Here is a 72,089-nt window from a genome sequence, read left to right as displayed (position 1 = left end):
TACACATTTGAGTTTTTACATTTGTAAAAGTTTAACCACCACTGAGATCAAGATATAAAACATTCTCAGCTCCTCAGATGTCTTTGTCCCCTTCTAGCTTACCCCCAAAAGGTAACCAGTATTTTTATTTCTCTCATTATATACTTATTTAGTCAGTTGTTTTAACTTCTTAAATCACATAGCACATGCTCTTTTTGCATCCGGATTCTTCTGTTCAATAATCACCTGTGAGGTTCATTCATGGGGCTACATGTAGCTGTAATCCATTTTTTTAATCATCGTCTAATATTCCATTGTATGGTTATGGTACAGTTTATATGTTCTATTGTTAACAAACTTTTGGATTATTTCTTGTTTTTGTGGGGTTAGTATGAAGAAATCTATTATTAACATTATTGTACATGTATTTGGGTGAAAACAAGCATTCAGTTTTGTTGAGTTTCTATCTAGGGTTAAAATCACTGATTCAGAAACTGGGCCAGCTACCTAATTTGCAAGGCTCAATGCAAAATGAAAACGCAAAGCCTCTTGTTCAAAAAGTAGAGAAACATGCTATTAAAGATACTACAATGTAAAGCTTTTTCCTTTTTCCCAAGTCTCTCTCAACTTGTCATGGTGTTCTTTTATTTGCTATTTAGTAAGTAAAAAAATTAAAATGCTTACATTTTGACATATATTTTACTGTTTACCTTTATATTGGGCAATGGCTGTTTCAAGTGCAAATATTAAAGCATTTAAGCTGCAGACAGGATCACTGAAATAGCACAATTCATTTTTCATAGCTTGTACATGCATACACATCTCATTCTTAACAGAACAGTGAATGTGCTTCCTGGAACAAAGGTAAATATTTTTGCTTTGCTTCTTGGTACTTGCCCAACACTTTCTACCCTTGGTTTACTGTTGAGAAAGCAGGATCAAAAGGAAAAAGAACTATAGGTTGCCCTATCTTTCCTTTCCTTCCATGTTATCATTGCTAGCATATGCATTTGGCTAATGCAAGGAAATAACATGAGTAGGTAAGAATATGGTAGAATTCTTTGTTTTTGTGTTTCTTAAAATAGCATTGTGTTCTTTCTTTTCAATGCAAGATCTGGTTCTAGCAGACCTGGGGCTTCTCAGGGCTGTCAGCATCCCCCACTTATCTTGTATTCCTTTGAGCTTCATTAAAGTCCCAGGCACTGGGGTTCCACAAGAATACTGTGGTCATAGGCATGGTGAGTGCTCTCCACGACAAGGGTCCCAAGGAACAGCACAGACACGCAAACTATACTTCCCTCCCTGCTCAGGACCATGCCCAACAGCAGAGGTCCCCAACCTTTTTGGCATCAGGGACTGATTCCTGAAAGACAATTTTTGTACAAACTGGGGGTGGGGGATGATTTGAGGATGATCCTCATAAGGAGCTTGCAACCAAGATCCCTCACAAGCTCAATTCACAGTGGGGTTCGAGCTCCTAGAAGAATCTAATGCCTTTCCCTGAAGATTTGAGGATGATCCTCATAAGGAGCTTGCAACCAAGATCCCTCACAAGCTCAGCTCACAGTGGGGTTCGAGCTCCTAAAAGAATCTAATGCCTTTCCCTGATGACCTGTGATGTTGAGAAGTCTGTTATTTATTTTGATATCTTCTTTTGGCTTCCCTGATTGCTTAGTTGGTAAAGAATCTCTCTGCAATGCAGGAGACACCAGTTCGATTCCTGGATCGGGAAGATCTGCTGGAGAAGGGATAGGCTACCCACTCCAGTATTCTTGGGTTTCCCTGGTGGCTCAGCTGGTAAAGAATCTGCCTGCAATATGGGAGACCTGGGTTTGATCCCAGTTTGGAAGATCCCCTGGAGAAGGGAAAGGCTATGCACTCCAGTTTTCTGGCCTAGAGAATTCCGTGGACTGTATAGTCCATGGGGTCACAAAGAGTCCAACATGACTGAGAGACTTTCACTTTCACTCTAGTGAAGAACCTGTTAAAACTTTTGCCCATTTTACAGTGGATTGCCTGTCTTTTTCACAGCCATATGTGGGTGTTATTCATATTTTCTGCATTATTTTGATGTATGTATTTACTGCTAGTATCTTCTGCCCTGTACTTACCATTTCATTCTCTTAACAGTGTTGTTGTTTTTTTTTTATCATAAGTCACAATATCTTTGTGTAAGTTGCTCAGTTTTGTTCTTCTTCAAGGTTATCTTGACTATTCTAAGCCTTTTTGAAATAAAAACTCTGAAATGACCTCTGTGCTAATCTAGCATTTTCAAAAGTCTTCAGATTTAAATTCCTTAAATTACCCAGCAGAGGGTACTATACTACAACCAAGAAAAGCCGGTCTAAATCTGGATTTGGAGGAAAGAGGTTTATTAATGCTGTGCTTTTGTCTTTCCATACCAGAAAAGAAGAATCTTTAGTTTTGTTTTGCATAGTCTGGCTAATTAGCATGCCTGGCAGATGCAACTACCAGCTGAATTATTATACCAACAGTTGTTGCATTGAGAACTTTTTTGATGATCATGTATGAAAGGTCATTCAACATTTGCAAGGACTTTCATCTTCTTTATTACCACCATTCTTTATGGTACTGACTGAAGTAACTTTTGTGGCTTTTTATAAACCCTTCCAGAAGTCATTGTTTCTGTTAAGAGTATGGTTTCCATTTTTCAACCTCAAAATAGAAAAGATGACCCCCCAAATTATTATAAATCCTTTAATTAAAAGTGTTCTTTGAGACAAATATATGGTATCACATATAGGTAGAGTCTAAAATATAATACAAATGAACGTATTTACAAAATGAAAACAGACTCACAGACATAGAAAACAAACTTATGATTACAAAAGGAGAAAGAGGATGGGGGAGGGATAAATTAGGAGATTGGGATTGGTAGATACAAACTATTATATATAAAGTAGATAAACAACAAGCTCCTACTATATATATAGCATAGGGAACTGTCTTATAATAAACTATGATGGAAAAGAATATGAAAAAGAATATATATCCCCTTTGTCACTTATCAAGTGTCTATAAATGCTGGACTCTATACCTTGTTTTACTAAGCTTCACTTTATTGTGCTTTGAAAATATTGCATTTTTACAAATTGAAGCTATGTGGCAACCTTGCTTTGAGCAAGCCATTTTTTCAACACCATTTGCTCACTTGTTCTCTCTGTGTCAAATTTTGGTAATTCTAGCAATATCAGACTGGCTCATCATTATTATATTTGTTATGGTGATCTGTGACCAGTGATATTTGATATTATCACTGTAATTGTTTTGGGGAGCCATGAGTTGCACCCATATAAAATTTAATCGATAAACATCTGTATTCTGACTGCTCCACCAATCACTGTTCTATTGAGGGTAAAACATGACCAAACAGCATTGTATACAACAGAGAAATCATTCATGAAAGGAAAAGTCAATCAATGCAGCAAAGTTTACTGTAGTCTTACTTTAAGAAATTGTCACAGCCACCCCAACCTTCAACAACCACCACCCTAATCAGTCATCAGCCATCAAGACTGAGAAAAGACCCTCCATCAGCAAAATGATTATGACTCACTGAAGACTCAGATGATGGTTAGCATTTTTCAGCAATTAAGTATTTTTTTAAAGGTTTGTACATAACTTACCTCATGGCCAGATGGTAAAGAGTTTGTAACACAGGAGATCCAGGTTCAGTCCCTGGGTTGTGAAGATCCCCTGGAAAAGGGCATGGTTACCTAATCCAATATTCTTACCTGGAAAATTCCATGGACAAAGGAGCCTGGCGGGCTCTAGAGTGCTCAGGCTTTAGTAGCTGTGCCACGGGCCAGCTTAGTTGCTTCTCATCATGTGGGATCTTGCCAGATAAGGGATCAGATTTGTATCTCCTACATTAGCAGGTGGATTCTTTACCACTGAGCCACCAGAGAAGTCTCTAAAAAGGTTAGTTATTTTGCTTTTTTAATGTGGTATTGGTGAAAAAAAGACAAATATCAGTGGGAAGAATAGAGATTCGGAAATAGACCGATACATATATGGTCAATAGACTCAGGAAAATGGCTAAAGCAGTTCAGTGTGCACCAAAAATCTTTTAGCAAATCTATTTTTAGCAAAACAGAACGTCTTATGGGGAAAAGAATTAATCTCTACTTTTTCCTTATATTAAGCACAAAAAAATAACTTACAATGTATTTAATTACAAAATCTTTGTTCAAACACACAAAAATTTCTTAGAGCATCAAAACACAATGATAAAAAGAAAAAAATGAAAAACTAGACTAACAAAATTTGAAACTTTTGCTCTAGCAGACATCATTTTAAAAATTATAAGGTTTCATGAACTGGAAGAAAATATTTGCAACAAATATGCCTGACAAAAAGCTTATATCCAAAATACATAAAAAAAACTCCTACAATTTCATAATAAGACATAAGCCAAATGTCCATCAACAGGAGGATGGATAAGTGAGATAAAGTATTCACACAATGGCATGTCAGGGAAACAATGCTCCACGAATATTTTCACATTTCTGGATAGTTTGTCTTCAAACAAAATTGGCACACCATAGAACATTTCTTCTTCTCCAGACTCACAGTGCTCCTCACATGACAAGGGTGTTAGACCTGGAGCCATATGTTCCCATCCAAAGGATAATAAAACTTATCTCCCCCAGAGCCAAATGATTGCAGGCCAGGGTAGGGACTTTCCCCTTTTACTTTCCTGAGACAATTTGTTTACTTTCCCAAGTGTTTGTTCACATTGGGAAGATAAGGGTTTTTTTTTTTTCCCCTTTTTCAGAAAGGTAGGCAGCAGTTAGTGAAAGTGAAGTCATTAAGCCATATATACTCTATTTGAACTTCCAGACTCATAATCTAGGACTTCCTATCCTCTTTCTCATGCATAGGATATCTACCTGGCTCTCCTCACACCATCTCAGAAGAGAGAGAAGAATAGAGCATGGAAAATGGATACAGTTATGCTATCTGTGGTGCTTCCCTGGTGGCTCAGTAGTAAAAAATCTGCTTGCCAATGCAGGAGACGTGGGTTTGATCCCTGTGTCAGGAAGATCCTCTGGAGAAGGAAACGGCACTCTCGTATTCTTGCCTGAGAAATCCCATGGACAGAGGAGCCTGGCAGGCTACAGTCCATGGGGTCAACAAAGAGTTGGACATGACTTAGCAAATAAATGCTCTCACCTGGAAAAATCCCATGGACGGAGGAGCCTGGTAGGCTGCAGTCCATGGGGTCACTACGAATTGGACACGACTGAGCGACTTCACTTTCACTTTTCACTTTCATGCATTGGAGAAGGACATGGCAACCCACTCCAGTGTTCTTGCCTGGAGAATCCCAGGGACGGTGGAGCCTGGTGGGCTGCCGTCTCTGGGGTTGCACTGAGTCGGACACGACTGAAGCGACTTAGCAGCAGAAGCAGCAGCAACTAAATGACAAACAACAGTAATAGCAATTCTGATCTCTGCCCTAGAAACTTTTTGCTTTTGGCACAGAAATGAACAAATGCAGATATTAAAAGCTTATCATGGAACACTTCCTAGCAATGAAAAAAAGATTAAAATTACTGATACATGTTATAACATGAATGAACCTCAAATGAACATTATGTGGAACAAAAGAAGACATATGCAAAAAAAAAGTACATACTGTCTGGTTCCATTAATAAGAAGGGCAAGAAGAGTGAAAACTAATCAAGTGTTGGGACTTCCCTGGTGGTCTAGTGGTTAAGAATCTGCTTTTCAATGTAAGGGACAAGGGTTCAATCCTTGGTCAGGAAACTAAGATCCCATGTACCTCAAGGCAACTAAACCCGTGCACCGCTCTCCAGAGCCTGTACTCCACAATGAAGATCTTGTGTGCCACAACTAAGACCCAATGCATCCGACCAAATAATCTTTTTAAACCTAATAAAATAGTAATGGAAGTCACCATAGTGACTATGTTAGAGGGATGTGAGAGGAGCATGTGGGAATTTTCTCTGTACTTGGTAACATAGTTGTGTATCCATGAAAAATTTAAGTGAATTTTTTGTACCTTATTTTACATATGTTATGACTTAATTTAAAAAGTTTTTTTTTTTTAAGTCTCCATCAGTTGTTTTGTGGGAGTTGGAAAGTGATTCTAAAAATTATTTGGAAATCCAAATGGGAAAAAAAAAAAATAGCCAAGGTACTTGAATAAGAACAAAGTACAAGGACTTGCTTTACTAGCAAAAAGATAATTAAAGTAGTGTGGAATCAGCACAGTAATAGACAAATAGACTAACAGAACAAGAGTATGGTCTATAAGCAAACCCATTCATGGATGACAGTTTATGAAGAATTCTAAGAAAAGGATGATTTTTCAGTAAATAGTGCTGTGTCAGCTGGACTCTTAAACAATTAAACTTGAATCCTTACTTCACATCATATATAAAAATCAATTCCAGGTGGATCATAATTTGAAATGTGAAAAATTAAACAAAAAAAGATTCAGGAGAAAACTTAGAATATTGTCATGACCTTGGATAACAGTTTTTAGAGGACAGAACAAAAACAAACCATAAAACAACTAATTGGTAAATTAGATTTGATTACATTTAAGAATTTCTTTTGTTACTCTCAAGAGTAAAAAGGCAAGCCACAAGAGGGAAAATATTTGCCACATATATAACAGCTAGAGGTGTCATATTTAGAAGATGTAACAAATTCCTTCAAAACAATTAAAAATGAAATTAAAAGACATGATTTAACAGAAAAAAAATTGAAAAGAACTTAAGCAGATCCATGACACAAGAACTAGTATGTATTACCCAAGTGGCTAATAAATTTGCCAAAAAGTTCTTAACATCATTAATCATCAGAAAAATGGAAATGAAAACCATAATCACATAACTCTACATATCTTATAAAATGGCAAAAATTATGAAGCTGAAAATATCAAATATTAGAAAGAATGTGGAAAAAGAATTCTCATTATCCTGACAGGGGTGTGAATTGTGTAAATTCTTTAACTACTTCAGAAATCAATTTTGGTAGTAAGTTACTTAAGTTACAGAAGTTGAAATTAGGTCTGTCTTATCCAGCAATTACACTTCTGGGTATGTATTTGGCAGAAATATGCGCACCCAAGCAAGAGACACATACAAGAATGTTCAAAACAGTACTATTGCTAATCGTTCTGAACCAGAAACAATCTAAATGCCATCAAAAATAGAATGAATAAATAAATCATGGCATAGTCATCTGATAAATAACTTCTCAGCATGACAGTACAGCTACAGGCAGTAACACAGATAACTCTCATAGCCTAGTGTTAGTGAGAGAAGACAGAATACACCCTGTGTGATTTGGCAAAGAAGAGAACGGTTAGGACAGGGGTTTCTATCAGGTTAGAACTGTTCCATTTCCTGAATTGAGTGATGTTTACCAATGCTTTCACTTTGTAACTCACTGAGCTATAACATAGGACTAGAAAAGATCAGTTTTCATTCCAATCCCAAAGAAGGGCAATCCCAAAGAAGGGCAATGCCAAAGAATGTTCAAACTATGGTACAACTGCACTCATCTCACACTCTAGAGAAGTAATGCTCAAAATTTTCCAAGCAAGGCTTCAACAGTACGTGAATCATGAACTTCCAGATGTTTGAGCTGGTTTTAGATAAGGCAGAGGAATCAGAGATCAAATTGCCAACATCTGTTGGATCATAGAAAAAGCAAGAGAGTTCCAGAAAAACATCTACTTCTGCTTTATTGATTATGCCAAGGTCTTTGACTGTGTGGATCACAACAAACTGTAGAAAACTCTTAAAGAGATGGGAATACCAGATCACCTTACCTGCCTCCTGAGAAATCTGTATGCAGGTCAGGAAGCAACAGTTAGAACTGGACGAGGAACAACAGTCTTGTTCCAAATTGGGAAAGGGGTACATCTAGTCTGTATATTGTCACCCTGCTTATTTAACTTCTACACAGAGTACATCATGCAAAATGCTGGGCTGGATGAAGCACAAGCTGGAATCAAGATTTCAAGGAGAAATATCAATAACCTCAGATATGACACCACCCTTATGGCAGAAAGTGAAGAAGAACTAAAGAGCCTGTTGATGAAGGTGAAAGAGGAGAGTGAAAAGTTGGCTTAAGAAAATGGCAATAGGAACATATATTATACTTTACATAATAACTACTTTAAATGTAAATGGACTAAATGTTCCAACCAAAAGACACAGACTGGCTGAATGGATACAAAAACAAGACCCATATATGTGTTCTTTACAAGAAACCCACTTCAGACCTCAAGACACATATAGACTGAAAGTGAGAGGCTGGAAAAATATATTCCATGCAAATGGGAAGCAAAAGAACGCTGGAGTATCAATCCTCATATCAGACAAAATAGACCTTAAAATAAAGAAGATTACAAGAGATAAGGAAGGACACTACATAATGATCAAGGGATCAATCCAAGAGGAAGACATAACAATTGTAACTATCTATGAACCCAACATAAGAGCACCTCAATACATAAGACAAATACTAACAGACATAAAAGGAGAAATTAACAGTAACACAACAATAGTAGGAGACTTCAACACCCCACTCACACCAATGGACAGATCACCAAAACAGAAAATTAATAACATAAGTCTTATATGATACATTAGATGAGATGGATCTCATTGATATCTTCAGGACATTCCATCCAAATGCAGAAGAATACACCTTCTTCTGAAGTTCACATGGAACATTCTCCAGGATAGACCACATCTTGGGTCACAAACCAAACCTCAGTAAATATAAGAAAATTGAAATTGTATCAAGCATCTTCTCCAACCACAATTCTATGAGACTAGATATCAGTTACAAGAAAAAAAAATGTAAAAAGTACAATCACATAGAGATTAAACAATACATTTCTAAATAACCAACAGCTTACTGAAGAAATCAAAAGGGAAATAAAAAAATTTCTAGAAACAAATGGCAATGAAAACATGACAACTCAAAACCTGTGGGATGCAGTGAAAGCAGTTCTAAGAGGGAAGTTTATAGCAATATAATACTACCTCAAGAAATAAGAAAATATTGAATAGACAACCTAACTTTACACCTAAAGCAATTGGAAAATGAAGAAGAAACAAAAAAAAAAGAAGGAAAGAAATCATAAAGATCTGAGCAGAAATAAATGAAAAAGAAATGAAAGAAAAAATAGTAAAGATTAATGAAACTAAAAGCTGGTTCTTTGAGAAGATAAACAAAGTTGACAAACCTTTAACCAGACTCATCAAGAAAAAAAGAGAGAAGAATCCCTTAAAACACTGGAAATAGAACTGCCTTACGAACCAGCAATCCCACTGCTGGGCATACACACTGAGGAAACCAGAAGGGAAAGAGACACGTGTACCCCAATGTTCATCGCAGCACTGTTTATAATAGCCAGGACATGGAAGCAACCTAGATGTCCATCAGCAGATGAATGGATAAGAAAGCAGTGGTACATATACACAATGGAGTATTACTCAGCCATTAAAAAGAATACACTTGAATCGGTTCTAATGAGGTGGATGAAACTGGAGCCTATTATACAGAGTGAAGTAAGCCAGAAAGAAAAACACCAATACAGTATACTAATGCATATATATGGAATTTAGAAAGATGGTAACAATAACCCTGTGTTCGAGACAGCAAAAGAGACACTGATGTATAGAACAGTCTTTTGGACTCTGTTGGAGAGGGAGAGGGTGGGGAGATGTGGGAGAATGGCATTGGAACATGTATAATATCATGTATGAAACGAGTTGCCAGTCCAGGTTCGATGCATGATACTGGATGCTTGGGGCTGGTGCACTGGGACGACCCAGAGGGATGGTATGGGGAGGGGAGGAGGAGGAGGGTTCAGGATGGGGAACACATGTATACCTGTGGCGGATTCATTTCGATATTTGGCAAAACTAATACAATATTGTAAAGTTTAAAAAAAAAAAAGAAAAGAAAACAGCAAAACTAATGCAATGTTGTGAAGTTTAAAAATAAAATAAAATTTAAAAAAAGAAAACAAACAAAAGAGAGAGAGAAGAATCAACTCAACAAAATTAGAAATGAAAAAGAAGAGGTTACAACAGACAATGCAGAAATACAAAGGATTACAAGAGACTATTACAAACAACTACATGGCAATAAAATGGATAACCTGGAAGAAATGGACAGATTCTTAGAAAAGTTCAATCTTCCAAAACTGAACAAGGAAAAAATAGAAACTATGAACAACCCAGTTACAAGCACTGAAATTGAAGCTGTGATCAAAAATCTCCCAAAAAACAAAAGCCCAGGACCAGATGGCTTCACAGGAGAATTCCATCAAACATTTAGAGAACTAATGCCTATCCTTCTAAAAGTTTTTCAAAAAATTGCAGAGGAAGGAACATTTCCAAACTCATTCTATGAGGCCACCATCACCCTGATACCAAAACCAGACAAAGACAACACACAAAAAAAAGAAAACTACAGGCCAATATCACCGATGAACATAGATGCAAAAACTCTCATCAAAATTTTAGCAAACAGAATTCAGCAACACATCAAAAAGCTCATACACCATCATCAAGTTGGGTTTATTCCAGAGTTGCAAGGATCCTTCAGTATACGCAAATCAATCAATGTGGTACACCATATTAACAAATTGAAAGATAAAAACCAAATGATAATCTCAATAAATACAAAAAAATCCTTTGACAAAATTCAGCACCCATTTATGATTAAAATTCTTCAAAAAATGGGCATAGAAGGAACCTACCTCAACATAGTAAAGGCCATATATGATCAGCCTATGGCAAACATTATTCTCAATGGTGAAAAACTGAAAGCACTCCTCCCCCTAAGTTCAAGAATAAGACAAGGGTGTCCACTTTCACCACTATTATTCAACATAGTTCTGGAAGTCCTAGCTACAGCAACCAGAGAAGAAAATGAAATAAAAGGAATCCAGATCGGAAAAGAAGAAGTAAAGCTCTCACTCTTTCAGATGATACTGTACATGGAAAATCCTAAAGATAGTATCAGAAAATTACTAGAGCTAATTAGTGAATTTAGCAAAGTTGCAGGATACAAAATCAATACACAGAAATCACTTGCACATCTATCTACTAGCAATGAAAAATCAGAAAGAGAAATTAAGGAGTCAATCCCATTCACCACTGCAACAAAAAGAATTAAATATCTGGGAATAAACTTACCTAAGGAGATAAAAGAACTATATATGGAAAATTATAAGACATTGATGAAAGAAATCCAAGACGACATAAACAGATGGGAGAGATATTCCATGTTCCTGAGTAGGAAGAATCAATATTGTGAAAATGACTATACTGCCAAATGCAATCTACAGATTCAATGTGATCCCTATCAAATCACCAATGGCATTTTTCACAGAACTAGGACAAAAAATTTCACAATTCATATGGAAACACAAAAGACCCCAAATAGCCAAAGCAGTCTTGAGAAAGAAGAATGGAACTGGAGGAATCAACCTTCCTGCCTTCAGATTATACTACAAAGTTCCAGTCATCAAGACAGTATGGTGCTGGCACAAAAACAGAAATATAAACCAATGGAACAAGATAGAAAGCCCAGAAATAAACCCATGCACCTATGGGTACCTTATTTTTGACAAATGAGGCAAGAATATACACTAGGGTAAAGACAGCCTCTTCAATAAATGGTGCTAGGAAAACTGGACAGCAACATGTAAAGGAATGAAATTAGAACACTTCCTAACACCATACACAAAGATAAACTCAAAATGGATTAAAGACCTAAATGTAAGACCAGAAACTATAAAACTCTTTGAGGAAAACAGAGGCAGAATACTCAATGACATAAATCAATGCAAGATCCTCTACTCCTCCTGGAGTAATGGAAATAAAAAACAAAAGTAGACAAGTGGAGCTTGATTAAACTTAAAAGCTTTTGCACAGCAAAGGAAACTATAAGCAAGGTGAAAAGACAACCCTCAGGATGGGAGAAAATAATAGCCAATGAAACAACTGACAAAGGATTCATTTCTAAAATATACAGGCAGCTCATACAACTCAAGACCAGAAAAACAAACAACCCAATCAAATAGTAGGAACAGACCTAAACAGACATTTCTCCAAAGAAGACATATAGATGGCTAACAAACACATGAAAAGATGCTCAACATCGCTCATTATTAAGGAAATGCAAATCAAAACTACAATGAGATATCACCTCACACCAGTCAGAATAGCTACCATCAAAAAATCAACAAACAATAAATGCTGGAGAGGATGTGGAGAAAAGGGAATGTTCTTGCACTGTTTTGGGGAATATAAACTGATACAGCCACTGGAAGACAGTATGGAGATTCCTTAGAAAACTAGGAATAAAGCCACCATATGACCCAGCAATCCCACTCCTAGGCATATACCCTGAGGAAACCAAAATCGAAAAAGACACATGTATCCCATTGTTCACTGAAGCACTATTTACAATAGCTAGAACATGGAAGTAACCTAGATGTCCATCGACAGATGAATGGATAAAGAAGTTGTGGTGCATATACACAATGGAATATTACTCAGCCATAAAAAGGAACAGATCTGAGTCAGTTCTAATGAGGTGGATGAACCCAGAGCCTATTATACAGAGTAAAGTAAGTCAGAAAGAGAAAGATAAATATTATATTCTAATGCATATATACAGAATCTAGAAAAATGGTGCTGAAGAGTTTATTTGCAGGACAGCAATGGAGAAACAGACATAGAGAACAGACTTATGAACATGCAGAGAGAGGAGGAGAGGGTGAGATGCATGGAGAGAGTGACATGGAAACTTACATTACCATGTGTAGAAAAGAAGCCAATGGGCATTTTCTGTGTATCTCAGGAAACTCAAACAGGGGCTCTGTATCAACCTAGAATGGTGGGATGGAGGAGGGAGATGGGAGGGAGGTTCAAAAGGGAGGGGATATATATGTACCTATGGGTGACTCATGTTGGTGTTTGACAGAAAACAACAAAACTCTGTAAAGTAATTATCCTTCAATTAAAAAATAAATAAATTCACAATATATAAATATATAAAGGGGAAAAAAAGTTGGCTTAAAACTTAACACTTAGTTTTAAACTAAGTTTTAAACTTAAAACTCAACACTCAAAAAACTATGATCGTGGTATCCAGTCCCACCCCTTCAAGGCAAATAGATGGAGAAACAATGGAAACAGTGACAGGCTTTATTTTGGGGGGCTCCAAAATTACTGCAGATGGTGACTGCATTCATGAAATTAAAAGACACTTGCTCCTTGGAAGAAAAGTTATGACCAGCCTAGACAGCATATTAAAAGGCAGAGACACTACATTTACCGACAAAGGTCCATCTAGTCAAAGCTATGGTTTTTCCAGTAGTCATGTATGGATATGAGAGTTGGGCTATAAAAAAAAAGCTAAGTGATGAAGGATTGATGTTTTTGAACTGTGGTGTTGGAGAAGACTCTTGAGAGTCCCTTAGATTGCCAGGAGATCAAATCAGTCAATCCTAAAGGAAATCAGTCCTGAATATTTATTGGAAGGACTGATGCTGAAGCTGAAACTCCAATACTTTGGCCATGTGATGCAAAGAACTGACTCCTTGGAAAAGACCCTGATGTTGGGAAAGATTGAAGGCAGGAGGAGAAAGGGATGACAGAGGATAAAATGGTTAGATGACATCACTGACTCAAAGGACATGAGTTTGAGTAAGCTCTAGGAGCTGGTGATGGACAAGGAAGCCTGGCGTGCTGCAGTCCATGGGATTGCAAAGAGTCGGACATGACTGAGCAACTGAACTGAACTGAACTGAGCTGTAATAACTACATTTGTGCATTTTTCTGTGTACATATTAGTCTTCACAATTACAAAACATTTTTAAAATAAAGTAATTAACCTCTAATTAAAATAAATAAATTTAAATTAAAAAAAAAAGTGTGTACCACTTCTCAAAGGGGCTTCCCCAGTGGCTCAGCAGTAAAGAACCCACAAGGAACACGGGAGACACAGGAGACATGGGTTCAATCCCTGGGTCAGGAAGATCCCCTGGAGGTGGAAATGGCAATCCACTCCAGTATTCTTGCCTGGGAAATCTGGACAGAGAGGCCTGGAAGGCTACAGTCTATGGGGTTACAAGAGTCAGACATGACTTGGTGACTGAACACACAGGACACAATACCACTTCCCAAAATAAATACTGAAGAGTTGGGGGAAGATTTGATAAGATCCCATAGGATTTGAAACATTAGATATAATTTGGATTTAAGCAGACAGCATATCAAAAATTACTAGTGCCCCCATATAGCCACAGAGTAGTTCATTCAATGAAGAGAGCATGGCAGAGTAGCCTAAAAGGACTGTAGAAATCCTCTAAATACTGGATGCTTATTATTTCCCCAGAACTCTCCTTTTCTGCCACCACCCCCAACCCTTTTCAGAGAACTTTATCTTGCCACCCCTCATGTTCTAACTGCCACCTGTCCCCTAATATTCAGGTGTACTCCTGGAGCAGTAGCCTTATTACATTCTGATCCTGCCCTGTTCATGCTTGGGTGTGCAGGAATGGCATCTCTTTTCACTCACAGGGTAGTTTACACTAAGGAAATCAACTCATGCTGCATTTTCATAAATTAATAAGAATACATCTTACTATGTACGCTATTTCACAGTTCACCCCTCATGTGTATGTGATTCATTTTGTTATGTATTAATATAAGAGGCATACAAGGAAGTCATTAAAATACAGCCTTCGGAATTGCATTAACCAGGATTCAGATCCTTGTTCTATCCCTTTAAGTAAACCATCTGTACAAGCCTGTTTGCTCCTTTTGTAACTCGGGGTAACATAACCGATTCATAGAATTGTTTTAAGGACTAAAGAAAGCAGCAAATATAGACATTTTAGTTGGTACCTGGCTGACAATAAGAACACAGTAACTTCAGATGATGATGATGATATTACCCCTGGAAACTGTTTAGGAGTTAAACTGGAATAGGGAAAATTTATACTATCTGTTTGTAGTATTAATGTCCAAGCTGGGATGAGAAGGATTGGTTTATGACCTTTCTGAACAGAAAGCCCAGAAACTCATACATCAGGTTTCACAGAACTAAGATCCCAGTGTGATAAGTCATGGCAAGAAGAATTGTAATGTTTGAGGAGAAGAAAAATGTTGATCTGAATGTGTTGAGTCATTTCAAAAATCTGTGGAAGGATATACTAGAATTTATTTCAACCCGAGAGGTTTAGACTGGGAGGGACTCAGACTGTCTCTTACTGAAGTTCACAATAGTGAGAAGATGGTAGAATTTAAAGGTACTAAGGAAACGCCCTAAGGTGAATTCCAGGTCACAGCTAAAAGCAAAAGTCATGTCTGTCCTCTTTAATGCATGGGCAACAACTGAAGGCCTAGCAATTTCTCAGGTCACACTCATCCTGCAAAATCCATAGGCAACTGAGGACAGAAATGTGAGTGTGTTCACAGGTATGAGACCGAAAAATTCTGACTTACTGTCTGATCAGTGCCCAGGAGAAGGTGAGGAGGAAGGGAGAGAGGGAGGGAGGCAAGGGCACACAGAAGATGGCTGGCTCACAAACAAGGGGCACTCACTTAAGAGTGGAAAGGACTACAGGTCTCAGGCACGCTCCCCATTCCTGCTTCCTAGAAGAAGGGAACAATAAACTGTTCCTGCTCAAGTTAAGGAGTGTTAGGGGACTATAGATCTCTGGGAACTATACTCAATATTCTGTGATGAACCATAATGGGAAAGAATATGAAAAAGTATATATGTAGAACTGAATCACTTTGCTGACAGCAGAAATTAACACAACATTGTAAATCAGCTATACATCAATTTAAAAAAAAAGGGGGGGGAGGAGTTGGGAGACAGGGAGGGAAAGTTATGTATATTTGCCTCAGCCCTTTTAGGGCCATGAACAATTCACACTGGAACCAAAACACACACAAGTCTTAAGGTTTAGATACTAAAAATGATTGACTCAAAATACTTCTGTGGCAAATATACATCATGTTTAATCCACCAGAATTGAAGTAATAATGATGGTGCTAGACTAATTTTTAATGGAAATATAGTTGATTTACAATATTGTGTTAATTTCAGATAGAGAAAAAAATAACTCAGTTATTTGTACACATATTTTTAGATTATTTTCCAAATAGATTACTACAAGATGTTGAATATAGTTCCCTGTACTCTACATTAAGTCTTTGCTGTTTATCTGTTTTATGTAGTTTGTATTTGTTAATCTCATTCTCATTTATCCATCCCTCCTTCCCTTTCCCCTTTGGTAACCATGTTAGTTTTTATGTCTGTAAGTCTGTTTCTGTTTTGTATATATATTCATTTGTATTATATTTTAGACTCTACATATAAGTGATAGCACATATTTGTCTTTGTCTCACTTACTTAGTAAATATTCTCTAGGTTCATCCATGTTGTTGCAAATGGCAATATTTCATTCTTTGCTATGGCTGAGTGACACTTTAGAGTGTGTGTGTGTATATCTAGTATTTAAAATCCAGAAAGGGACTTAACTGCTTTAGTGAAAGAAGTGAAAGTCATTCACTCGTGTCTGACTCTTTGTGACCCCATGGACTATATACAGTCCATGGAATTCTCCAGGCCAGAATACTGGAGTGGGCAGCATTTCCCTTCTCCAGGGGATCTTCCCAACCCAGGGATCGAACCCAGGTCTCCCGCACTGCAGGTGGATTCTTTACTGATTGAGCCACAAGGGAAGCCCTTTAAAATCCTATGGAATCTTATCTCATCAAATCTTCCTCCAACTCTTAAGGTTTTGTTTTGAGAAGTGGTATTGTGTGCACCCCACTCCAGTACTCTTGCCTGGAAAATTCCATGCACGGAGGAGCCTGCTAGGCTGCAGTACATGGGGTCGCCAAGAGTCGGACACGACTGAGCAACTTCACTTTCACTTTTAACTTTCATGCATTGGAGAAGGAAATGGCAACCCACTCCAGTGTTCTTGCCTGGAGAATCCCAGGGACGAGGGATCCTGGTGGGCTGCCGTCTATGGGGTCGCACAGAGTCGGACACGACTGAAGCGACTTAGCAGCAGCAGCATTGTGTGTTATGTGTTTAGTCCCTAAGTCATGTGGGTCTCTTTTGCCACCCCATGGACTGTAGACCACCAGACTCCTCTGTCCACGGGGATCTCCAGGCAAGAACACTGGAGTGGGTTGCCATGCCTCCTCCAGGGGATCTTCCGACCCAGGGATCAAACCCGCGTCTCATGTTTCCTGCATTGGCAGGTGGGTTCTTTATCACTGGTGCTACCTGGGAAGCCCATTGATAACATAAAGCCACTGATAACATAAAATGTTGTCCTTCCTAGTGAAAGTGAGTGAAGTCGCTCAGTCGTGTCCGACTCTTTGCGACCCCGTGGACTGTAGCCCACCAGGCTCCTCCTTCCATGGGATTCTCCAGGCAAGAATACTGGAGTGGGTTGCCATTTCCTTCTCCAAACTCTTACCAAATCAATGAGTCCAGTTAGGAAAACAGAAAACACACTGTTTACTTTAACAGAAAGAATTTGCTACGAGGAACTGTTTAAACAGTCGGGAGGGAAGTTTTCCCTGCAGTAGTGACCTCCTTGGACTTCCCCAGTGGCTCAGCGGTAAAGAACTTGCCTGCAGTGTGAGAGGTGGGTTCCATTGCTCGGTGGGGAAGATCCTGTGGAGAAGGAAATAGCAACCCCTCCAGAATTCTTGCCTGGAAAATCCTACGGACAGAAGAACCTGGTGGGCTACAGTCCATGGGATTGCAAAAGAGAACCACACGACTTAGAGACGAAACAACAGTAACAAGTGACCTTGTTGGTTAGGGAGGTGGAAAGTCAAGGATTCTCGGAGCTGCTAGCCCGACGGGCTTAGAGGAGAAGTCGGACACTCCCCTGGCGCTGGCACCCAGCCCAGGCTCCGGCGGGACGCGGGTGGGGCTCCGCCGCAGCTCCGCCTCCCCGGGCACCCAGCCAATTGGAGCTCGGCGCGCAGCCTGAGCCCTGGCCCAGGGTGCGGAGGGGAGACCACGCTCCCAGCGCCCGCGGCCCGAGGGGGAGTCCCACGCTGACGGCTGCCTCCGGCGCCCATGTGCGCCCCCGGACCCTCAGCGAGGGCGGCGGCCAGAGGAGCCCCGGCACCCGGCCTCCCGGCCCTGCTGTTCCTGCTGCTGGTGGCCGCGCCGACGGGACGGGCAGGTAGGAGTATCGCGCCCGGGGCCAGCCGACCGCCCAGCTCTGACTGATTTCGTCCACCCCGCCTTTTGCTTTCAGGCGCGCGGAGCAGGAGGAGCTCAGGTCCGCGCGGGAAGCCAGGGAGCCCGGGGAAGAAACGCCGCTGCCTCGCGTGCGCTGAGAACTTGTTGCGAGGGTTGCAGGTGACGGTGAAGGCAGGTTGACGGTGGTCGCTCCGAGTGGACCCGCAGCTGGTAACTTGCGGTCGGCGACAGTGCCTTTGCACATTGCACTTGCCCCCACGTCGCAGGCTGTCGCCACCCCCGCCGCGGCCCCACGGACCAGCTGCCCTTTTACAGGGAGCACCCCAGGGAAGGAGGCGATGCCTGCACTTTAAAAAACCAAACTCCGGGAAAGAGTTGGGCTCGCAGTGGACAGGAGCTAGAAAGGGGCAACGTTTCTAAAGTAAGATCCCTTTCCTGGGCAAGTCATTTTTTTTTTCCTTTGCAGTTTTGACCACGTACCTGTAAATGCCCTTTGATTTTTCGGAAGTAACAAAACTTGGAACTGATCTGTGATACAGGTTGTTTTTGGTTTTGTTTTTAAGTTTTAACTTTACCAGCTGCAAGCCAGTAAATCAGAATGATTCATTAACTGATTTCTGTTTTCCTTCTGCATTTCTGGTGTAAGAGAAAAAGAATGTTTTTAAAGCAAGGTATCTAGGATCCCCTCTTTTTTTTTAATTTCAAGCAACAGAGCTTGAAATACTGTGTTTTGTGCAGATTTGGCCCAGGCCTCTATGTTTTTAACCCAGAACTGAACAATGACTGTGAATGCAAAAAGTTGTCCATGAAACTGTGGTGTCCTTAGTAATCAAAGAACAAGTTGCAAAAGTTCAGTATAATTAAAAGAAAAGCGTGCATATAGATCTTGGAGAGATTTTTGGACAATAGACATTATGCACAATAAGCTTCTCTTTCTCTTCTAAATCCTGAAGTTACCAGAAATTGTCATTCTTTTCTCTTGTGATAAATATTCCTAGGTAAGCTGAATGGGAAGAGACTGCTCCTGACTTAGCCAGATACTGAGCTTCAACTAACTGACAGGAATTTGGTTGTTTCTATTTCTAATCAAATAATAAAGCTTGCTTCTTAATTGTATTGGGAGGCTGACATTAGAAGGTAATAATATTCTTGGCTTCAAAGCAAAATTAGGGGAAAAAACAAAGAAACTCTCTCCTGACCCAGGTACTTTCTTGGCTCGTCTTAAAACATTCCTGTCTTCTTCTGGGCCTCAAGGCACACTGAGAGCTGATGGGAAAATCAGGTGAGAAGGTACATGTGTTTATGTGGATAGAGAGCTATCCCATCTTGTTGGTTCCACCACCATATCTGTTGAGCCATGTGAACTTTCTAAGAATTATGTGACATTGCCACATTCCAGTAGTAAAGGCTTTAACATTTCAAAAATTTTGGCACAAAAATTTGAAGTCACACAACTCTTTGATTGGATTGGGCTGTACTACAATACCAAACATCCAAAGAGAAAGAAAAAAAAAATTTCAATGTGGCATCAGCATTTTAGGAAAGTTCTTGGTATTTCATTTCAGGTCAACTTTTAAAGGAATTTGGAACATCTGTACCACACCCACATGGCAGGAGGGACACAAACTCAACTCTATCAACTCTCCAGGGACAGAAGTTTCACTAAGAAATTCATCACTATGGTTTGGCAGTCTGGTCCTGTTGGCCTAATCCCATGTCTTATTCGTCACTGCAGATAAAGAATCCTGGTCAGCATAATATTAATGAGCATTTAAAGCCAGTAACAGAGAGTGGGAGGAGATGACTTGCCAAAGTCACGTATCTCCTCTCGTCAAACCCTTCAGAAACTTCCACTGCTGATAGAATCATTCTAAAGTCTCCTGTGTGGTCTTATGTGACCCCTCCTGCCAGTCTCTTCAGCCTCACTCACACCACTTAATTCCTACTATTGTGGACGTTTTCCAGTTCCTAGAGCAAACCAAACTGTTTTGCATCACAGGGACTTCATACTTGCAATTCCTTGTGCTGGAATGTTCCAGCCCACTCTGTCTCTGGCTAACTCCTGTTCAGACTTGACATCTCACCTCCGGTGTGCCTCCCTCAAGAAGAGCTTCCCAAAATCCCCAAAGAGGGAAAAAATAGAATTTATTGTGTCTATGAACAAAGGAGCCAACTCTAGGTTTGGAGCTTTCGAATATGGTCTAAATATTAAAGTATCTCTGCTTGTTAGAACTAATATGCTATATTTAACACAGTGAGGGTATTTGTTGAAGTGTTTCTTCTTTGATATAAACACAGCAGTAGCAGGTATTTTATTTCATGGAGAAGTTATTTTAAGATATTTTTCACACACACAAATGATTCCAGTGAACTAATTAAATTTTTTTCATTGCTTTCTCCTTTTTAGCTTTTAATTTTGAGCTAATATGAGACTTACAGAAAAGCTCTAGAAATAATAGAGCTCTCATGAACCCGCTCACCCTGTTTCTCTTAATTTTAAGATCTTATATAACCATACAGTGTTCAGAACAGTGAAATTAACATTGATGTAACACTGTTCAGGCTTCTGAGGTGGCTCAGTGGTAAAGAATCCGCCTGCCAATGCAAGAGACGGGTTCGAACCCTGTGTTGGGAAGATCCTCTGTTGAAGGAAATGGCAACCCACTCCAGTATTCTTGTCTTGGAAATCCCATGAACAGAGGAGCCTTGTGGGCTACAGGCCATAGGATCCCAAAGAGTCAGAAACAATTTAGCAACTAAACAACAACAATGTAACACTATCTGCTAAACTACAGACTTTGTTTCAGTTTTACCCTTTTTTCCCACTAATGCTGCTTTTCTGTTCCAGGATCCCAGTTACCTTCAGTTGCTGTCTCCTTCCTCTCCTCCAATCTGTGAGTTCCTCAGTCTCTGTTTGCTTTCCTGTCCTTGACACTTTAGGAGTCCTGATCACCTTTCCCTCAGACTTGTCCCTCAGTATGGGTTCATTTGAGGTTTCCTCATTAGAGTGAGATTATTCCCTTTGGGCAATAATACCACAGAAATGACGTTATCTTTATCAGCCCATCCTATCAAAGGGTTTATGATATCAGTACATCTTCTTCCTGATGATGTTAACTTTGATCATTTGGTTTAGGTGGTGTCTGTAGGGTTTTTCACTGTAGAGTTCCTATTTTCATTTTCTGATTAATAAATTGCTGCTGCTGCTGCTGCTAAGTTGCTTCAGTCGTGTCCGACTCTGTGCGACCCCATAGACGGCAGCCCACCAGGATCCCTCGTCCCTGGGATTCTCCAGGCAAAAACACTGGAGTGGGTTGCCATTTCCTTCTCCAATGCATGAAAGTGAAAAGTGAAAGTGAAGTTGCTCAGTCGTGTCCGACTCTTCGCGACCCCATGGACTGAAGCCTAGTAGGCTCCTCCATCCATGGGATTTTCCAAGCAAGAGTACTGGGGTGGGGTGCCATTGCCTTCTCCAAATAAATATCTAGTGGGAAGATATTCTGAGATGGAGCAAGTATCCTGTTTCTCCTCAAACATACACCCACTAATTTTAATATTCATCAGTGGATACTGGATGCAATAACTGTTATGCTTAACGGTGATTTTTTAATTTCACTCTTTCCTTCTCAATTTATTAAATTGGAATTCTAATGCAGGGACGAGCCTTTGCTTCTCTGTCATTTATTTTTTATTTAGTTTCTTACATATATTAATATGGATTCATAAATGTTTTGCTTTATTATTTGAGTTATAATCCAATACTATTATTATTTAGTATTAATTTTATTGCTCAAATTTTCCAGCTTTGGCCATCAAAAGCTCTTTTAGTTGGTTCCTGCATGCTTTCAACAGGCCCCATTCTTTCCTGAGCATTTCATTACTTTGTAGCATCACAAAATATTTCAAGTTCATCTTGTATTTTCCCTTCCCCAGGTCTGAACGGGCTTCCCAGGTGGTGCTAGTGGTAAAGAACCCGCCTGCCATTGCAGAAGACAAGAGACACTGGTTTGGTCCCTGGGTTGGGAAGATACCCCTGGAGGAGGGCATAGCAACCCACTCCAGTATTCTTGCCTGGAGAATCCCATGGACAGAGAAGCCTGGTGGGCTGCTGTCCATAGGGTCACAAAGAGTCCGACCCAACTGAAGTGACTTAGCATGCAGGTATGAAGGGCTGAATCAGCCACTTCCCCAAGGAGCTCTAGTTCCTTCTCCTGGAGAATAAGATCTAGAAACCAAAATCTCATTGCTACTGGAATGTTGTTTCTAGGCCCTCTTAAAAAAAAAAAAAAAAGCTGACTGGCAACTGCTTTATTTTCAGAATTCTTTTTGATACAGAAAACTAGGCTTGAAAAGACCTTAAAATCCCATCCAACTCCTTCTCTTGTGAATCTCTTCTGCAGCATAACTTCCAAGGCATTACCTCTCTGCTGTTGAAGCACCTCCCATTGTAGGAAGCTCACTACCTGACACCCAAGTCATGATGTCCTGTCGTTGCAGACTTCCAGCTACTGGAATGTTCTTCTGTGTAATGAGCTGAGATCGTGATCTCTTTCCTCTTCTCCCATTGTCTCTCTCAGAGTTGGTCCTCACTCTGAGTGGATCAAGTTGTACAGAACAATCTGCTCAGCTCATTGACTGCAACCATCACATTCCCTCTGTCTTCTTTCATCTCAGCTAACCACCTCCCCAGTTACACCATGCCAGGTCTTTCTCCTGGTCTTTTCTGTAGGTGTGTATTCTGGATTGTCTGTAAGCTGTCAGGTTGACTCACTGTAGATCGTGATGAGATGGCTCATCTGCCACATTTTAAACACTACCCCGGCATGTTGGTCCTTAAGTGATTTACCATCAGGTTCTCGGTGAACACAGGTCTCTAATGCTTACCCTCCCTTTTTATCTTTGTTGTCTTCTCCTATGAGACACAGACCTTGACCCCTCATTTAAACTCAGAATTTCATACAAATATAATTTCATTTTGTAGAGGCAGTTTTCTTTCTCTTCACTTCTTAGATTGCAGAGAATGGAAGTATGGCATAATGTTTTGGCTAGAGCTGGTGAAATCTGTGATGATGGACTTTAATGCAATTAATGAGACTTTTCTGGAAAGGAAATTTTTATTGATTACAAATGTTATCTATTAAAAATCAGTTCTATTTTTCAATGCAGTGCTCACTGCATTGCACGCGGAGATGCCAAAATGACTTCCGCTCAACTTTTCCAATCACTTTATGCGCAGCTTCATCAAATGCCAGCTCCACCTCCAGGCACAGAGAATGGCATTCCTCTCTTCTACAGGTTTGTCAGGAAGTTCTCCTTCTTGAGTCTGAGCATGTATGCCTTTCATCCAGCCTCCTGAAATTTCCATTTCATACAATTACATTTGTATTTTGGTAGTATGAGTATTTTGGCAAGTGTATCCTCTTAGTTAAAGCTTCTGTTTACGGTCTTTCCCCCATTTAAATTTCCTCCTTTTCAATGTTGCAGTTTTTTTTTTTTTTCTCCTACATCAGTCCCTTCCTCTTTACTTTCAGGTAACTTGGCAGCCCTTCAAGCATTCATTGTTCTCATAAATAAACATTATGTTCATTTTTGAGGAAAGATGTGAGCAACAGACACCTACTATATTACATTTCTAGGCCTGCCATAACAAAGTACCTCAAACTGGGTTGCTTAGATCAGTATAAATTTACTGTCTCACAGTTCTGGAAGCTAGAACTGAAAACAGTAGGAGAGCATCTGTTCCACGCCTCTCTCCTAGCATCTGGTGGTTGCTGGCAATCCTTGGCGTTCCTTAGCTGTTGAGCACCATCCCAGTCCTCTGCCTTCACACAGTGCTCCTTCTGTCTCTTCACATAATCTTCCCTCTGTGCATGTCTTTGTGTCCAAATTTTCCATTTTTATAAAGATACCAGTCATGTTGGATTGAAGCCCACCCTAATGAGGTACTGGAGGTTGGGATTGCAACATACTCCTTTCAACATACATTTATAACACCAACCATACCCTCAGCGGGCTTCCCAGGTGGCTCAATGATAAAGAATTTGCCTGCAACGCAGGAGACCCAGGTTCAATCTCTGGGCCAGGAAGATTCCCTGGAGGAGGAAATGCCAACCCACTCCAGTACTCATGCCTGGAAAATTCCATGGACAGAGTAGCCTGGCAGGCTACAGCCCATGGGGTTTGCAAAGAGTTGGACATGACTGAGCAACTGAGCAGGCACACACCATGCCCTCAAAGACTTGGAGGGTAGTGAGCAGGACCCATGAGCTTGGCTCCTAAAGTAAAGAAAAGCTGCCTTTTCAATCCTATGTAGTTCTCCTCGACATATTTATTAATCTATGTCCACTGCCAAAGGGAAACTTTTGTAGAGGTCTCACACATGAAAGCGTCCCTTGAGAATGTAAAGGGCATAGATGAGTCTTCTCTTATTCTTTCTTTAACATGAACATAAGAGAAAGCCACCATTTTGTAATATAGGCAAACATGGAATCATTATGTTGTATGACTGAAACTAATATAATGTTTATGTCAATTATATCTTAATTTTTAAAAAAGAGAAACATCAATGGATGTGTATTAAGATGATGGAGTTAAAATTTCTTCAGCAGAGGGGTTCACTCTCTTCCAACCCCTACCTCCTGCCTCCATTTCTCTGTGGGGCACTTTCCTGCAAAATCTTGCTCCAACATGGACCATTTTCATGCTTAAGGCTAATTACTCATATGATTCCAAGTCAGCCTCCCTCCTCCATTTTACATTAAAATGTATATGTTTAAAAGGTTCTCTAAATTATCTACTAAATGCTTTATGTTGTTATTTTTTAAGTTGGCTAATGGTTGGTTTAATGCAAAATAGAACAACATATGTACCAACTTAAGAGTAAATAACTTAGGGGAATGAGGTATTTGAGTTGATCAGATGTAATGAAAAAGAATCAGCTTCTTACCCCCACACATTCATTTTGAGTTTTCATAAGTTAAAATATAACTTGATGCAATGTGATTTTTAAATAACCTTCTTTTGAGTACTTTTCATTTATTCATTCACTTACTCAGAGTCATTCATTCATGCATTTCAGGAACTGTTCTAAGTATTGAATTGAACAAGAAAGCAAGGATGCTTTCTTTGTAGAGCTTTTAATCTCAGATGATTACAGTATAAATGCCAGAACTGAAGAAACCAAGCTTCTTTAGAAGCACAGAATAAGGCAACTGCTCTAATTTAGGAGTCAAGCAGGGCTTTCTGTGAAAAGGGAAACTGAAACTTATGAGAATTGCCAATATACTCGTTGTATTTTTCATTTTAATACTAGCAAGAAAATAAAGTTAAATCCTGCTCTAAGCATATTCTATCTGTAAATGACAAGGTAGTTAATATTCCTTTTCCACACTTATATTTCTTTCTTATAAAGCTACTAATCAACAAACAAAACCCAACAACAAATAGCAAAATCCTACGAAAAGGAGGGATTTTTTTTGAGGGTGGTATTGCCAAATGGATAGGAGTAAGGAGCTTTGCAGCTTACGGACAGCCTGACCTCAAGGTCATTGACAGCCTCACCAGGTCACTGTGGACTGTGGCTCTACTCAGTGCTGAGTCCATCTGCAGTTATCAAAAGGCACCCATGTTACAGCTGCAGTTTTCTAAGAAGGCTGGTATCCTAGGTGCTGTTTCCTGCTTCCTGAATCAACACCGTCCTTTGAAGGCTCTGTTAGCTTTAATAACAAGAGCAAGGGAATGTCTGCATCAATTCATCCTCTGCATTGATCCTGGAGAAGTCCCTTGTTGCCAGTACCTTAGCCTGACCGGTGTTTTTTTAACATCTTTGTGGCAGGATAACTACCCCTAAGGGCTGATCTTTAGAGGGACCTATGTTGCACATGGATCCCCTGTCCATTGTGTTACATTTAGTTACACAACTTCATCAAGGCATAATCCAACCTAAAGAGGTCTAAATCGAGTCCAGGTCACTGTCAAAAACATCAAAGCATTGACTTGTCACTACAGAGGAGAGGTAGCCCACTGAAAAAGAACACATCTTTCTGACTGTATTTTTAATGGCTGCCATATACTTCTGTCTTCATCTTATTTGATTAGACAGCTTGAGATCACACTCTCAACCTCATTTGCCTCAAAATCCCAATCAACAATGAGCAGAAGTAAATACTATTAATTACTTCCAAGTCTCCATTAAATGATTACTTCCAAATCTCCACTACTAAGTAATTATTTTTAAGGCTTATTTTTTTTGTTTGTTTTTCTTACTTTTTTTCTATTTTTCTCTGTCTTCTCACATTTTTATCTTGTTCATTTTCTTTCTGAATATGTGAAGTGATAGAGATAGCAGTGGAAAAACTGTATTACATATGTGAGGATAAAAAGAAGTACTGGATTTGAAAATGATGTGAAAGATAAAGTGGATGATATATGTTGATATTTAATAAATATCTGTTGATTGAACTTGGAGCTCCCAATAGTTGTTCTTTCCAATACCTTAGTGGCTCCAAATGGTTTCTCTCTGTTCTTTCTTTTCATGTATTTATTTTTAATTTTTTTTGCTTGCGCTGGGTCTCTGTTGCTGCACGTGGGCTTTCTCTAATTGCAGAGAGTGGGGACTACTCTTTGTTGTGGTATGTAGGCCCCTCACTGTGGTGGCTTCTCTTACTGGGGAGCGGAGGCTCTAGGCACACGGGCTTCAGTAATTGCAGCACTCAGGCTCAGTAGTTATGTTGGGCAGCTTAGTTGCTCCACAGCGTGTGGAATCTTCCTGGACCAGGGATTGAACCCATATCCCCTGCATTGGCAGGTGGATTCTTATCCACTGTTCCACTAGGGAAGTCTGTCTCTGTTCTTTCTTCTGTGTTTTCCTTTCTGAGGCAAGTTATTGAGTTGTAGAGACTACAATGCACATGTGAATCTTCTTTCCCATAGTTACTGTGGTAGTCACTTTGGATAGACACTTTGGCAATCACAAAATGTGGAGAAAATCAAACCCTTGCCCTCAAAAAAGCCAATTTCTGAAAAGGAAGGGAAGGCATTCACACAAGAAATGACATAAGCCAGTGAGACTGATACTCTAACAATGGGACCAACATACACAAATTGATAATGACATCTTCAAAATAGGCATTTTAGGAAGCTATGCACAAAAATCTGACTGTTTTTCCTAAACTCCTTTTTTCAGAGTTCTGGATAGAACCTGCACACGTTGGTCAGAATAACCCATTAAGTGGCAAACCTCATCGTGGAGGTGTGGTTTAATTTTCAAAATCTTTCAGAGCCACTTCCAAGCAACTTGTATAACCAAGCTAAGAAATGCTATGTTGGGCAAAAACAAGGTGTGCCTATTTTTTAAAATGAGATGGAATTTTTGCATATTTATAACCTACCTCTGAAGACAGTTGTAACTAAAAGGATATGTGTCCCAAATGCCGGAGCTGAGCAATGCCGGAAATAATTATAAACCGCCCCAAGGAAACTGCTTGGAACATGTGCACTCTTTTTGATGGGTAAACGCCAATATATTTATTTTAAGAGGTAGTCTCAATCTTAAAGTCCCATTTACTCTCATGTACCAACAGCAATATTCCAGAACATGTTTAAGCACATAGATTTACTTATTGAGGTGTGGCTATAAAGAAATAACATGTTTTTCATGTATGACTTATATATCACTCATCCATATAAACATTCACATCCTTGGCAGGGAAAGCGTGTATTGATGGATTATGTCCAGATTCAGAACATACCTGCTCTGAAAGAGCAGGGCCTTCTGTGTGTTTCTGTCTTCCAGTGCACCTTAGTAACTGGATTTTCTATTTCTAGTAGGTGCCTGGTAATGAGGTTGAATCAATGATATGACTAAGTATACTTCCACCAGAAAAAGATTCAGTGAAGGAGAAATACTCAGGTTTTCCTCATTGAATTTCTTACATAGCTCCTTAGAAGCAATTTTCAGTAACATGCAAACTTTATAATGATTGTGCAATCTCTTCTTCCCACAACACTGTTCTTTGGAGCGTTCCCTAAAAGCAGCAAGTGAGTATCCTAGCAGAGAGATTTCTGTTGTCCTAAGAACACTTGGACTCAATCACCCTCCGAATGGCTGAATAACCGCAGGCAAGTTGGTCAGCCTCTCTGGGCCTTTATTCAGCTGTGAAAGGAGAATAGTAACCATGGAGGACAACGTTTTTGTTGTTTCGTCACTAAGTCGTGTGCAGCTCTTTGCGATCCCTTGGACAGTAGCCCACCAGGCTCCTCTGTCCATGGAATTCTCCAGGCAAGAATACTGGAGTGGATTGCCATTTCCTCCTTCAATGGATCTTCCTGACTCAGGGATAGAATCTGTGTCTCCTGCATTGGCAGGTGGGTTCTTTACCATGGAGCCACCAGGGAAGCACATGAAGGACAAGGCTGAGCTAATAATTACTGAGTTCTTTCTTTGTACCAGGCACTATTTTAGGAACCTTATTTAATCATCCCAGCAAGCCTGTGAGGCAGATAATAATATTGTTTCGTTTTACAAATGAGGAAATTGAGTGCAGAGGCTAAATAACTTACTTCAGGGCACACAGCTTAGGTAAGCAGAGAGCAGGGAGCAGGTGTCAGTGTGGCTCTAGAACTCTTGTTCTTATGACTTCTCTCTGACCTACTTACATAAACAATTATTAGAAGCCAATGAGATAGAGCAGGTGGCCGTGCCCTGTATAACAATGAGCAGTCCTATCATAGACAAAGAAGAGGCCGTACTAAAGCACAACAGCAAATGGGCTAAGCGGTAATAGGGAAATAGTAGCAGAATTGGTAGAGAAAGATAATCGAGGAACTAATGTTAACTCCAAACCGTACTCTCTCATTCATAGAAGACAGTTAAATATATTTTCTCAGGTAAATAGTTCCTGCATCACGCTTTCAGTGTTGGTTAGACGACTCACTTTTTAAGAGCACTTGAAATATAATTGCAGTGGCTGGGGAAGGAGGAAAGAAGAGTTCATGTTTTTCAGGAGAAATAATTTAAAACTTAAGACCAAAGAAAATATGCCTTTCCTTTTAGCGTGATGAAGTTAGAACAATACTTCATCCACTGGAAGGCAGAGACACTGCTTAGCTCTCCTTTGGTGGAGGTTGGGATGAGATATTTACAGCTTTGCTTCCTGAAATTGATTAATCGCCCTCTGGTGCCATTTTGTACATCAACTCTTCTTAACCCCATTTCCCACAACAGAAAACTCAGTCAGGTGATTTTTTTCTCTTCTTTTGGTCTTACAAGGTAGTAAAGTATTTTCCTATTTTGAAAGACATTTACAGTATGTGGCAACCACTTGCCATGAGCTGCTCTTCCTTCATTAAAAGTATGTTGAGTATCCCCTGTGTACACTGCAAGTTTCCCGGGGTTGTTTCAAGCTGTCAAGGTTTGGTAGTTCACACTGTATCACCCTCGTTCCGATGTTCATATGAACCTGGCTCCTGCTCTGTCTTCATGATGTATGTGAGCCAAGCAGTCCCTGGTTCGTTCAGTTCAAAAGTACTTGCCAGGCACTGGGAATACAAAGGGTCTTGTAAGACATGGTGCCCTGTGTCAAACAGCTCAGAGCCTGGTGATTGCTTCACTGCTTCAGCTGCAGAAAGACAGATGGGGCTGGAGACTTTCTCAGGGCCGAGCTGGGCAGGGCTTCCTCAATGCTGAGGTTCCCAAGTTAATGAGCCTGTGAAACTTGAATGGCCCCAAGGGGAAGTCCCCAGAAGTTGCCACATTTGACTATTCAGCCTCTTACAGTCTGGTGGTTTTCCTCAGGAGTGCATGAATATATTGTCCATAAAGGGTAAGTCAGAAAGTCTCAGCCCCAGAAGAGAGAGGTTTGGATAACCATGAGACCAGTTACCCTCCATGAGTTCACACTGAAAACCTCGCCATTTTTTACTGGTGTTCATCGAGTACTAATTTATGCATTGATTTTTTCCCACAGTGTAATGAAATAGAAATACCTTTTACTGTCAGGCATATGATTGAAACTGCAACATATTTAGACAGTGACCTTAGTGTTATCTTTGAGGCCATTAGGAAAATGTTATACTATTTCATTACACTTACAGAAAGGTAACTATAAGATAACTCTTGGAACTAATGCAGCAGCCACACTTTGTAAAACTCCACTAATGAACTTGTCAAAGACTTACTCATTTCAAATACCATTTATCTATTCTCTTTCTACTCAAGGACCCAAGAGGAGACAAAGGACCTTTTATTTATGGTGCTATAACATAGGTGAAGCTGGGCTAGAAGGCTTTCCCAAAGGCCAAGATATAATGAGAGGAAAATAAACACAAAGAGGGAACACAAGTCTAAATGACATGACTTACAAGCCAGAGCTAACTCATCATTACTTGGGAGATCATTAAGTGGGTCCTCTTTGCTGACCCCTCACAGCTCTGTTAGGGTAGTAAGCCATCTTTTCTGTTGTTGTTCATTGGTCCATTCACACTCCATTTATAGGCTGTATTCCCTGTGTTGTACAATATATCCTTGTAGCTTATCTCATACATAATAGTTTGTGCTTCTTAATTCTCTTCCCCTGTATTGCCCTTCCTCCCTCCCCACTGATAACCGCTAGTTTGCAGAAGCCGTCTTAATTACCCTTAATCCAAGGGGACCCCGCCTCAAGTCTCCCTCCCATTGCCCAACATTCACACCCCCATCAGGGAAGCTCAAAGGGAGCCCAAAATTCTGGTCCCTTTCTGAGGTCTTCTGAATTTCACTTTCTCTCGAAAGAAATGCCTCCTCCCCAGTGACTGTCATCAGAAATGCCCACTCCCTTTTAGGGTATACCATGCATACTCTCCACAATATCACAACACATTCATGTCATTAGAATAGCACAGGCCAGTATTCATTGAATGGAGGCATACAAGGGAAAATAGGGCGTCTTCTAGTTCCAAAAGATATTTAGGGAGAGAGTACCAAAATTATAAAGGGTATAAAATGCTAAGCAAGTTAGGAGTTTGCAGGTAATTTGCTGTGACTAGTGAATGTAGTGCATTTGGCTGAATACCGTAAGGAGAGGCCAGACCAGGCTGTGGAGACCCTTGTACCAAACCAAGGTTGTAGTGGTACAGCACTCCCAGAAATAAAATTATGTGTACCAATCCAAAACCTTTGTGATTTTGATTGTGATATTAAATAGAAGGACTTTCAGAAGTTCAGATCTGTACTCACAGGACATAAATCTATGTGAACAAAAGTGCTTTTGTAACTCACAGATCGGCACATGACTCCTGATATCAATGTGGGTATGACATATTTTCACTTGGATGTTGACTAAATTATCTTATCAGTACTGGCAGGTTAAGACAATGACTTATCTCAGTTGGAACATTTATTCAGGAGTGTTTTCTTTATGTTTTTCCAAACTGGAAACAAATAGTACCTACGACTTTGTAAAGATGAAAACACCACGAGGAAATACTGGTTATCGATTGTGCTTTTTTTTTAATGTGCTATTTCTCCCCCTCAGAAACAAGTACTAATTCTATTTTCCATCATTCTTTTGCATCATCAAAAAGGCTGCTACTGCTGCTGCTGCTGCTAAGTCGCTTCAGTCGTATCCGACTCTGTGAGACCCCAGAGACGGCAGCCCACCAGGCTCCCCCGTCCCTGGGATTCTCCAGGCAAGAACACTGGAGTGGGTTGCCATTTCCTTCTCCAATGCAGGAAAGGAAAAGTGAAAGTGAAGTCGCTCAGTCGTGTCCGACTCCTAGTGACCCCATGGACTGCAGCCTACTAGGCTCCTTCATCCATGGGATTTTCCAAGCAAGAGTACTGGAGTGGGTTGCCATTGCCTTCTCCTCAAAAGGGCAAATATTCCTGAATAAATCCTCATCTGTTGATGTAGCTTACACCCGATAAGACTCTCATAGCTCTGATTCATCACAGATTCCTGTTGTTTCTGCATTGAAAATAGAGCTCCAAGCTGTTGCCACCCCACTTTCCATATCCACAGCCAGCGTCTTGGTGCCAGCTCAGCCATCCTCACTAGGGTTGCTACAGTTGTGGTCTCACCCGTTTCTCCAGGTCTATTCTTGCCCTCATTCAATCTTTTCTCCTCTCAATAGTGAAGTAATCCGTTTGAGATACAAATAGGCTCTTGACTTCCCCTGCCTAAAAGGCATCAGTGCTTTTCTGCTGTATTTCAATTATATCCCAACTTCCTGTCCAGTGTTTACAAAGACAGGGGTGGCGGTGGAGGATCTAACCCCTTTGAACTTCAATCACAACATGGCCAGTAGCCTTCACTTTTTCCAGCCACACTGACCTTTTGACTGTTCCAAGGGCATGGTATTTTTGGATTGGCATTTCCCCACTTCTGGAGTCTGCCTGGAGCACTGCCCTCCCACCTCACAGCTGACTCTTAAGCCCCTATCTAAGTAGGTTCTGTGACCCACTACTCCAACCTTATTCTCTTCCATAGCTGGGTCACCACGTGCTTGTCTGATTTTTGACTTGTCAATGGTGTCTCTCTTCCCACTAGTCTGGGATCTCCACAAGGGAAGAAACATACCTGCTTATTCATCATTATGTATCCACATGGTGGCAGCTGTATTAGTTTCCAGGAGCTGCCATGACAAAGTACCATGAACTGGACGGCTTAAAACAACAGAAATGTATTCTCTCACAGTTCTGAAAGCTACAAATATGAAACCAAGGGGCTGGCAGTGCCATGCCCCTCTAAAGCTTCTGAGAGAAGCTCCTTCTTCACTTTGCCTAGCTTCTGGTAGTAGCCAGGCTTCTTGACTTACAGATGTATCACTCTAATCTTCCATCTTCAAGTGGTGTATCCCTATGTCTTCAGATTTTTTGTTGTTGTTGTTATTTTAGGGCTGTCCCTGGGGGTCATGCTTTGATTTATTGACTAGAGGATATCCAAAACTGATATCTTTTCTGCCTAGGAAATCTAAAAGATAATGTCAATCCAAATGAATCTAAAGGACTAAAAGCTAGGATATTCTTCCCCCAGAAATAGTGTACCAAACAGCAACATCCATTTTAAAATGTATTTCTATTAAAGGTGTTTACTACTCTGAATCCTTATTAGTGTATTTAATGGATTGGCTTAAAAGTTCATGATAAGATGTTGTGGAAGACACCAAATGAACTTTTTGGCCAACTCAATATAATGTTTTTTACAAAGCATTTATATTTTTTAAAAAATTCAACAAATTGTTGCTGTAACCCTCACTTGTAATTAAAAGTCTAAGAAGTTTTCATTCTTCTCGTTGGTTTTTAAAATTTTTTCATAAAGATGAAATGAAACTACTAAATAGAACATTTTTCAAGATTGTGACTGCAGTAGTCCTTTATAACATCATGGAAATGAAGGGAACCATTTTTTTCCTTCCTCCATTTAACTTGTGTTTTAAGTGATTAATTTCTCTTAGTTTCTCTAAGTTTTAGACTCTTTGTTGTATTAGCTATCTAGTGCTGTGTAACAAGCTACCTCAAAACTTAGCAGCTTAAAGCAACAAATATTATCTCTCAGTTTCTGTGGGTCAGGAGTCCAGTAATGGCTTATCTGGTGGTTCTGGCTCAGGGTCTTTCACAAGAGTATAGTCAAGAGTATATATGAGAGTACAGATGGCTGAGGCTGTAGTCATCTGAAAGCTTGACTGGGACTGGAGGATCCACTTCTAAGCTCACTAATGTGCCTTTTTTTTTAATATAAATTTATTTATTTTAATTGGAGGTTAATTACTTTACAGTATTGGTTTTGCCATACATCAACATGAATCCGCCACAGGTGTACACGTGTCCCCCATCCTGAACCCCCCTCCCTCCACCCACCCATACCCTCCCTCTGGGTTGTCCCAGTGCACCAGCCCCAAGCAACCAGTATCATTCATAGAACTAGGACTGGTGATTCGTTTCATATATGATATTATACATGTTTCAATGCAATTCTCCCAAATCATCCCACCCTCTCCCTCTCCCACAGAGTCCAAAAGACTGTTCTATACATCTGTGTCTCTTTTGCTGTCTCGCATATAGGGTTATCATTACCATCTTTCTAAATTCCATATATATGTGTTAGTATACTGTATTGGTGTTTTTCTTTCTGGCTTACTTCACTCTGTATAATAGGCTCCAGTTTCATCCACCTCATTAGAGCTGATTCAAATGTATTCTTTTTAATGGCTGAGCAATACTCCATTGTGTATATGTACCACAGCTTTCTTATCCATTCATCTGCTGATGGACATCTAGGTTGCTTCCATGTCCTGGCTATTATAAACAGTGCTGCGATGAACATTGGGGTACATGTGTCTCTTTCAATTCTGATTTCCTCAGTGTGTATGCCCAGCAGTGGGATTGCTGGATCATAAGGCAGTTCTATTTCCAGTTTTTTAAGGAATCTCCACACTGTTCTTCATAGTGGCTGTACTAGTTTGCATTCCCACCAACAGTGTAAGAGGGATCCCTTTTCTCCACACCCTCTCCAGCATTTATTGCTTGTAGACTTTTGGATTGCAGCCATTCTGACTGGCATGAAATGGTACCTCATAGTGGTTTTGATTTGCATTTCTCTGATAATGAGTGATATGGAGCATCTTTTCATGTGTTTGTGGCAAGAAACTTCATTCAATTCTTCAACATATATTGGAGGCCTGTTACTTGCCACAAGGTCCTCTGTGGAGAACTGTTCACAAAAAGACAACTGACCTTTCCTAGAGTAAATAATCCAAAAGAGAGAAGGCAAGATGCCAGCCACAGTATCTTTTATAACCTAATATTGGAAATGATGTACTCTCACTTCTGTCATACTCTATTGGTTACATAGACCAACCCAGCTACAGTGTGAGAGGGGAATATGCAGGCTGTGAATGCCAGGAAGAGGGGATTACTGAAGGTCATCTTGGAGACTGGCCACCAAAATTGTGGCAATACACATGATTTATCCATAATGTAAACTTGCAAAGAGGTTCACAACATTTATAATGAAATATGTTTTATTTTCAAAAAATAGAATGGTATGGTGAGAAAAGTGTTTAGTGTTTTGATATTGTTGTCACATTATTAATTCTCTGTATTTAACCAATTATTACTTTTATTTAAACTATTAAAATATTTATTTTTTAATCATTTTTCTACAGTAGATTTCTAGAAATTAATCCTTTAGGATACAGAGTTTGTAACATTTTGATAATTGATATAGCATTTTAAGCTTCCCTGGTGGCTCAGTCAGTAAAGAATCTGCCTGCTATGCAGGAGACCTGGGTTTGATCCTTGGTTCAGGAAGTTCCTCTGGAAAAGGAAATGGCAACACACTCCAGTATTCTTGCCTGGAAAATCCCTTGGACAGAGGAGCCTGGCAGGCTACAGTCCATGAGGTCACAAAGAGTCAGACACAGCTGAGCAAATAAACCACCACTTAGCAGTTCTAGAGGATCACTTAAACAGTTACAAAACTCTAATCAAAATTTCTGTTGCATCGTTGAACATTAATGACTGACAACACATTTCAGGGGGTAATTTATTTCAGAAAAGCAAGGTGGTTTAAAACAATCATTTTATTATTTCTCACGGTTTGATGATTAACTAGGACTCAGCTGGATGGTTCTTCTGCTGGCCTCTCTCAAAGCCTCTCACGCAGCTTTAGTCTGAGGCAAATGGGGCTACAGTGTCCACAGTGGCTTCATTCTGGCTCCTTGGCTGGAAAGCTGGGCTCAGCTGGGACGCTAGGACAGCTGGACATCTCCCTTGTCATATGGCCTCTCGACATGGTTTGTCCAGCAGAGTAGCCCACATTTTACATTGCAGTTCAGGGCTTTCAAACGAGCAAAAGTGAAAGCTCACAGGCCTTGTTAAGGCTCAGTCTCAGAATCACTTCTGTTGGTTAAAGAGGGTCATGAAGTCAGGTCGGGCTGGAAGGAAATTCACAGAGCACAAGTACTGGAAGGTACTGCTTCTTGGGGTCTGTATCTAGAGACCAGCCACCACAGGTTAGGTCTTCCTTTCTCTCCACTAACCCTCAATTCCTCTCTGCTCCTTTTTCAGTTCCCTGTGTCTCTGGTGATCTGCCTAAACCTACAAATGTCGCCTTCATATCCATAAACATGAAGAATATCCTACAGTGGAACCCCCCAGAGGGCTTACAAGGCATGGAAGTTAGTTACACTGTGCAGTATTTCATGTAAGTCTATTCTTTTCCTTCAGTTTATTTATAAAAGCAAGACTTAGAATCCTATGCAAAGATTAACAAACCATCTATTCTATTAAATGAGTGTTTGAAGAAAAAGAGAGATTTTAGATATTTACTGTTAAATTATCTTGTTATGTTTTGTTAGATTACATTAGACAATAATTTCTTCATATAAACAGAGTGTTGAGTGCTTAGGCAAGAGAGGAAATATTTAAATGAAGAAAAGAAGTTGATCAAATGTTATTCTGTGGCTGAGCAAACAAGGAGATCCATCACCTCTGAAACATGTAAACTTATTAGAATTACAGGGTATTTTTAAGTGAAACTACAGAATTCTGTACAACTCATGGTTTTTATTAAAGATAGTAATGAATGGACATTTCCACTTTTCACCTCTCCCTCAAAACTCATGACAAACAAGAAAGAATGCAAAATGATGAGCGAGTGTGGGGTAGATTGTCACCCCCATACCCATTTACATAGTATTTAATAAAGAACTGCTCCCTTCAAAGAGTAATTGTCCCAAAGAATCCAGCAGCCTATCCCTAATTACTGAAAGGGAGAAAGAAAAAAAAATGAGCATAAGTTAAAAGTTCCTGAAAGCTTTCTTGTGGAAATAGAAAATTCAGACAAGTAATTGTCTGTAGTTTGAGTCTATAAACAACATGGTCTCTAATGGTAAATGTCAAAGAAGAGATAAACAGTCAAAAAGAAGATTCTAAGACTCCAAGAGGAAGAACTTTTTTTAAAAGCAAGATGGCAGAACTTAGGAAGAAGATAGAAAATAAAAATGTTTTATGGAGATGAAAAATCTATTATAGCTGATAGCAATAATTGAACAGGTAATAATAACTGTCTGGAATTGCATATTGTAAATGCAAGCTCTGACTAGGAAAATTTAATAAAAATAATAGGAAGACATCCTGGTGAAGTTATTGAACTTTGAAAAAATGACATGATTTATAACCATCATAGTAAAAGCAATGATTTCTATCTGTAACACTCAGCTGATGGCAGTGATACATCTTCTGAGGGAAATATAGTTGTGACCTAAGACTCCTACCAAGTTCAACAAATGTATTTTCAAGCAGGTGGAACTTGGGATATCGCTCCACTGAAACTTTCTTGCAGAGGGTTTGGAAGGGAAACACTAACTAAAGAGGATCTCCAACTGAAAGAGATAAAATGAACCTAAAGAACCTTAATAATGACAAGATTATGGCAAAAAAGATGAGTAGCATGCATTGAAACCACCTAAATGTAGAACTAAGACTAAACAGTAATGAGAAATGTGGTTACAGAACTTTCTTTGAATGTTTGGACTTAATAATATAGCAAATCATAAGGTGGGGAAAGACTGTACGTGTACTGACTTTTATAGCACCAAGGTATTATATGTGATCCAAAATGAAAATGTTATCATTTGAATAACTAAACTTTCAATATCTTTCATATATGATTTTCTTAATTTAAACTATCTTATTAAAAGATATTAAGAACAAATATCTTGTGGTGATGAAACATTTGAACTGCAGTGATTCATTTCAGTTTAATTTCTTTCTCATTAAAGTTCAAATCAAATTAAATTTACTATTTTTATTAAAATCATAAGTATGGCATAATCGAGTTTTTGTCTATGTATTCAATTATTGAATCCTTCTTCTGGATACATATAAGCACAGTGAGATGTACAGAATCACACGTACCAAATGCTTTGGGGTAATGGGCTTCAGGGTAATTTATTTATCTCTCCATTATACTTTTTTCATTGTGTGAGTTTAAAAAATGTACCATATTTACAAATAAAAACAATAATGTCGTTTTTGTCTTTGAAAAAAAATATTCTGACCATTAAAGGTAGTAGAAGACTTTGGCTGCTATTCACAATGACCTCATTTATCTGGAACCTCATGCTCATTGCCATTGAGTTTCTCAGGAACCAGTATTTTAGGGAAGAGGCATCACTCTGTCAAGAGAAATGGCTCATGAGTGTGCCCTTGCCTCGTTTTCCAATAGGTGGAGCAAGGAGCTTGCTCTTTTCTTCATGTGTTTGTGTGATTCAGAAAAGGATTTTTTAAAAAAGAGAGTCATCACTGCTCTGAGAGCAGATAATTTAGATTATTTGCATTTCAAAAAAGAATATTTGAAAATAAACTTTCCATTTTGGAGTTCTTACAGCCCCTGTACATGTGGATGGTGGGCAGGAATACAGGGCTGTGTGTGTCACCAACAGATTCCACGCTCGGTTCCGAAGGCAAACAGTCCTGGGTTCACAGCCAGGCTGTGGACCTGGCTGGTTATAGATTATATGTTTTTACTTTTGAGTGAAGCTTGTTTCCAAGTAAAAGATGAAATTTTAGCAAAAGTTTAAACTATATCTACGCGAGGAATTTAATGCAGAAAATATAGTGTAGCATTAAAAGCACAAATTTTAGCCTCAGAGAAAGCGGTTCAAATCCGCTATGCCTGTTCCTAGTCAGACTAACTTGAGCAGCTCCATTAACATCACTGAGCCTCGATTTCCTCATCTGTAAAATGGGATGAATACAATGGTACCCACCTCCAAGGGTTATTATGACAATTAAATGAGATAAAGCTTTCATATCCTAAGCACGCATCATGCTTAACGGCACTTGATAAATGTTTCCTGCTGTTACCAGAAAGCAGTCGGAGACCACCTAGAGCCCCACATGACTTTTGGGCATGGATAAACATCATTGGTGTAGCATTTATTGTGGGATTCATGTCTATCAGCTTGTCAAACTTACAAAGCATTATATCCAGAACTTGGTCAAGAGTATTTCTCCTTCAACACCTATCATGGGATGCTGCACTGGCCTTGGCAGAGTCAGGAAGTTTGAGGAGAAAGGGTCACATAGGCGATGGCAGTATTTTTCTAGCCACTAGTCAAGACCTGTTGGTGAGCCATGAAATCAATTTTGAGGGACATAACTAGCATGCCAAGGTTTAGGATGGTGTGGAGGGGATTAGAGTAATAAAATAACTGAGTGCCTGGCATGTAGTGAAGTTGTATGATCTTATAAAACCTTTGTTTTAGTATATGAGATATATGTATGAACTGTGTCACAGTGTGAAATGTATTTCTTTCTGTGGCTCACCATCACAGAAGGTGACAAAAGTGTGCAAGCCACTTGGCATGGTGATTACTTGAATTGTAGAAATTGGTCAACAAACTCTTATTTCTTTTTATCTTTTTCAAGATTTTTTTTTATGTGAACCGTTTTTGAAGTCTTTATTGATTTTTTACAATATTGCTTCTGTCTTATGTTTTGGCTTTTTGGCCAAAGCATGTGGGATCTTAGTTCCCCAACCAGGGATCAGACTCACACCCCTTGCATTGGAAGACAAAGTGTTAACCACTGGACGGCCAGTAATGTCCCTAGATCTAACTACATTTTTAGTGTTTTCTGGTAACTATGGTACTTAGGAAACAGGAGATGTTTACTTTCAGGACTCTGTTGCCATATTCTGAAAAGGGAAGATACCCTTAGGCTTTGGCAACACTTGATAAAGTTGGCAATTTCTCCTCCTCAACACATGGTCTTCCCTTGACTTTTGTGATGTCTGTTTTTCTTTTTCCTTCTCCCTCTTTAGCTGCTATTTCTGAGGATACTTTGTATCTCACCTTTAAATGTTGATGCTCCTGAAAGTTTATCCTAGGCTTTTCTTTGTCTCCATGGATAATTTCATTCATGCCTGTGCCTTCAATGAGCAGCTTTATGTCACTGATTTCAAAATCCCTACCTCCCACGCACACCTTTCTGCTGAGCTCCAGCTCCTTCCGGGCACCTGCATTCAGATACCTTTCACACATATCTTAAGCTCAACGTGTCAAAAACTGAACTCGTCTTTCCTTCCTCCCCGTCCCCCACTCCCCATTTCTCAAACCCACTCTTCCACATTCTTGATCTGGATAAATGTTACCACCATTCTACCTATCTATCCTGGACAGAAAGAGATGTAATGCTTAACACCTTCTTTTCCATCATCTTTTATGTGCACTCAGTCACCAAGTCTTGTCTCCTAATATTTCTTACTTTTGCCCTGTCGTTCATTCCACTGTCACCATACTTGTACAATCCACCTACATATTCCTCTGGGACCACTGCAGCATTCTCTTCAACTGTTCCTCAGTCTGACACTCATGACCGATCACGTTCTCTCCGCTACCACTAGAGTTAATAGCCCGACACACGTAATAGCCCAACATGCCTGCTTTAATCCTTTCAGTAGCCTCTCTTGCAACCCTGTCTCTTACACTTGGCTCATCCCATGTCTCTTAAACTCTCAATACCTCAGTTTCTCCCACCTGAAAAGTGCTAGAAATATCCCCCCTCCCTATTTGCTGTGTTATGTTTTTGATAAAGGAGAGGAAAAATCTATATAAACAACCTAGTCTGTATCATCATTATCACTATGTTCATCGAAAATGCAGATTTGGAAATGAACTCCAACCTAGTGAATTTTCCCTAGAACCCTTGAAGGCAAGTATATTTTTAAATTTTATGAAAATGTCAAGAAGAATTTCTAAGAAAAAAAGTAATTTTTCTTAAAACATCCCATCCAAAACAAACAAACAAAAAATATCCATCAAACTGACCTTGGTATGCATGTGGGCTGTAAACTTACATAGAAAAATTGATCACACAATCTGTAAAATTTATACTGTAGCCCAAGAATAATAATAAAATACATGCTTTCAAATGTACTATCCACATTATAATTCACAGAAAGGAAAGATGATTACAGAAACTCTGACTCATGCTCCTGACAGCTAATGAAAAAAATTGCTAGCAGCAAAAGTAGATTCTTTTTTATCTCAGTGACAGGCACTTTTGTTGTTTTGAAGAGAAGGTCTTAAGTTCCATTCAGTTTTATATAATGACTGTTTTTGTTTCCTATTGTAAAGCATGGAGAGCACCTCATTGTTGATTCACAGTTTTCTTCTCAGCAGATATGGGCAAAAGAAATGGCTGAATAAATCTGAATGCAGAAATATCAGTAGGACCTACTGTGACCTCTCTGCTGAAACTTCTGACTATGAACATCAATATTATGCTAAAGTTAAGGCCATGTGGGGAACAAATTGTTCCAAATGGGCAGAAACTGGACGATTCTATCCTTTCTTAGAAAGTAAGTAGCTCAGTCGTGTATTAAATAAGTATCAAGTTCATCTGACCTAATGTAACAATCTCTGCCTCATACATAGCCTCGTCCAAATCCCAGTGCTCTGCTTGGCTCTCTTCTGCGCTCTGTCCATTAGGTGGAGTGACCGGCCCAATACTGGGTACTTCACCTTACTGTATCTCAGAGCCTCATCTTTAGAAAAAAAGGTTTGACCAAGTGTCTCTCAAATTGCTCCCCGATCCAGAATTGACACTAGAGGCCAAACTGTCAAATTTTAATTTTGTTTTATTGTTCAATTGAGACTGTATAATTTCAGGAACAACTGACAGATTTATCTTAATGTTGCGGTTTTAGAAACTATTTGACATATGCCCACAGGGTGACTAAAGATTGTTTTCAGGAGGGAGGTTCAAGAGGGAGGGATATATGTGTACCTGTGGCTGATTCACATTGTTGTACAGCAGAAACTAACACAACATGGTAAAGCAATTATCCTCTAATTAAAAATAAGTTTAACAAAAGACTGTTCTGATCACCAAACTAAGTCTCTGCTTGTTATAAACTAGATAGTGTGATGACGTAATTTCTAGGTATAACTCAGAATGAGGCAACATCTTCCTGGTATTTGCTTTTTAAATTTTTCCATCCCCAATCTAAGACTGATTCAGCCATAGAGGACCCACTCAGAGCTGCCAAGATGACATTTACAAGCGCTCCCTGAGTTCTGGAGCTGGCACCTTTCCCTTGCTGCCCTTCTAGATCAGAAGTCAGCAAACCAGAGCCTCAGACTAAATACAGCACCCTACTCGTTTCTATTTTTCTACAGGACAAGAATGGTGTTTACATTTATATAAATAATAGTTGCAACAGAGATCACATGGCCTGCAAAGCCTAAAATACAACCTGTACCTTTGTGATAAAAGTTTGCTAATCTCTGTTCTAGATCATTCTCCCAAGGTTACATCCCCAAAGGTCTTTAGCAGTGCTTCATTTCTCCACTGCTGATCTTTACAAACACATCACATCTGATTAATGTTATTTATCACATTATAATGTCAGGTCATAGTAGTGTTGCAAATACGTTTAATTGTATTTACTATCCTCTAGTACTGTTTATCTAAGTAACTAGGAACTGCATGTGACTAAGTAAATCAGCTGCTTTAACACTGTATCAGAGTCTGTGACTTGATTATTTCAAAATTTGGTATAACTTGGGTCTAGGTGAGCATTCTGAGGCACTTCAAATAAGAAGATGGGGTTTAGAGCTTTGATCCCAGTAGAATTATACTGTAGCTTCATCCAAGGTGTTTTCTACATCTGAACATGATAATTCCCTCTCCCCTCCCCTTTAAGCACAAATTGGCCCACCAGAGGTTGCTTTGACTACTGATGAGAAATCCATTTCTATTGTTCTGACGGCTCCAAAGAAGTGGAAGAAAATCCAGAAGAAAGCTCTATTTCCATGCAACAAATATACTCTAATCTGAAGTATAATGTGTCTATATATAATACTAAATCCAATAGAACGGTAAGCCTGAAATGGAATGGGGACCTGTAATCTGTGTCACTTTCTGAAGCTAATGCTGGAACATGCAGCCCTGATTCTAAAATTCCCAGCATGTGAATCTGGGAAAGTGTGTTACTCAAAAGTGATGCCTTGCAGGATACAGATGAAGGTGATGCATAGAAATTTAAAGAGCTACCTTCAGATTTTCCTTACAGAAAGTATCTGCTATGATGTTGTTGCTATCATGTAGAGCAATTGTCCACCTCACTTTGATGGAGAGTTTCTGCTTGCTTAACATCTGCCAGTCACTCTCCGAGAAAGAAAAAAATATTAGGAAGAACACAGGACAAAGCTGAATAAGAAATCCTTCCTATGTCATTATTTAGAATTGTTCCCACAATTTGTTCAGTTCCTGACCACATCCTGCCAAGCTTAAGGGAAAAGTTATTTTAAAGCTGTTGCTAAAAAGAAAACTCATAGTGATAGTGAAGGACTTACTGGTACCTCCATCTTTTATTTCTTTCTGTCATTGTTTGTCTGGGGGTTGCTGGAAATTTTTGGCTCTAACTGTGTTTGCAATTCCCTATCCTAGTGGTCCCAGTGTGTGACAAACCACACTCTGGTGTTCAGCTGGCTGGAGCCGGGCACTCTGTACTGTGTACTCGTGGAGTCCTTTGTCCCAGGCCCTCCTCGCCTCACTCACCCTTCTGAGAGGCAGTGTGTCAGTACTCTAGAAGGTAAGCTTTGAAAATCTCATCTGATCTAAGGAAGGAAATCTGGTAAAACTAGAAGGAAGTATGGCAGTATAGACAAGGTTTTGACAAATCCATGTCTACCAGAAACAGGCTGAAGCGAAGACAGAAACAACCATCCCCAGACAGCCTGGGACTCTGCCTCTGAACTTGACTCACAGTGTTTTCACGTCCTGGGGAATTCTCAGTACAGGTCCTGGCATCCACTGCCAATATCACTCTGCCTTGCAGAAATAGAATTATAGGAATTTTTACTCACATGGTCTTTCTTCTTTAAATCTATAATCACTCTGATCAGTAGAAGTCCTTTGGGTCTTAAAGAACATCAGATGATGTTATTCCTAGAAACAGACAGTACCCTAAAAACACTTTAAGATAGTGTTTGGCTTCTCCTCCAGAATACAAATTAGAGACTGTGTGGATTGTGTTCAAATATTACTCACTGGCTGTGGGAGGGCCTGGGGTCAGCAAATCAGTTACTACTCTTTCTGTTTTATGATTGCTTCTCTCTCTTTCTATTTGCCTCCTTCTCATGTTTTCTGGACTTGGCTGACAAGGAAGTACGGTTGAAGATTCTTGTTCCTGTTAGGAGACTAGAGTTAGGAGCTTGGCATTTGTTTAATTGTTCTTCCCTGAGGGAGGGTCCTCCTGATGGCTTAGACAGTAAAGAATCAGCCTGCAATGCAAGAGACCTAGGTTGGATCCCTGAGTCGGGAAGATCCCCCGGAGAAGGGAATGGCAACCCACTCCAGTATTCTTGCCTGGAGAATTCCATGGACAGAGGAGCCTGGTGGACTCGTAAAAGTGGGGTCGCAAAAGAGTCCGACACGACAGAGTGACTGACACTTTCCCTGAGAGTGGTAAGACCTTGAACTCAAAACATAAAAGTTGAAAATAAATCCTAAACTTTACCTTCATGGAACAGCTCTTCATCCATTCTTGTTTCTCTCTTCCAAATGTTCTGGCCTTCCACATGAAACAACCATTTTCCCCCAAGCCTTTTTCATCACAGCTATGGGACAGGAATGGTGACAGAATCCCTGTTTTCCTCTCTCCTCATGCCTTCCACATTTTGAGATGAAACTGTCCCAGGGATTAAAGAGGGAATTTTGTGAATACATATCAAAAATGAAAAACCTTATGTTTGAATCTCCATCCTTATCATACCTTCCCCTTTTAAACAAAGGATTCTCTACCATATGTCCAATACAATTAAAATGCAAAACAAGCAAAAGGCAAAACAAAGCAGATTGAGGAAATCATTTTTGTATTTGGAAGAGTGTTCTGTTTACTAACAGCTTGATCAGTGGCCAAATGGTAGGAATGAATTCCCAGTGGAAATCATTCAAGCCATTGGCAAAGCTAAAGCAACTAAAATACAGATTAAATTAAATACTTCCCAGTAAGCAGATGGAACTGACTTTCTCACTAGTCCTGGAAAAGTAACAAAACAACAAGGTTCCATTTCAGGTTCTGACCTTTTCTATGATCTCCTAGCTGTTGATCAACCCAGGTATCTTTCTAAGACACCACTATGAGGGCCTACTTTTTCAAAAACTTGCTATTACTTCTTTTGGGACTATTCTTAGAAATATTTCTGTTCTCCAAAATCCCCCAATTCCTAAAATATAGATACAGATTATCAAGTGATTGTTGCAAACTTGTGCTGGTGCCATCAGTCATTGTTGTCGCAGCCCTGCTTAAGCAGGGTGAGTTTAGTCCAGAGATCAGAGATTGTATTAAGAGGTCTGGACTGACTGGGATTGACATATACACACTAGAATAAATAGATAACTAAGAAGGACCCACTATATAGCATAGGGAACTCTACTCAATACTCTGTAATTGCATGTATGGGGAAAGAATCTAAAAGAGTAGATATATGTTTATGTATAACTGATTTACTTTGCTGTATATCTGAAACTAACACAACATTGTAAATCAGCTAAACTCCAATACAAATTTTTTTTTTAAATAAAGAGGACTGGGATGAGTTGTAGCCTGAAGTAGGAGCAGGTGATACTCAGTCACCTGCCACATCTGCATTATTGGTGTCTTTCTATGTGGAACGTGTAGACCGATGCACTCTCGGGTGGAAGAACCTGCAGTTAGACCCATGTACCTGGACCTTTCCTACTGGCATTTGTTGACCAGAAGTCCATGATGCTTCTCTTTCCATTTTTTAACTGGACAGTTAACCAGACAGTGACTTGGCAGCTTTCTCCCAGGACTAGGCATCCAGAGCATCCACTGTCTGCATGGGTTAGAATGCTCTCGGGACACGCCTGCTGATTGTATTAGTATGTAATGAATGGCCTTCCAGGTGGCTCAGTAAAGAATCCACCTACCGGTGCAGGAGCCACAGGAAATGGTGGGTTTGATCCCTGGGTCAGGAGTGTCCCCTGGAAGAGGAAATGGCAACCCTTTGCAGTGTTCATGCCCAGATAATCCCCTGGACAGAGGAGCCTGGTGGGCTCCTGGGGTCCCTGGGGTTACAAAGAGTCAATAGGGGTCACAAAGACACAACTAAGCGACTGAGCACACAGGCGCAATGCCCTAGAACGTTTGTCATTTGTGCTAAAGCGGCCCCTTTTTCTACAGCTGTATTGGTCACAATTCTCTGGAGAACACAACATACATAATCTTTATATGTATATACACAAAGAGGGAGAGAAAAAGACTTATTTTAAGGAGTTGACTCACATGATTTTGAAGGCACAGGGTAAATTCAAAATCCACAGGGCAGGTCAGCAGGCTGGAGAACCAAAGAAGAGTTGATGTTACAGTTCTTGTCTGAAAGTGATCAGGTAGCAGAATTCTCTCCTCCAGAGGAGTGGGGAGTAATCAAGTCTTTTTTCTATCAAAGCCTTCAACTGATTGGATGAGGCTCACCCACATTATAGGGGGTAATCTGGTTTACTCAAGACTACTCATATAAATGCTAATCTCATCTAAAAAAAAGTTTTCACAGAAGCATCTGAAATAATGTTGGCCCAAATAACTGGGTACCTTGGCCTACATAGATTGACATGTAAAATTAACCCTTTCAATTTTCAGGTACCCCATAGAAGCTTAGCAAATATAAATTAGTCACAGTGAGTCCTGACCATCAACCATACAGTCTGATCAGTGGTGATCCAGGACTACTTTTATTAAAACTGTTCAGCAGATCTTTTCATTCCTCTATGGACTTTTAAATTCACCATGCACCTACAGTCCAGCAGGACCTGGAAGAGAGTTACTGCCATTCTCAGCACATACCACCTCAGCCACCGCCCACACGCATCCCCACGCTCCAGACCTACCAGAAGGCCTGGCCAACTGTGTCGGATGGTTCTATCTGTTACACAGAAGACGACACCATATGTTCTTTTCCTCTCCCGAATATATGGAAAAGATTGAGTCAAATGAGAGATGTGGAAACGTGGAGCAGCTTAATGGGATTGTCACAAGAGGGTTTTGTTTGGTTTGCAGTGCTCTGAGTTGCCTTAATACACACTTAACTTCAAATATAAGGACCAGTATGAGTCTCATAGCCAAATATAAGCTGTTGGAATATCTGCTGATTTGGGTTGTTAAGGCATCCTTGCCGTAAAGGTTTTTTTTTTTTTTTTTTTTTTTTTTTTGCCGTAAAGGTTTGAGACAAGTCCAGATGATTCCTTAAGGCCATCTATTGTTAGACAGAGTAAGAATTCTGAGATCCCTTATAACATTTAGCTCAAGCTTCTCAGTTTATAAATGATAAAACTTAATTTTTAAACTGATCTCTGCAAAGTTGCTTGACATTAGCAATGTTTTCCCACCCCACCAAATCACAACTATCTACCCCACCTCGCTTTTCTATTTTTACAGATCAAACAACAGCATTGGAGGTTAAAATCATCCTCTGGTATGTTTTGCCCATATCTGTTACTGTGTTTATTTTCTCTGTGATGGGCTACTCCATGTACAGATATATCCATGTCGGCAAAGAGAAACACCCAGCAAATCTGGTGAGTGCTTACTGTGGTGAGAGGCATTATAACACACCTCCAAGAAGATAGAAAAGGACGTTCTAGAACAGATACCATTCCTTTTGTGGGCAGAGTGAGTTTCAAGTTAAAGAGCTGATGAGTTAAAAACACTTTCTGTACTAGGTTAGCTCATTAACAGAACTAAAGAGAAAGATTCCTTTACTTTGACAAAGACTTTATATTTACTGAACAGATTAGACTAGGTCTTGAGGTACATAGATAAATTGTTATGGTCCATGCCCCTCCAGAGGCTTAAGTCTGGTTTGGAACTAGAATTTTTAAATGATATGTGAAGACTAAGATGAAAGTGGGTTCTCAGGACTCTTGAGGGTACAGGAAGGGCAGTGGCACCCTACCTGGAAGATTAGAAGGAATTTCATGCCAGGGCTTGGTCATGAATGTTGAGTTAGGGCACCTACCACAGGCAGAAAAAATAGCAGAGTCAAAGGTGGGTGGATATTTGGAAAACCACATAATATTTCTAAACCACAAGATTCCTGATAAGGAGCTATGAAAGAGACTGAGGGAGCAAGGCCAAGTAATGGGAGAATTGGGTGCTATTCTAAGGAATTATCTAGCCCAAGGTGCTATTCTTGGGCTTCATTGTGTTTGCAAAACTCTGTTGGGTTTTGGGTTGGAATCATCAGGGTCAATATTGAGTTTTAGATAAATCTAGATAGTGTTAAGGACAACTTTAAGGGGAGGAAGCCTAGAACCAAAAAAGCAGCTAGGAGACTGTGAGAGTTGTCCAGGAGAGAGAAGATGAGAGTTTAAAAGAGGAGAATGGGAGATAGGGCTGGAGACAGACACAGAGTGGAGACACGTTTAGGGGGAAAGTAGCTAGGACTTCATCACTCACAGCAAGGAGAAGCAAGAAGGTAGAAGAGGGAACAAACCTTATGCTTCTAGACCATGTACTAGAGGGCTTCCAAGGGCTGAGCATATTTTAACAAGCAAAAATTATTTCTTTGGGAATTATCAAAATACATGTTCATATGTACATGATACATACATGCATTTCTGTTCTGTTTTAAAACATTTCTATTGTTCTGCCTTCATTTAGGTTTCAGAGTTAGCTTTTTAATGAGATAGGGAGACCTTTCCTAGGAGGAAAAGGCACAGGAGAACTGACCATGTGTGGCTTTTTGAAACCAAAGCTTTCATAAAAGAATGATGTTGGAGTTCCTATTTTCTAGTTAAATGAAATCACATCATAGCGTGGACAGTGAGAACTGGAACGTAATTCATGGTCAACAGTCTAAATCAGCACCATCCACGTATCCCCAGGAAAATGTCAATCTTAAACAAGTTTCCTCCCACGATCTAGAGTTTCTCCGTCTACTATGAACTGGCAGGTGAATTTCCGATTTTGGCCCTATTATAGCATAGTGTAGGGAGGCAGTTAGTTAAACCATCTCTAGTCATGTGCTTACTTCCCTTTTACACCTAGTTTTCATACCCTTCCACATTTCCTGTCCAGAGTATATGCAAAAACGAGCTGGTGGCCCAGAGGATGATTTATTGATAAATACATTTAAACTATAATTAGAGCTTCCCTGGTGGTTCAGGTGGTAAGAACCTGCCTGCAGTGCAGGAGACCTGGGTTCGATCTCTGGGCCAAGAAGATCCCCTGGAGAAGGGAATGGCTACCCACTCCAATATTCTTGCCTGGAGAATCCCAGAGGAGCCTGGCAGGCTACAGTCCATAAGGTCGCAAACAGTGGGACAACTGAGTGACTTCTACTTTCAAACTGTAATTAACAAATGAATTTTAAAACCTCTATTTGTTTTCACCCCTCCTGACACAGCAGGAATTCTGATTTTACAGAATTTAAAACTGAGGCTCCAGAATTTAAATAACCCCCTTGAATGCCCCGAGCCAATTAGAGGAAGGGGCAATCACACCCTGACCCTTGGATTAGATCGGGACCACCCGGGGAACCACTTTTCACTGCCCTGTGCATCTCGTGCAACTTGGGTCCCCTGGGTCCAGGTGAGGGAGGTTTCCTGTGTATTCCAAGCATAGCTTTAACTTTCATGAGTTGGTAAGTATAGGCCTTTAAAACCATGTGGGGACAGTATAAATTCTAACTAACAGCTGTTTTTAATGTCTCCCTAAAGTGAAAAGATGAAAACTGTTCTATTCTCTCTTTTTAGGTTTTGATTTATGGAAATGAATTTGACAAAAGATTTTTTGTACCTACTGAAAAAATTGTGATCAACTTCATCACCCTCAATATTTTGGAGGATTCTAAAACTTCTTCCAAGGATATAAGTGTAATGGAGAAAAGCAGTGAGGCATCAGACCTGAATGAGCCCATCGAGGACCAGGAACCCCACTGGGAGGATGTGGGGGCGGAACACCTGGGCTATGTGTCACATGCGGTGGACATCGTATGTGACTTTGAGAAAAGCTCCAAAGGGACGTCCTTAACCCAGCAAGAGCCACCCAGCAGAACAACGCCCATGGATAAAACAGTCATTGAATATGAATGTGATGTAAGAAGTAGTGACATTTCTGTGGGGCCTAGAGGACAGGAGTTCAATTTGCAGGAGGAGGTGTCCCTTCAAGGAAAGATATTTGAACAACAGGCACCTTTAGCAGACTTGGGTCCACAAACACTGCTGTGTTCATATACCCCTCAGCTCAGAGACTTGGACCACCTGCGGCAGGGGCATGTGGACACAGAGGAGGGGCCAGAGGAAGAGCCGTCCACCACGCTGGTTGATTGGGACCCTCAGACTGGCAAGCTGTGTATACCTTCATTACCCAGCTTTCAACATGACCCAGAGGGATGTGGCCATCCTGAATCTGAGGGGCTCGGGGAGGAGGGCCTCTTATCTAGACTCTACCAGGACCAGGCTCCAGACAAGGCACCAGAAGAAAATGAAGCGTATCTCATGCAATTTATGGAAGAATGGGGATTATATGTGCAAATGGAAGACTAACCCTCAAATGTCCCTTTGCCAGACCTCTACTGTTACAAAACATGTCAGTGCAGAGGAGTGACCCAATAATAAAGTACTGAGATAGAAGTCTACTCAGATTTCTGTGTCAGTGAGAATCACTTATTTCTTTTATTTTCATAGCACTTGCTTAGTTCTGCCTCATGTGGGTGATTTAGTCATGCATGGGGGTCTCCTGCACCAATGGTGGGCTCCCAGAGTGCAGGGGCTGACCCTCTTTGTACCCAGTAAATATTCAAAAATGTTGACCAAACTGGATGCAGGATTTATTCAGGTGGGTATACTGTAGTCTTCTTATTTATGGTTTTCTAACACTTGTACAGTTTTTCCTGGGCCTTTACCAACTGTGAAAGTGAGACTGAAAGTGTTAGTCAGTCATGTCCAGTTCTTTGCAACCCCATGGACTGTAGCCTGCCAGGCTCCTCTGTCCATGGAATTCTCCAGGCAAAATATTAGAGTGGATAGCCATTCTCTTCTTCAGGGGGTCTTCCTGACCCAGGGATCGAACCCAAGTCTCCTGAATTGCAGGCAGATTCTTTATCATCTGAACCATCAGGGAAGCCCCTATCAAGTGTATAGCACACAAAAAACATTCCATGAAGGTCATTCATTGTACAAGCGCTACTTTTTTAGAATTTGGTTTGTTTCCCAAATGATGACATACGTAAAACTTGCAAATACCTCTAAATGGGTGGGAAGTGGTCACATTTAAAGACCCTAATCCACTCTTTAGTCATAATAATCCATGTTCAGAGTGAAGGTATCAGGCAGAGATCTTGATGTCACATGATTTGGACTACAGTAAGTAGATATATTAATACTTTAGGAGAAGTTCTGGAGTGTAAACATAAATTGTTGTTATTATTTTATACTCAGAAAATATTCTCTCAATAATTTAGTGGGAGCTTTTAGTAGGGAATTAACCTAAAAGAAAATGTCACATTTTATAATAGTCTTACATTTATTTCTGGAAATGTGTTTTTCAAAAAGATATTTAGGTAGTCTATAAACCAAAACATATTTAGTAGCTGAGTCAGTTACCATTCAGTTCAGTTCAGTCGCTCAGTTGTGTCCAACTCTGCGACTCCAGGGACTGCAGCACGCTAGCCTTCCCTATCACTCACCAACTCCTGGATCATGTTCTAACTCATGTCCATCAAGTCGGTGATGCCATCCAACCATCTCATCCTCTGTCGTCCCCTTCTCCTCCTCCTTCAATCTTTCCCATCATCAGGGTCTTTTCCAATGAGTCGGTTCTTTGCATCAGATGGTCAAAGTATTGGAGTTTCAGCTTCTGCATTAGTCCTTCCAGTTACCATTATAATATTAAATATTATATTTGAATGGACTGTGCCTCAGAGACTTTTTGGAATTTATGTGAATGAATATCCCATAACTACATAATCTTAAAATCAGTAAGTAAAGACATACAAAAGAAATGTTGAGTTAATATGTAAGGGAGAGTGTATTAAAATTTTGACATAGTTTACTGTGAGAATGAAACTATATCATAAAACAATACCAACTTTGTTAAATTTCAGTAACCATTCCCACCTCCTTCACTGTTTGCCTAGAAAATAAAAAATTCAGTAGTAACACTGTGTTAAAATATGACAGAATCTGTTAAGTTGAGCCATATAAAATTATTCATATTTGACCTGCAGAGACAACAATTTTTTTATAATTTACCTTAATGTAGGTTTGTTTTAATCATGAACTCATGATCCATTGATGCTCTTTCAGGAAAACGGATAATATCCATATTTTCTTATTTATGTTCTTGGCACAGACAACCCTGGATTCTGAAGTCATGGTCTTTTGAGATTGTCCACAAATCCAAACAGCTTCTGATCCAGCAATTTAATTTAGAGCATAATTCTATTAACCAGAGTGTCCTGTTCTTCTCAATCTTTGTAAAAATTATGCTGCTAGTTTTGAAGAACAAATGTATTATTAAGTAAATATGTAAGAGAGAGTGTATGAAAGATTTGACTTAATATACTGTGGGAACGAATGTATATCATAAAACAGTACTATCCTAGTTAAATTCCATTAGCTATTCCTTTCTCCTTCACCGTTTTCTTCAAAACAGACAGCCCGTTTTGAAGAACAAATTTATTATTATTATAAAGGAAGTTCAGGAGTGGGAAAGAATGAGTTATTATTAAGAGCAAAAAGAAAATAAAGTGATTGACGACTGTTTGCTTCATTAATTTCATTCACAAAATACTTACTGAGCATCTACTGTGTCCTACCACGTGCTCATTGTAGGGAGGATAACAGCAACCTTAGGGTTATTTTAAGGATGAAAAAGCCTTGGAACATGTAAAGCACTTAGAACAGTGCCCAGCACATAGTGAGTGCAGTGCTTGTTTTCATCAAAGTGTTAGTCGCTCAGTCGTGTCTGACTCTGCAACCCCCTGGACTGGGACCCACCAAGCTCCTCTGTCCATGGAATTATCCAGGCAAGAATCCTGGAGTGGGTTGTCATTTCCTTCTCCATGTTATCATTAGTAACTTCCAAAACATGTGCTTAGCATCAAGAAGACAAGCCATTTAGACGTATGACTGCTGTGATTCAAAAGCAGAGCTCGCCTCACTGTGTTTCTCTTCCCTAAAAGTACAATAGTAATTTGCTTCCTACATTGTGCCTTCAGATTGAAATCCATCTGTGGTTTTGTAAAAGAGAATCTAATTCTGAGTTGCTCTTGACATTCTAAGCATATCAGAAGTATTAAGCCTTCGTAAAATTTTGTTTCTTCAGTACTTTGCAATATACATACACACATATACATATTCAAATGTGAGCATACAGTAGGCATGTCTTGTGGGGGAAAGGTGGCACATTCTTTGATGTGGTGTACCTGTGTGGGTGGCAGCCATCATGCTTCCTGTTACCTCTGTGACCACAGCCTCAGCAGCTTGAAGAAGCCATCCTCTGGGGCCTCAGCAGATTCCATCCCTAGGACTGAGGTCCCAAGGGAGCTAGGAAGTTGAGGTTTCAGAATCTTGGACCAGCGCTTTCCTCCTTTCATTAGCTGTTCATCAGTTTTAGGATTTCACACACCTCTTCTACATCAGATGGTCTTTCCTCGTTAAAACACCTGCTGACGGCTCTATGTCCACACCCCATAAATTCTAAACAACCCGGTGAATAAAAACACCCTCACTACAAAGTGAGTGAGACCCAGTGTCAACACTGCTCATGGGAAGGAAGTAGGTGAAGAGGGGCATTCCCCTCAGCCACAATGTGGACAAGCTCAGATGCCCCCAGGCTGAACTCATCTCAGAGGGAAATCGGTGCAGGGTAAAATTGCTTGTACAGCCCAGAGCACAAGTCTGTGCAGCATGGTAAATCTAATGAGAACATCAAATAGAGGGCTCCATCAGTGTGGATCGGTGCACCTGGCTCATAAATCAAATTCTCTCTGGCCCACACACTACCACCCCCATGTCTTGAGATGAATTTTTGCTAAATTATCTTGAGAAGAACTTTTTTCCAATTTCCTTTGTGATTCCCCACATTGTATCTTCCATAAATCTTCTATCTGTGGTTTTTTTTTTTTCCAAAGACTTTGCTCAAAAACTTAGGCCTATAATTTTTAAATAAATAATACAATAAATTAGGAGTTTCAGATTAACATATACACACTACTATATATAAAATAGACAACCAACAAGGACTCTGTAGAACAGGGAACTCTATTCAATATTCTATATGGGAAAGGCATCTGAAATGTGTATGTATAACTGAATCACTTTGCTGTACACCATGTTGTAAATCGACTATACCCCAATATAAAATAAAAGTTAAATTAAAAATAAATACATTAAAATTTTTAATTAAAAAGAAGAGGTTGACTACACACAAATTACCAGCAAGGTAAATTACTATTTAGTTTCATGCAGCCTATTAGCTAGTTGCAGTTTTTCTCCCAAAAAGAATCCTACTGAACTCTCTCATAACTTCTTTTCACTCACTCAAAAATATGTATCTGTCTTAACTATACTTAGATTAACTTTATGAAGCACCAATCTTATTCAAACTAGAACTACTGAAATGACAGATGATGAATTATTTTTTCTGAACTTAACGCTTTAATTTTTTTTTAGTCAAATAGCAACCAAAAGTTGGCATTATTAAGAGCAACATGGATCTTAATAATGCCATGTTATTAATGGATCCTTTAAAGATAACTGAACCTCTCCAAAATGTTTTTCCTGGAAATCACATCCTGCAAAGTGGCTGGATGACTATTAGATGGTCGTTTACCTTTCCTTTGAGGTGCTGGACTCTGTTGCGCTTAATTTTGACCACTTTTCCTCTTAAAGTCTTTAAGATCTTCAGTGATAGGTCCTAGAAGGCAATCTTGGCTTTTTGGGCTTTCATTCATGTTTATCACTGATTTTCCTCCAGATTTGCTTGTCTGTAGCAGCAGCAAGATTTCTGTTCTACTTTACTAGTTTTAGACTTTAACAAATCTTCCAGTTCGTTTTCATTTCTGAAAGTCAGTATAGATGTAGGGCTAAGGTTCTGAGAACGTTGCTTCATCCAAAGCTCCCTTCCTGAAGGGGTGAGGGCTTGGGGGTTGCATTGCGTTTATGCCAGTTGAAGGAGGCTTCTTCTGTCCTCAGGCAAGGCTGCCTCTCTTGGGTTCTCCTACAACTGTATCTCTGGCACTTTGCTAAATTTGGAAGCAGATGAGGTATCTTCTCCTACTTCTCAACAGATTTCTTTTGGTATCTCAATCTGTCATTCTCTGAATTAAGTGGTATTTGGAGGCTTCCCACTAATTCAGACGATGGACATATGGCTCATGTTTGTGTTTTCACACCCAGGCCACGGAGACGATGAACACTGCTGGGGATAAATACCATCTGCCATTTGCCTGTCCCTGAAACTGACTTCTGTGGGATGTATGAATTAGACACTGCTCTGAGAGGTCTCACAGAGTTAACATAGTTAAGACAGTTTATTCTTCCTTCTCATGAAGTGCATTCTTCCCCACTTTGAAATTGATTTGAAATGCAGACCCTTCAGAACATTTGATGTGAGAGTGGAAAATTTTAATCCTAACTCTCCCCCAAAAGAAGGCATGGATATTGGATCGTCATTCAATTTGTCAAATTTGTGCTTCTAAAAGAATCTGGCAGCATTTGAGAAACAAAGCTATATAAGGATTGTCAACTGAAAAAAATTAGAGAACCTACAGGTTAAGATTTATATTTTATTTGACAGAACTTCTGAGGATTTAAGCCTGGGAGGCAGTCTCTCAGGTAACTCTGAGGGGCTGCTCCGAAGAGGTAAGGAAGGAGCCAGGATATGTAGAGTTTTTGCACTAAAAATATCGGTCACAGAATATTGAGCAGTGTTCTTTGTGCTATACAGTAGATCCTTGTTGGTTCTCTATTTTAAATGTAACAGTGTGTGCATATTAATCTCAAACTCCCAATCTATCCCAATCTATTGAACACTGCTCAGTATTCTGTAATAATCTAAATGGGAAAAGTATTTGAAAAACATAGATACATGTATCAGTTCGGTTCAGTCGCTCAGTCGTGTCTGACTCTGCGACCCCATGAATCGCAGCACTCCAGGCCTCCCTGTCCATCACCAACTCCCGGAGTTCACTCAGACTCACGTCCATCGAGTCAGTGATGCCATCCAGCCATCTCATCCTCTGTCGTCCCCTTCTCCTCCTGCCCCCAATCCCTCCCAGCATCAGGGTCTTTTCCAATGTAGGTATAACCAAATCACTTTTCTCTACACCTGAAACTAACACAACATTATTATTAACTATGCTTCAATATAAAATAAAAGCTTAAAAAACAGAACATCAAAAGACTACTGATAATTAAAGAAAACCAGATATCTCAAGTTAATGAATTTAGGAATTTTCTGTGTCTGGGAAGATGCAAGAGGCTGGGCTCCTTGAAATCACTCCTTTGATACTCACCTTAACTATCTAGGGCCAATATCCTGCTTTTCTCTATCCTGAAACCCCTCTTCGTGCACCATCGGGATATGGCAGGCAATGTTTTAACCCACATTGCGTGTATGCACACATACTAAATAGCTTCAGTTCAGTTCAGTTTAGTCACTCAGTCTTGTCCGACTCTTTGCAACCCCATGGACTGCAGCATGCCAGGCCTCCCTGTCCATCACCAACTCCCGGAGTCTACCCAAATTCATATCCATTGAGTTGGTGATGCCATCCATCCATCTCACCCTCTGTTTTCCCCTTCTCCGCCTGCCCTCAATCTTTCCCAGCATCAGGGTATTTTCAAATGAGTCAGCTCTTTGCATCAGGTGGCCAAAGTATTGGAGTTTCAGCTTCAACATCAGTCCTTCCAATGAACACCCAGGACTGATTTCCTTTAGTTTAGACTGGTTGGATCTCCTTGCAGTCCAAGGGGCTCTCAAGAGTCTTCTACAACACCACAGTTCAAAAGCATCAATTCTTCGGTGCTCAGCTTTCTTCACAGTCCAACTCTCACATCCACACACGACCACTGGAAAAACCTTAGCCTTGACTAGACAGACCTTTGTTGACAAAGTAATGTCTCTGCTTTTTAATATGCTGTCTAGGTTGATCATAACTTTCCTTCCAAGGAGTAAGTATCTTTTAATTTCATGGCTGCAGTCACCATCTGCAGTGACTTTGGAGCCCCAAAAAATAAAATCAGCCACTGTTTCCCCATCTATTTGCCATGAAGTGATGGGACCAGATGCCATGATCTTCGTTTTCTGAATGTTGAGCTTTAAGCCAACTTTTTCACTCTCCTCTTTCACTTTCATCAAAAGGCTTTTGAGTTCCTCTTCACTTTCTGCCAAAAGGGTGGTGTTATCTGCATATCTAAGGTTATTGATATTTTTCCTGGAAATCTTGATTCCAACTTGTGCTTCATCCAGCCCAGCGTTTCTCATGATGTACTCTGCATATAAATTAAATAAGCAGGGTGACAATATACAGCCTTGACGTACTCCTTTTCCTATTTGGAACCAGTCTGTTGTTCCATGTCCAGTTCTAACTGTTGCTTCCTGACCTGCATACAGAATTCTCAAGAGGCAGGTCAGGTGGTCTGGTGTTCCCACCTCTTTCAGAATTTTCCACAGCTTCAGTCATGTCCAACTCATTGCGGACAGACTATAACCCTCCAGGCTCCTCTGTCGGTGGAATTTTCCAGGCAAGAATACTGGAGTGGGTTGCCATGCCCTCCCCAAGGGGACTTTCCTGACCCAGGGATCAAATCTGTGTCTCTTACATCTTCTGCAGTGGCAGACAGGTTCTCACCACTAGCGCCACCTGGGAAGCCACGTTACCTTTGGCAATTTATTTAACATCTTGGAACCAAGTTCCCTCATCTGTGAAGTGGGCATAAGAATTGTCCATACCTCCTAGAGTTGTGGGAGGTTTAAGGAATCAATACATTGACAGTTTTTAGAAGAGTGCCTGACACAAACTGAGTGTGTTTATCTATTAGCAGGAGAAAGATGTGGAAATGAAGGAACCAGACATCTACATGGCAACCTGAGTAAAACTCACAAGCATGTGGCACAAAAAGAGTGATTTCTAGAAGAATATACAGAGCATAAATCCCTTTATATAACACCTCAAAACACACAGAATTAAACACTAGTCATATATACACGGTAAAACTATAAAGAAAGCCAAAGAAATGATTAACATGAAGCAAAGTTTAGAATCATGGATACCCTCAGGGACTGAAAATCCAGGGAGCCCATGGAGCTCATGGGGATTCAATGGAATTATTAGCAGGCTCCTTAAATAAGGTAGAGACAGCGTATTCTTCTTTAAACTGTGCATGCATATTATATATGTCCTAATGTGTATATATTTAATAAAGAAAAATAGTGGAACCCCAAAGCCCTGTAGTCATGTATGGATATGAAAGTTGGACTATAAAGAAAGCTGAAATGAAGTGAAGTCGCTCAGTCATGTCTGACTCTTTGCGACCCTGTGGACTATAGCCTACCAGGCTCCTCTATCCATGGGATTTTCCAAGCAAGAGTACTGGAGTGGGTTGCCATTTCCTTCTCCAAAAGAAAGCTGAGCACTGAAGAATTGATGCTTTTGATCTGTGGTGTGGGAGAAGACTCTTGAGAGTCTCTTGGACTTCAAGAAGATCAGACCAGTCAATCTTAAAGAAATCAGTCCTGAATATTCTTTTGAAGGACTGATACTGAAGCTGAAACTCCAATACTTTGGCCACCTGATGCGAAGAACTGACTCATTGGAAAAGACCCGGATTCTGGGAAAGATTGAAGGTAGGAGGAGAAGGGGACAACAGAGGGTAAGATGGTTGGATGCCATCACCAACTCGATGGACATGAGTGTAAGCAAGCTCTAGGAGTTGACGATGGACAGGGAAGCCTGGCGTGCTGCAGTCCATGGGGTCGCAGAGTCGGACACCACTGAGCAACTGAACTGAAAGCCCCTGAATTTTGTTTCATTCTCATAGGTTCCATAACTTGTGTCAGCTTTGTACCATTGGTAAAGCCATTTGGAACGATGCGAACTGTCAGACATTTTCCCTTGCAGGTCAGGAACAAGTATTTTATGGCCATATCCTGTTCACAAAGCTTCTTGGTTTCCCAAGATTTGACTATGTCTTAAAATTCTGAACAGAAAACAACTGTTGATGGATTGGTTCATTGGATTTCTGTGCCCAGTGAAGGATGTGCCCTGAAAACCTTGGCTTGACTGAGAACTGCCATTATTCAAAGACTGAATACCAAAGTCCCGACAGGAAGTGAGGAGGACATGTGATTCACATGAACTTCTGAAATGCAAGCACTTCTCTGACTCACAGGTGACAAACAGTTAATGTCTCAGACAGGCTGGCAGTCCCCCACTGACAAAAATTACGTAGTGTAAACACATCCCTTCCTTATGAAGCAGCTAGTAGTTGATCTCTGTTGATGTTAGTATGCAGGGAAGAAGGATTAGGACTTTCAAAGGCTCTGCCTTTATACTGCAGCTCACTGCTCCTTTCTATAATAAGCTTGCCTTGGTTACACATGCTTAGTGACCATTGGCAAATAAAACGTGTTTGCTTTTCCTAAGTCCCCATATTTTCTGCCAGCCTGTTACTAGCAGCTTCCAGAATGAAAGATTTGCAAAATTACAGGTTTAAACCACACTTTCAAGTGGAAACACCTTTCATCCAGGCATAATGATGAACTTTAAACATTTAACTTTCCCCCAAACAAGGTATAAACAGAAGTATAATTAAGACATGTGCTAATATTTCTTCTTAGCAACCCACATCATCTAAACCTCAGTCTCAAAAATCTAGAGCACGTGTTCCTCTGTTGTTGTTGTTCAGTTGCTGAGACTCTTTGCAACCCCATGGACTGCAGTTCGCCAGGCTTCCCTCAGATCAGATCAGTCGCTCAGTCGTGTCTGACTCTTTGCGACCCCATGAATCGCAGCACGCCAGGCCTCCCTGTCCATCACCAACTCCCAGAGTTCACTCAGATTCACGTCCATCAAGTCAGTGATGCCATCCAGCCATCTCATCCTCTGTCGTCCCCTTCTCCTCCTGCCCCCAATCCCTCCCAGCATCAGAGTCTTTTCCAATGAGTCAACTCTTCACATGAGGTGGCCAAAGTACTGGAGTTTCAGCTTTAGCATCATGCCCCTCAACATCTCCTGGAGTTTGCCCAAGTTCATGTCCATTAAATCGGTGATGCCATCCCACCATCTCATCCTCTGTCGCCCTCTTCTCCTTCTGCCTGAGCATCACATTTTAACAAAGGCTTGAACAATCAGAAAGCATCTCAGAGTGGGTCCAATAGCCAAGATATAAGGGGAAATGTGGATGGAATCCAGGATTTAGTAAAGTCCTAACAGCTGCCACATGCAAAGGACTTTCCTATGAATGAGGACATTAGCCATGTGTTTCTTGCTTCAAAGAATGAAGTTAGGACACGTATTTGGGAGTTGCTAGAGGGCAGAGTTCAGTTCCAAGGAAGGAAGGGCTTTCTGTAATTAAGTGGCAATTCTTAATTCATGACCGTATGAGGTACTGAGATCTCTGTCACGGTTTACATTTTGAAAACACTGCTTATACTACCTTCACCTGAATAAATCTTAGTTGTTTTCATTTCAATTATCCAGAAAACTCTGCAGCAGTTAGCACTGGAGTAGAGGTTTCTTTGCTGGAGGCATCAGAGTAGACTGGTAAATACAACTTAACCAATATCTTACTGCACTCAAAATCTCAGGTATGCCTAGATCTACAAATTGTATTATTGTGCTTTTCCAACAACTAGAGAAAGTGAAAATGGAATGAACGGAGGTGGGAAGGAAGGGGGTACCTTCACAGTGCAGCAAATACCTGGGCATTGAAGGACACACTATACTTAGTAGGGAAAAGAATGTGAATAACTCCAAAAGTATTCTCCCAGGTTATTAGTTAACCTCTAGAGTGTAAACTCCATGAAGGCAGGGATTTTGATCTTCTTTTAACTGTATGTTCCCAGCACCTAAAACAGTGTCTATGATATATTAGTTGCTCAATAAATATTTGCTAATGGAAAATATGAATAAAGGGTTTTTTAAATTTATGTGAATCAGTGCCCAGAAATCGACCCACACAAATATAGTTTACTGATATTTAACCAAGATATAAAGGCAGTTCTGAAGAAAGGATAATATATTCAACAAATGGTGTTGAACAATTAAACATCCACATGTAAAAAACAGATTCTAGACAAAAACTTTGCACCTTTCACAAAAAATTAACTCAAATAGAGCATAAACCTAAATGTAAAATGCAAAACTATAAAACTTCTAGAAGAAAACATAGTAGAATAGTTGACTTTGGGGTTAGCTATAAGCTTTTAATTACAACAGCAAAACCACAATCCAGGAAGGGGTTCTTGGCTGAGAGAAGGATAAATACTATGTCTCTGAGATGTACATACACTTTCACTTTGAAGGGAAGATCAGAAAGAAGGCAGGTGAACCAGGAGAAGCCTGGGAGAAGAGGAGGGCAGGGGGCAGCTAAAGACCAGGAGCCCTTTTTTTTTTAATCTAGTTGATCAACAGAGTTGTGTTAATTTCTGCTGTATGGCAAAGTGATTAGGTTATCAGTTCAATTCAGTCACTGAGTCATGTACAACTCTTTGTGACCCATGGACTGCAGCACACCAGGCTTCCCTGTCCATCACCAACTCCCAGAGCTTGCTCAAACTCATGTCTATTGAGTCAGTGATGCCAACCAACCATCTCATCCTCTGTCGTCCCCTTCTTCTCCTGCCTTCAATCTTTCCCAGCATCAGGGTCTTTCAAATGAGTCAGTTCTTCGCATCAGGTGGCCAAAGTATTGGAGTTTCAGCTTCAGCATCAGTCCTTCCAATGAATATTCAGGACTGATTTCTTTTAGTTTAGACTGATTGGATCTCCTTGCAGTCCAAGAGACTCTCAAGAGCCTTCTCCAACATCACAGTTCAAAAGCATCAATTCTTCAGTGCTCAGCTTTCTTTACAGTCCAACTCTCACATCCATACATGGCTACTGGAAAAACCATAGCTTTGACTAGATGGACCTTTGTCGGTAAAGTAATGCCTCTGTTTTTTTTTTTAATTCACTGTCTAGGTTGATCATAGCTTTTCTTCCAAGGACCAAGTGTCTTTTAATTTCGTGGCTGCAGTCACCATCTGCAGCGAGTTTGGAACCCAAGAAAATAAAGTCTCTTACTGTTTCCATTGTTTCCCCGTCTATTTGCCATGAAGTGATGGGACCAGATGCCATGATCTTAGTTTTCTGAATGTTGAGTTTTAAACCAACTTTTCACTCTTCTCTTTCACTTTCATCAAGAGGCTTTTAGTTCTTCTTCATTTTCTGCCATAAACATGGTGTCATCTGCATATGTGAGATTACTGATATTTCTCCCAGCAATTTTGATTCCAGCGTGTGCTTCATCCAGCCCAGCGTTTCTCATGATGTACTCTGCATGTAAGATAAATAAGCAGGGTGACAATATACAGACTTGATGTACTCTTTTTCCTATTTGGAACCAGTCTGTTGTTCCATGTCCACTTCTAACTGTTGCTTCTTGACCTGCATACAGATTTCTCAAGAGGCAGGTCAGGTGGTCTGGTATTCCCATCTCTTTAAGAATTTTCCACACTTTGTTGTGATCCACACAGTCAAAGGCTTTGGTGTAGTCAACAAAACAGAAGTAGATGTTTTTCTGGAACTCTCTTGCTTTTTCAATGATCCAACAGATATTGGCAATTTAATCTCTGGTTCCTTTGCCTTTTCTAAATCCAGCTTGAACATCTGGACGTTCACGGTTCACACACTGTTGAAGCCTGGCTTGGAGAATTTTAAGCATTACTTTGCTAGCATGTGAGATGAGTGTGATTGTGCGATAGTTTGAACATGCTTTGGCATTGCCTTTCTTTGGGATTGGAATGAAAACTGACCTTTTCCAGTCCTGTGGCCACTGCTGAGTTTTCCAAATTTGCTGGTATATTGAGTTCAGTACTTTCATGTATGGATGTGAGAACTGGACCATAAAGAAACCTGAGTGCCGAAGAACTGATGCTTTTGAACTGTGGTGTTGGAGAAGACTCTTGAGAGCCCCTTGGACTGCAAGGAGATCAAACCAGTCAATCCTTAAGGAAATCAGTCCTGAATATTCATTGGAAGGACTGATGCTAAAGCTGAAGCTCCAATACTTTGGCCACCTGATGTAAAGAACTGACTTATTTGAAAAGACCCTGATGCTAGAAAAGATTGAAGGCAGGAGGAGACAGGGATGACTGAGAATGAGATAGTTGGATGGCATCACCAACGTGATGGACATGAGTTTGAACAGGGTCTGGGTGTTGGTGATAGATAGGGAATCCTGGCGTGCTGCAGTCCATGGAGTCTCCAAGACAGACAGATATGACTGACTGTACTTAACTGAACTGATGGAACTGGATGCCATGATCTTGGTTATTTGAATGTTGAGCTTTAAGCCAGTTTTTTCACTTTCCTCTTTCACTTTCATCAAGAGCCTCTTTAGTTCCTCTTAGCTTTCTGCCATAAGGGTGGTGTCATCTGCATATCTGAGGTTATTGATATTTCTCCCAGCAATCTCGATTTCAGCTTGTGGTTCATCCAGCCCAGCATTTCAGGTGATGTACTCTGCATATAAGTTAAATAAGCAGAGTGATAATATACAGCCTTGACATACTCCTTTCCCAATCTGGAACCAGAGGTCATGAGCAGAGACATGGTCAAAAAGAAATTAGGTTCAGAGAATTCACTTTACAAAAGTACTTCAGTGTAGGCACAAGCCTATAATTACATTCATCACTGCATTGACCATAAAAAGGATTTTTAAATAATTTGAATTTTCATTAATAAAAGGTTAATTTTGTTACAACCATACAAGGCAAAACTAGGCAACCATTAGAATAAAGGAACATGTTCATATTATATTAAACAGGAAAATATTAAAAAGTGATGAAATATATCACATTTTTACAAATATACATATATTTTTAAATATATATATTCATAAATATGCATATATAAATGCATTGTGTTTTTTTCTGCTCACATATTTTCTCATCTTCATTATGGTCATGTGTCAACTGTGACATTTTAACAAGTGTGGAAATTCTATTATGAGCACACTGACACTCTCTGTTACCAGACCACTCTCAGGAAGATGGAGATAGCTAGCTATTGCATTTTTAAAAACCAAAGAGTCACAGAAAAAGTAATTATGGTGAGAATTAAATGACTTGTATTGTTCCAATAATGTTATAAGGACAGGCACAGTGTATAAACTCAGACAGGAACATTAAAAAATGTAATTGAAATTAGGAAGTAAAACCAGATGAACACAACAGAAGGTGACTCGTCCCATGTGACACCTATTAGACTCGAAATTAGGAAACAACAGAGTTTTATCACCCCAGGAATTTTGATAGCTCTTCAACTCAGTCACAGATAAAGGAGTTCATACAAACTTGTGAAACTTTAATCTTAACTGTTTAAAAGAACCAAAGTAAACTTTGTATTTGTCAGTGAGATGTTAGCTAAATATTTCAATACTGCTAGATACCATGCTCACTTAGGAAGTCATATTTGGTTTGTGTAGAATCTAAAATGCAAATATATTGGAACAGCAAGTACCCTAACCCTCAATAAGTCTGACTTTTAAACAGAATTCTAGGCTTGGTGGTAGGTATGATAGAAAGAAATTATGAATTTCAAAGTTCACAAGAATCTAGCAAAGACCCTACATATCTGATAAGGTCAATGGCAAACAGAAATATCTCTGAGTCACATCTGTGTTTCCAGGGAAAGTTACAGAAATCAGTGGTCTCCAATTGGAGACCTTCTGCAAAAGTTTGGACAGGCCCAGAATTTATCTCAGAATGTGTAAACTCTTGCATGTCTTTGACAGAGAAGGCTCCTGCCTTTGGGTCATGGTGGGGCTTCCCTGGTGGTTCAGAAGGTGCTGGAGACCCGAGTTCAGTCCCTGGACTGGGAAGATCCCCTGGAGAAGGGAAATGGCAACCCATTCCAGTATTCTTGCCTGGAGAATATCATGGACAGAGGAGCCTGGCAGGCCATAGTCCATGGGCTCACAAAGAGTCAGAGGTGACCGCGTGACTAACACTTTGGGTCATACATGCGCCCTCAATTGCAGAACAGCCCAAGCCGTCTTACATCCCTGGCGGATGCTCTGGCCTCTGCCAGCTTGAATTCCTCGCGGCTGTCAGGGTCAGAATTCTGAGATAGCCGGAGTGGGGAGCAGCCGCGAGCAGGAGCAGCCTCTGCCGCCTCTCCCTCCGCTGGAGTCTGCCGCTCAGCTTCCAGGGAGGTGGGTGGTTCCGTGCGGGGAGTTAGCACACAGCAATTACGTCTTCCTTGAACTGCAGCAGGCAAAGCCACTGACATTTATATCCAAAAATGGCTCGTTCGGATCCCACAGCCTTCCCAGAGGAGAATCTGTCATGTCTTCATCACCCCCCACTAAGGGCAAGGAGCCGCTGTTAACAGGAGATTCCATTCTCAGCGTGCCACCCCCCACCCCGCCCCCCTAAAACACACACACTTGCATTCAGAAACCCAACAGGGTTTGGTCACTGTGCTCAGTGCTGCAGCCCCCAGATTCCGCTCCCCCCCCCTTTGCCTGTTTGTCTTAGGCCCCACCAGCTCTCGGGGTCAGCTCTGAGTTGACCAAGACCTCCCTCTGGCAGGTGACATCTGCTTAGGGAAAGCAAAGCCAGGGAGAGGTCAGGAGTGCCCCCATCCCTCCTCGACCACGCTCTGTCCCCAGGAGCTGGGCTCTGCACCCTTTCCTTGGTGGCCCACTTCCCAGCTAAATGCTTCCAGAATGATTTCTCCACAGAGCAGTAGCTGAAGTGGGAAGGCTCACCTCTAGCTGGCAACTAGCCAGCAATACATACTGAACATCTTTCAGGTCTCCAGACAGTCCCAGTTGCTTTGGGGGGTTAAGCATGACTCCTCCAAAGAAGAGATGTAAAAAATAAGACATAAAGACCAAGCATGCCTACAGCCGTCTCTCATTTTAGTTCACACACCCATATCCTTGCAGTGGGATGTTTATCCAGTCAGAGATTTTGTAGTAACAAAATCTGGTATTCAATCTCACAATTTGGCAATCTGATGGGATAAGCTGTGTTTCATTCTTAAGGATGAGCATTCTTGAGAATGTTTTGGAGTCAGTTTTCCTTGCACGATGTGATTCTTGTTTTATCTTGTTTTTGTTTCTGCTTCAAAGCCAACCCAGATCTTGTAACTGATTTTTTCAGACACATCCACCATGACTCATAGCTATTTGATAAAGGATAAAATGCTTCTATTTCTCAGGCTTAACTTTCAAAATTAAACATTCAAATTTAAAAAAAAATAGCATTGCTCCAGTAGATGTCAGTGATTAAACTCACAAAAACAGTTCTTTTCAGAGAAGCCCCATAATGTATCTAGACTGTTTCTTCCTTTCATCCAACCCTGACCTAATTCTGAGCTTTTTTTTAAAATGCATCTTGACTTAATTAATTGTTTACAAGCTGTTGCTCAGAGATGAGTTTATTTTCTGAATAGATACCCATGAGGAACCTTCTAGGGGTCAGGAAGGCTGAATGAGGTCCCCTTGCATTCAGGGAATGACAGCCTCCTACCTCACACCCATCCCTGGACCGGTGAGAATGCAGAGTGCCTGTGTGGCAACCCACTCCAGTATTCTTGCCTGGAGAACTTCATGGACAGAGGAGCCTGGTGGGCTACAGTCCATGGGGTCGCAAAGAGTTGCACACGACTGAGCGACTAACACTGTGAGTACACAGGGCCACTCCCACTGCCTGAGGTGGCACTGCCTGCTCCCTCCAGACCCTGCAGTTTCAGGGAGAGAATTGGTATCTGCTACTTTCATGAAAGCTGCTGGTAACCTAAGGAGATGGAAAGGCTACTTGCCAGGGTCTTCAGAAGATCTGATCCAACATGGCAAGATGGACTTTTCAGTTCTCTTAAGAAAAATCTTGCTTGAAAGAATATGTCTGGAGCCAACAGCTATCTGCTCAAGCACGAAAGACATCTATTAATACAAATTTCCTCTGTTTTGTCTTACTCCCTAAAGGGAGATGACTAGAAAAGGTCAAAGTGATTCTGTTTCTTGTAATTCACGTAAATAAATTATTATTAAGCGTCCACCATATTGGGGCATGGGGACACCAGGATAAATGATGTATGTCCTACCTACCCTCAAGGAACTTACAAGGACTTCTCTGTGTACCATCCACTTCCAATGAGGTGTTTTATTCCCCAACACAGAAAATCACTGCTAAATGGATTTCACACTTCCCTGACCTTTTGTCATGACTCCCACGTCTTCATTTAAATTGTCAACTGTAATAAGGTGATGCCCTCATTGGGGAGATTAGAGCCTCTCCCTGTGTCTTCACGCCAGCCAGGAATCTGAGAGCCATCCTCAACTTTTCCTTCTTCCTCACCTCTCCCATCCAATCAGTCATCCTGAACTGGAAATTCTACCTCCATGACATTTCATGTCTCACACATTTCTTCATTTCCATGGCCTCACTTGGGGCTTCTTCACATCTCAGCTGAAACCACTTAAATGCATTCTGGCTCATAGCCCTGGGTTCAGTCTTATCCAGCACTTGATTATTCACCATACTATATCATAACATGGAGAAGGAAATGGCAACCCACTCCAGTGTTCTTGCCTGGAGAATCCCAGGGACGGGGGAGCCTGATGGGCTGCCGTCTATGGGGTCGCACAGAGTCAGACATGACTAAAGCGACTTAGCAGCAGCATATCATAACAGCATTTTTATCTGTCAGTCTGTATGCTGGATTATAAGCCCTTGAGGGCAGGCATTAGCTTCCAATCTCCGTGTCCTGGACACTGAGCACAGTGATAGGCTAATAGGAGGCACTTAGCTTATGCTTATTAAATGCATGGGAGATGCTAAATGGATGCATGGGTGTATTAAATGTCTCCACACTACTGTGATTTTACTGTTTCTCCTCTTCAGTTTCCTCTCTGTTGTTAATAATCACTTTATCAATTTTAGCAGTATTTCTGCTTTTTATTCACTTATTTCCACTACCCTAATTAATTTTTGGTTTCAGTCTGCTATGGGCTAGCAAACCAGAAAATCAAAGTTATTTAGAGAGTGTGTAAAGTAAGGGTGAACAGGCCCTGACCAGGTCCCTCTTCTACAATCAAAGCAAATGAGCTTCAATGCACTGATTCCGTGAGAGCTGTCTCAGCACCTCAGGGAACTTTGTTCGACTGCTGTGTTCCAGACGGCAGGAGTTGTCAATAAGTCTGAAAGTTACCTAGAGGTAACTAAGATGTGACTGTATGAAACTTTTTGAAAATTGGTTACCTTTCAATTGATACAGAGTTGATTTACAATGTGGTGTTAGTTTTGGGTGTACAGCAAAGTGATTCAGTTATGTTTATATATTTTTATAATTATTTTATAAATTTATATTCTTTTTATATAAAAAGAATATTTATATTCTTTACATTCTGGTCTGTTACAGGATGTTGAAAATAGTTTCCCGTGCTTTACAGTAAGACCTTGTTGTTTATCTCTTTTATGTATAGCAGTTTGTATCTACTAATCCCAAACTCCTCATCTATGCCTCCCCCACCTTCTTTCCCCTTTGGTGACCATAAGTTTATTTTCTGTGTTTGTGAATTTGTTCCTGTTTTGCAAATAAGTTCATTGGTGCCGTATTTTAGATTCCACATATAAGTGACATCATATGGTAATTGTCAGTAATCCATCATTTTAATTTGTACTTTTATTTCAATAGTACTCTTTCAAATTTACTTCTGAACATGTATAGCAAAACTTCTGATTTTACTATATTTTTTAAATGATATATATGAATCTTACCAAAGTATGTTATTAAAACTTATCTCACTGGAAAATACTTATGTTGCTGCTTATTTATATCTTTGCTGTTTTTAATTTTTTCAAATACAGTTTAATGTTAAATAAGGAAGGATGTCAAAAATCCCTGTAGAAATGAATTGAGAACCCTCTACTTAAAATGAACAGACATTGCATTATTCTGTTGAAATTCTCCACCTACCTAATCCTATTCTTAATGGATTCTTTGCCAGCAGAGAACTGATGAATACAGCCTTGAAATACTTGTTAGCACAGAGCAGTGGGTTTTGCTTTTTAAACTATGGTTGGTTATATTTAGGAGTGAAGATAGTGCACACCCTTAGAAAAGAAGTTGAGCTTGGAATTGAAGCCAGTAATCCTTCAGGTATGCATCTTAATCGCCTCAGTTGAGAGCACAAGCCCACTTCACAACCTTTGCAGTTGCCTTCCATCTCAGCTCCTGCAGCTGGAGGCCTGGTTAATCAGGTCCACATGTGTGGCCCCCGTCCATTAGAACTGATGGACAGCTAACACCGGACCAGCAAATCCATAGGCTGCGCCAGGCCAATTAGATTCTCTCTTTTAGAAATACAAAGTCAGGGCTCTGACACAGAACTAATGGGTTGGTGCTGAGCGCTGGATCTGAGAGGACACAGAGAGTCAGGATGGAAGTGCCGTCTTGGGCTACATGCAACCAGGAAAAGCCGATTAGAGAGAAACAGAGAGAAGAGCCACTCTGAAGCCCTAGGAGAGACACAGAGGTGACCTCAATTCAGAGAATGATCAGCTGCAAAATTTTCAGGGTGCAGCACAAAATGAAAATGTGGAACCCCTTATTCAAAAGCAACTGTTGGATGGGGATGGCACTAAAGTTATTACAATATATTTTTCATTTACAGTTGTTTATAAATTGTACAGGAGTGTATTAGTCAACTCAGGCTGCCATAACAAAATATCACAAACTGGGTGGCTGAAGCAACAGAAATGTACAGTTCTGAAGATTAGAAGCCCAAGATCAGGGTGTTGTTAGGGTTTCTGGTAAGACCTCTCTTCTGGGCTTGCAGACAGCTATCTGGTTGCTGTATCACATATAACCCTTCCTCTGTGCACACAGGAAAAGAGAAATGCCTAGTGTCTCTTCCTCTTCTTATAAGGACTTGGGTCAAAAAGAGTCAGACATAGCAACTGAACAAGAAAACAATCTCTTTAATTGCTCTGTCTCAAACTACAGTCACAGAGAAGGTTAGCATTTCAAAATACAAACTGGGGACAGGGGACAGAATTCAGACTGTAACAAGGTAATAATAGTGATATATAGGAATCATTTACAAATTGAACTTGCAAAATGAACAAAATAATATTTTTGGTATTACAATCTTATATAACATAATCGGTTCAGTTCAGTTGCTCAGTCGTGTCCGACTCTTTGTGACCCCATGAATCGCACACCAGGCCTCCCTGTCCATCACCAACTCCTGGAGTTCACTCAAACTCATGTCCATCGAGTCAGTGATGCCATCCACCCATCTAATCCTCTGTCAACCCCTTCTCCTCCTGCCCCCAATCCCTCCCAACATCAGGGTCTTTTCCAATGAGTCAATTCTTTGCATAAGATGGCTAAAGTTTTGGAGTTTCAGCTTCAGCATCAGTCCTTCCAATGAACACCCAGGACTGATCTCCTTTAGGATAGACTGGTTGGATCTCCTTGCAGTCCAATGGACTCTCAAGAGTCTTCTCCAACACCACAATTCAAAAGCATCAATTCTTCAGTGCTCAGCTTTCTTCACAGTCCAACTCTCACATCCATACATGACCACTGGAAAAACCATAGCCTTGACTAGATGGACCTTTGTTGGCAAAGCAGTATCTCTGCTTTTCAATATGCTATCTAGGTTGGTCATAACTTTCCTTCCAAGGAGTATCTTTTAATTTCATGGCTTCAATCACCATCTGCAGTGATTTTGGAGCCCCAAAAAATAAAGTCAGCCACTGTTTCCACTGTTTCCCCATCTATTTCCCATGAAGTGATGGGACCAGATGCCATGATCTTAGTTTTCTGAATGTTGACACAATAAATAATACTTTATTAGTGTAGCTTGACTGATAGTAAGACTTTTCCTGGCTCACATCTGCAAATGTAATTATTACACCATCAAAATTTATACTTTTGGCAACTTTATTTTCTAATGATATTGAAAGCAATGTGAATCGCTCTTGGAAAATCCAGGAATGTAAGTGATTTTTGAATCTTTTTCATTTTGAGGTAATTCCAGTTACTGGAGTTGTTAAGAGTATGTTATAAGCTGTGAAAACTTTGGGGAAAATTTCTGATTATTTATTTTGAAATACAAATATCAGCATATCAAAAGCTGATGATTCTTGAAGAATAATTTTTCTTTAAAAATGTAGTCTTTCATACAAATCCCTTTCATGTAAGTCTGGATCTAATTTTAAATGTAAATTTGAACAACAGCATGTTAATATTTCCTCTTACATTTCCTATGATCTGTGCAGGTTACACAAAAATCTGACTTCATGATTTATGTATAATTCAAACACCTGTCTATGTCTTGTATCACTGTATCTTCCAGTACAAAAGAGACAATTGTAAAACTACCTTTTTCATCAATAATTGGTTCATCTGATGCTTCACATGACAATAGTGTCCTTTGTGATCAAATGTGGTCATCTTTAAATTTAATTTCTGTTTCTAAGCTTGTGGATATTTATTTTGCAATGTTGCAGCAGTTTTCAAAACTAGGTATTTTAAATTATAAAGAGTTCTAATAACTTACTGATAGGCTTTATTGC

At 40.1% G+C, this 72,089-nt stretch overlaps 1 protein-coding gene across 1 annotated transcript; it reads left to right on the top strand.

Moving 5' to 3' along the window:
* Nucleotides 1-18,017: 18,017 nt before the first annotated feature.
* On the top strand, nt 18,018-50,902 carry IL20RA (interleukin 20 receptor subunit alpha). Its single transcript, XM_005899097.2, is given in 8 exon segments — nt 18,018-18,247; nt 36,314-36,449; nt 41,434-41,612; nt 42,960-43,040; nt 43,043-43,134; nt 43,706-43,850; nt 47,718-47,857; nt 50,036-50,902. Coding segments are annotated over 8 exon segments (1,674 nt in total). The 5' UTR covers nt 18,018-18,138; the 3' UTR covers nt 50,828-50,902.
* The last annotated feature ends 21,187 nt before the right edge of the window (nt 50,903-72,089 follow it).

This window comes from Bos mutus, chromosome 9 (genome assembly GCF_027580195.1).
Source record: "Bos mutus isolate GX-2022 chromosome 9, NWIPB_WYAK_1.1, whole genome shotgun sequence".
NCBI classification, from domain to species: domain Eukaryota; kingdom Metazoa; phylum Chordata; class Mammalia; order Artiodactyla; family Bovidae; genus Bos; species Bos mutus.
The sequence above is the reverse complement of the archived record's forward strand: the minus strand, read 5'-3'. Positions and strand labels throughout refer to the sequence as shown.